Source organism: Dreissena polymorpha, chromosome 1 (genome assembly GCF_020536995.1).
Source record: "Dreissena polymorpha isolate Duluth1 chromosome 1, UMN_Dpol_1.0, whole genome shotgun sequence".
Taxonomy (NCBI): Eukaryota; Metazoa; Mollusca; class Bivalvia; order Myida; family Dreissenidae; genus Dreissena; species Dreissena polymorpha.
Genome location: NC_068355.1, coordinates 164571499 through 164643587, shown reverse-complemented (window position 1 = coordinate 164643587; position 72089 = coordinate 164571499). Strand labels below are relative to the sequence as shown.

General features: G+C 34.2%; 1 protein-coding gene across 7 annotated transcripts; it reads left to right on the top strand.

Moving 5' to 3' along the window:
• Positions 1-29630: 29630 nt before the first annotated feature.
• LOC127859276 (antileukoproteinase-like) lies at positions 29631-54814 on the top strand. 7 transcript variants are annotated; one of them, XR_008039288.1, is made up of 7 exons: positions 29631-29789; positions 48925-48974; positions 50052-50192; positions 50605-50743; positions 51250-51303; positions 51918-52162; positions 53478-54813. XR_008039288.1 is itself a non-coding variant. In XM_052396529.1 (6 exons), the coding sequence occupies exons 1-6, from the start codon at positions 29767-29769 to the stop codon at positions 51928-51930; spliced, it is 420 nt and encodes a 139-aa protein (XP_052252489.1). In that variant the 5' UTR covers positions 29631-29766; the 3' UTR covers positions 51931-52692. The 7 variants fall into 7 exon arrangements, 1 of the variants encoding a protein (XP_052252489.1); XR_008039293.1 differs by having other exon boundaries at positions 51918-52119; positions 53478-53526; XR_008039294.1 differs by lacking the exon at positions 51250-51303 and having other exon boundaries at positions 53478-54814.
• The last annotated feature ends 17275 nt before the right edge of the window (positions 54815-72089 follow it).

Sequence of the window (72089 nt, the reverse complement as noted above, 5' to 3'; positions counted from 1 at the left end):
TGCATTCCAGTCAGTCAAGGCTTTCATTTCAAACCACTTGATATGCAACAATTGAACACAATGAGAGCAAGGTTTCATGATTTGCAAGTGTTAATCATAGATGAGATATCAATGGTAGGACGTAATCTGTTTAATTTCATCAATCTTCGTCTCCAATAAATCATAGGTTGTGTTAAACCGTTTGGCGGTATAAGTATTTTAGCTGTTGGTGACCTTTTCCAGTTAAAGCCTGTCATGGATAGTTGGATTTTTTCGTGTTCAGTTCATACTGATAGAATCAGTAGTTTGGCAGGAAATGTTTGGGTTGATATGTTCCAGTTCTTTGAATTGGGCATCATAATGAGGCAAAAAGATGATCAGGATTTTGCTCTTCTTCAGATTGCGTGAAGGAAAACATACAGATGAAGATCTCAGTATTTTGAAGACACATTGTTATGAAGATTCTCAAATTGATGTGACCAGGTCTCCACACATTTTTTATAAAAAACTTGATGCCAGCAATCATAATGTCATGCTTCTCTCTAAGTTGTCAGAAAATCAACTGGTCAAAATTGATGCTATTGATTGCATGTCGGGGGACTTAAGTGTTGCATTGCAGGAGAAGTTGTTGTCAAAGTTGCCCTCAGATCCAAGTCAAACTATGGGTTAAAATAAACAACTTGTTCTTGGATTAGGTATTACATGTGATGTTTGCCTTAATATTGATGTCCATGATGGACTTACTAACGGTGCCTCATGTGTGGTGAAAAAATATGATTTTCGAGTTCCTCACTCACAAAGATGTAGCATTGTGTGGGTGCTGTTTGATGACCCTGCAGTGGGTGTCAGTTGGCGTACAAAGTACAAGCACCTTTTAACCAGTGAAATTGATTTGTTGTGGACTCCAATATTTGAATCAACAAGAAAGTTCCCATTCAGACATTATAGAACTTACCTTGTCGTAAGACGACAATTTCCATTGGTAGTGTCTGCTGGAAAAACCATACACAAGGCTCAAGGTTCTACAATGAAATCCGCTGTAATGCACTTTGGCAACAGACATGTGCCTCATTTACATTATGTTCGATTAGGTAGGGTTTCCTCACTTTCAGGTGTTAATATCCTCTGTTTCAATGAAAAGAAAATAACCACTTCATCTGAAGTAAAAGAAGAAATGCGACGCCTGCGCCAAGAAAGATGTCTTATCCCGCTGTTTCCCATGCTAGATACCTTTGGTGACCATATGGTTCTTTGCTTTCAAAATTGTCGTTCTTTACATCAACATATTGATGACATTAGGCATGAAAACAATATGTTGAATGCGGATCTTCTTGCCTTTGTGGAGACAAGAGTACATGATTCTGATCTTTGTTCTCAAAATTATTCTTTGAATGGTTTCACTGCTCATAGCTCATCACCTGCTTCATCTGTTCATGGTATAGCTTTATATTCAAAGCTGAATTTGGAGCACTTTTCAGTACATACATTTTCAGCAATTGAATGTGCAGTGGTGAAAACAAAAAATGAACATACCATCTGTATCTTCTATTGCCCTTCAACCAAAGCAAATATTGAAAATTACAAGTCTTTCATGAAACATTTTAAACAGATTATTTCTGATTTCGGGAAATTAATTTTGATAGGGGATTTCAATGTGGATTTTACTGCCACTGTTTTTACTGCAAAGTTTTTAAAAGATGAATACAATCTTGAACAGTGTATAAAAGTTGTCACAACTGATTATGGCACTTGTTTGGATCACGTGTACACACATTCTTCTAATGGTTTTATTCTAAGCAGTGGTACGTTAGAATTCTACTACTCTGAACATAAACCACTTTACATTGTGATTACGCAAAGTTAATGAATAAAAAAACAAAAATATACAATAATTAAAAGTGGGATTACTGCCTTGAAGAGATCCATGCAATTCATTGGGAGTTTAAACCAGTTTGAGGGCAAGCTATACCTCATAGTTAGTTAGCCCAGGAATAGAGTCAGTGTTTGATTCTCTGTGGGGGCTTCAGAAAATGATGCATTTTGAGACAAATGCTAGTATTTGCTTTACTTCATCCCAGACTTTACCAATTATCTGTGAAAATTCCTATAAAATAATGTCTGTGTCTACATACTTTATGTTACATGTACATTCAAATGCAATTATGCAAAAACATGTATAATTTAAGGTAAGAATGAGACAACAAACTAATAAACAACCTCCATTTTATTCATTTTTAGACACTGTTACTATAAATGTATAAAATAACACATATTTAAATGCATCAGAATAACAAAGTATTGTCAATACAATACAAGCACGGTATTCAATATGCAACAAAAAGCAGATACAAAATATATGAAACTGTTTATAATAAATTTTAAGCATAACAAATACGTTTCCCTTTTAGTTTCGAAACACTGGTTACTATTCCTTCTTTGTGAAATTGTTAAAATTAACTCTTTTTTTTTATTAACTATGGAAGTATCGCATAACACATTTTTGATAAACATATGCTCATCCTTGTAAACTGTCAGGCTGTGCTGTTGGGAATTTAGGTAACATATTTTAAAAGTTACACAGACAATATTTTTATTTCAATTTATTTTGATTAATAAAAACATTGCATTGATTGCAATTAATTACTTTCATTTATTTCTTTCAAAACAAATACCTGTATCTTTTAAAGAGGTCAATTTAGAAATTAACACCTGTTTTGGAGCAGAGTAAAAATAAGACATCAGCAATTAACTGGCTTCTGAAAGAGGTTTAAGATTGTCCAAAAACAATTGGTCGAAGTTCTTCTGACATCTTAATTAATTAAGCCTTTGATTTGTTTGAACTCCATGTGTGTATTTGGAGTGTATCAGTTTGTTCTTGACATGCAGATGGTAAATTCTTCATGCATGTGTGATTATGTGGTGTTAAGTAATTATTTATTACCATTGCTGGTGAGCATGGCCAATTGTTGATAATATCATTAACCCCATTCAACAGCACTGTTGTAAACCACTAGTTATGTAGTGTATTGAAGAGATGCTTCTCTCATGTTTAACTGTTTCGCTGGCGCATACAGAGTATAGAGAGATGGGGGCCATTTTACAGAAGTGTGTACATGTATGCTGTAACATAGTATCACATGATCATCGGACATTTAAAACTATGTCAAGTAATGTGGATAGAGCATTCATTAATAACCATTTTGGGGTATGTAAAAATAAAATGGTTGGTCTTACATGCAGATGGCAACCGGATGCAACCCTAGTGGAAATTGTGCATTTAATGTATAGCATTATCAAAAAAAAATTCCACACGTAACGCGTTTTTTTTCCGCATTATCATAAAATTCATGAAACACAACCGTTCATGTATGGTTACATTATTAAAAGAGCATACTTATTTCTTTTTTATTCGAAACGCAGAAACGCATTTGCAAATTGTACTGTTTACGTGGCTGACGTTAACAAACTTTTCCTTCAAATAAATGGAGCTAATTCACTAAGTGTTGATTCTTTGTCCGATTAAAAACCGCGAAAGTTACGTCATTCGCATGGAATGCGGTGTGTATTGATTATTTTGTATACAATTTGAATCGCAGAAAACATTGACGTACTTATTTTTTTGCTGAATGTAGCGTTGTTCATTTCAACAAAATTTTACCGCGAATGATTTGGAATTGACATCTTTTCTAAATTAATTTTAAATCAAACAGGCGGAATCTTCATCGTTACTGTCTTTTTATTGCGCTGAAAATACGGAAAACCTTGATTACCGCCCTATTATGTAGACTGCGGTGTATTGACAATTGGATTAACACGTGCGCAGTTCTGTGATGAGGCAATGCTTATGTAATGGACGAACGCGAATGGCGGCTTTTTCCTTTGAAAAGCACAAATTGTCTCGCCACACTAAAACGGCCTGGATAATAAAAGCTATTACGGCTTTTGCCTTTGAAAAGCACAAATTGTCTCGCCACGCTACAACGGCCTGAAAAGAACAATAGATGATAGACGCTATATAAGAACATACGTCTTTTACAAGAGTTACTATTGAGGAGAACCTTTATACGAACATACCTGTTTTACAAGAGTTTAAATTGAGGAGTTGTTGTTGCTGTTTGGATTTTCATTTGGATTAGTTTGCATAACGCAAAGGTATTGTTTTATTTCAATATTCATTCATTGTTTTACCGCTTTATGGTAATGACGAAGTTATGAAAAAAATTCATTACGACTTGTATCTGAAGGGAGATGGTTTAATTGCTAACAAAATTTACAAATACTCTTGTTATTTGCAATTAACGTGCTTTAAATTGACTATTTAATAAAGTTCGACTTTGACAATTAAATAGGAGAATGATCTCAAAGTTGCAATTTATTAACAAAGTTTTATTTTTCAAATTGGCATTTTAGGCAGTCATTTGGGATAGAGACTATTACTGTACATGTGAGTTTTGGATAAAGATCAATTTCATCATGCAAAGCTATGAACCATGGTTCGTGCCGAACATAAAACTTTATCTTTATCCAAAACTCACATAATATTCCATTATCCTATTATTCCCTCTCCCTTTCCATGATTATTTATGAAATATCGCATTTTGTGACGATTTTTTTCTCGTGTAGTTGACAAAAACAGATCCTACATTTTTTGGAAAAACCCAAACATTTTCTAAAAATAGTGATATTTCATAGTTCAATTTTATACGATGGTTGTTATACTATCCATTTTCATCTGCTTATTGAAAAAAGGTAAATAGGTGTCCCAGATAAAAAGTAAAAATAAAACTCAACATATCATTCATCTCCCATCCACCTCTATAGGAGGCGGAAAATACCTAATGAAAAACAATTGCATAGGTCGGAAACATCATCAATGATACTTTACTTTGGCTCAAAATGCAAGAATCTGCGTTCATTCAATGCCTGTCATAACGTGTTTGTTTGCAGATGGCCGCCACTGACATAGCCCACATGAGGCAGAGAAACCCTGGCCCCCACGCAGGCACACTCAAGGCCAGGGTAATTACCACAAAGGGGCCATCCACCTACACTAGCGGGGGAGACCAGCGCCAATCCTTGATTGTAGGACTGGCTGACATGACTGGGGCAGCAAAGGCTGTCATTTATGACAGTTCCCAGTTCCAGCGGTATCCAGCGGGGCAGTCAGTAGTGATCCGAAATTTCATCTTGAGAGCAGATGGGTCAGTAATTGTCACCCGGAATTCGAGAACATTTTCCACCTCCTCCATCGTTGCATCGGATGGATTCGCTCATCTAGTGGTCTCGTTCACCCCCCGGAAGCCCCGTTCATGAGCCTGGAACAGGCAGCTGCCTCCCCTGGCATTGAGACTTGTGTCTGTTAGGGGGCACATTGTGCAGGTTAGTGGATACTCTTTTGTCTTTGTGTACAAATTAATTTTTAACTGTAAAAGCATCATTTAATATAGTCAAGGAATACTCTCACTCATTGGGAAAGTGAAGTCAAGACCCTTACAGGCAGTATAATTTACTTAAAACTAACTTACAAGGGGTAGTTATAGAATTTTTTTTTCCATATATATAACTACAATGCCCGCTCGTTCATGAGTTTTCTATAGGTATCATGTTTTTTTTAAACAAATAAGTATTTTTTTTCAGTAAAATGCAACCGTACGTTTGTAATATGAATTCCCCACACTGATCCGACATTTTTCTAACACTTCAAACGTGCAATTGCTCTTTACTGAAAAAATACTTATTTGTTTAAAAACAAAGCATGATACCAACAGAAAACTGTGACGAATGAGCAAGCTCTCCACTTTATCCCATAAAAAAATAGTGAAGTTTTTAAAAACACATCTTTAACAATGGTGCCTGGGTCGCGCTTTTATTGATCGTATTCTCCAAACACAGATCTTAAAAAGTCACGGTATAGGCACTGTGTTAAAAGAAAAAAGAATGTTTCAAAGATTTTTTTTTTCTATTGATATATATACTCATTGCTTGGGGGCACGAGGCAGTATATTTGCCTCAAACATGGATTGAAATATGCCCACCACATTAAGCAGAAATTTTCAAATGACATTATTAGTTGTGTGGTCTCAATTTCTGCACACACGTTTCCAGAAAATGTCTATTTGTATATTGCTTCATTATTACTTATGAGCGCAACATGTGTCTGGTGCAACTCTTTCAATCATGAATAAGATCACAAACGGGAAATGCTAAGCAATTTAAAAACATATATGACAAGATAAAGACTTAAGTTTTTGTATACCATTTGTTCACTTGTATAATTATTCATGTTGTGTGCTATCTTTGTTTTCTTTCAGTTATTGTTACAAAATCTCTTTTCTTCCAAAATTGAGACCTTTTGCTTAAAAAGATTATCAGGTTGTGTCAAACACAGAGAGGTGCATTTACATGCTATAAACTTAGGAACCACATGCTAAGGCTCCCAACGGCCTTTAGTCTGTCTTTTTGAAGAGGCCTTAGGCCCCTCCATTTGCGTAAAAATGATTCGCAAACTCTTTTATATTGTGACAACATTCGTCGCAACTTTATAACAATTGGTAAATTCGTCTCTTTTAAAATTTGTATACTTCAGGGCAATGCAAATCACCACATTCGTCGGAGAGTGAAACTGACCCTCTGGCGAGAGGCTTGTGACATGCCCCACGGTCTGGGAACATACATCCAGGTCACAAATGCTGTGACCAACGTTCACAGAGGGGAGACTTCCCTGTCACTGACCTCAAGAAGCATTATCCAGGTATGTAAGATTGCTATTATAAACTCTAACAAAAAATATACATTATTATTTTCCTTTTACATAGTGTTCAACCGGTTTTTTATTCAACACTGAATGCGCTAATCTGTTGCTAGTTGTGGAACTGACATGAACCTTTAATGCTTAAAAATCTTGAGTCAGTTTCAATTTACAATTGATAATTGTAACAGTATTGTCTGTCCTTAATACTATAATAAATGAAAAAAAGATGACTTTACAGTTCGTTAATTAAATTATCAAACTTACTCACAGAATAATTTCTTCTTTACTTACTTTACGTCATTCTTCTTGTCAGTAATACTTTCTTGTGCTAGATTTAGACATAAATGCTTTTCACATAATGCTGCTTAATGCATCTGGTTATCAGTAGTGAGTTATTTTCCATATCGAACTTTTATGTTAACACTTTACTACATTTATATATTGTCTTCAAAAATGCAAAAACATTTAACATAAATTAATTACATATAGCCGTGGCAAAACATAACATTTCAGTTGCCTGTGTGTTACTGCACACCGTCTTTTGTATTCATGAACTTACGCCCTGTCATATTCTTAATTATCTTTCAGTAAGGCACATTATAACATCGAGGGATTTGCATTAAAATGATTATTCCCTCCATACATTGTAGTAATAAATTAATTATTCACCTATTTTGATGTACTTTCAGACTGCTGAGGCTCCTTTAGATGAAAGAGTAGTAACCATTGAAGGCGTTGGGGGAGACCAGGAAACAAAAGAGCTCCTGGCCGATGATGGAGAATGCTACTTGGTAGCAACCGAGGTGTTAAGTGAGGCTCTTCCTGGCGAGGACATAGACACATTCATCGCCCAGAATGCTCCTGTCACCCTTCGTCTTTTCATGCGAGGGGCCACAGTTGAGCGAGTTCATGCAATGTGACTTGACATGTGTATTTTAGCTCACCTGAGCACAATGTGCTCATGGTGAGCTTTTGTATTCACCTTTTGGCCGTTGTCAACATTTGCCTTGATAACACTCTACAGGCCACATTTATTGTCTAATCATCATAAAACGTGGTCAGAAAATTTGTCTCAATGCTATCTTGAACATGTAAGAAAATGGTTGTGGTCTGTTGAAAAACATGGCCACCACGAAGCTTGGCATTCTACCATATATGGCTATAGTAAAACGTCTTTAACAATCTAGAAGTTACACTTTCAGTCCAATCTTCATGAAACTTGGTCAGAACATGTGTTTGTATGATACCTGGAGTTGATTTCAAGTATTGTTCCTGTCTGTTGAAAAACATGGCTTCTAGGGGGCTGGATTTGTTTCCTTATATGGCTATAGAAAGGCCTTGTAAACTATTTCGTTCATATTTTGGCCAAATTTGTAAATGGTTTCAGAAACATCATACAAGTTGCTGAGAGCAGTACCATTAAGTCTCAGGCCTCTGACCCTCTTGTTTTTACTTGCATTTCCATCATGTAAAAAACCATTTTCATGCTTTGAAAAAAAATATATCTAGTCATGTTCATTTCATTTTGGGTATATATAAGTTAATAAGTGTTTTTATTACTCATTTCATTTTTTAAAGATATGTAAATAATGTTCTTTAATGTCTGCTTTAACCTCTATCACTTATGAACACTTATATTGTTCTAGTGTAGTGTTGATTGTTTTCATTACTTATGTTCATATTTACAGATATGCAAAAAAAAATTGTTTATGTCTTCCCTACCTTTTTGTTACTTGTACATATTTACTTCACAAACAGAATGTCATACGCTTTGCTTGTTTTCATGTGTTAAAGTGCTCTCATTTTTTTGCTTGTTGTCATCTATAGCATTATGTAATTGGGTATGATTGTTTTTACATTTTACATTAACTTCCTTATCAAAATCAGCTTGTCAGTATCTTTGTGTGCCCTCCATATGTGTTTACCCATTTCAGTCATTTTCCTGCAACACTACTCTATGGTTAAGACCTTGCAAGGTCAAATATTTTAGCATCTACTTTTCCATCCTGTTGTGTCTCTTATATTCGTTGCATCATTTCCATACATTTGGCTTACTTACATTAAAGAAATCTAGTTAATGTTCAAAGTGCATAAGTCAGTCAAGGCAGATAAAAATCAGCTCACATTTAAAGGTGAACAGTTAAACCTTTAATGTTTTCGTATCCGCTTCATATTCCTTATTCCAATCAATCTGTTTAAAAAAAGGCATATTAATGTTCGCAGTATACTGTTGAAGAGAAATATTAAGATAATATTAATGCATACAACTTAACAATTATATATTCAGTAGTTCATACAGTACTACAATTGTTCAAATATATTTTATTGGATTGTTATGGTGCTATGTATGTGTATGTTCCTTGCAAAATATTGATGCATTGTTCAATTTTTGTTCTTCTATTATATTATAATACATCATTTTTGTCTACATCGTACGATAGTCAATTTCTTGCAAGCGAATATACACCCATTGATGCTTTATCTATTATAAAGCATTTGTTCTCTAAATCGTACGATATCAATTAATTTCTAACAAGCAAATATACCCTTGTAAATCATCTATAATTTCTTTTCGCATAGTTGCTCGACTTATGGGTATGATTAATACTAATAAATATAAACAGAATATCACATTAATACCTTATACACTGCTTTCATGTCACAATATTTAATATTCATTAAGGACACAGATCCCTACTGTTCTATTATGACCGATATATATATATATTATGAACATAAACAACTGCTTTCCTTTCATGTTCAGCTATTTAATTTTCCACAAATTTTAACTTCTTTACCATTATTTAACAATTATTAAAGAACTATTATCTTCATTCAAACTACAATAATAAATCTCACTACAACAAATGTAATTAACTGCATGTTCTTTTAAACAGTAAACACTCTCAATGATGGAACCTTGATCAATCGTATATATATATATATATATATATATATATATATATATATATATATATATATATATATATATATATATATATATATATATATATATATATATATATTACACTATTCACAGTAAAAATGTGTACCTGTTTACATCCAACATAAATTAGAACGTGTATCTTTTCATTGTTGTTTTGCTATGTATGCTTACAATTTCATGTACATTAATTTCAAACAAAGAAGGCTGTAATATGTTACACATTGCCAAATGCTTCCATTTAGCATAATCTTACCTAAGTATGATCTCCTCATTGTTTGCTCCTCATTTCATGTTTCAATGTTTAACATTGTGTTTGTAAATGCATGTATATATATTTGCCTACCTTTCTTCATCTTAACGTTCTTCTTTCACTTACTAGGATTTCTTTTGAAAACGTAAAAATATACAAACTGCTTCATTCTATTGAGGGTGTGATTTCTTATCCTTTAAGTACATTTTATCATTTTCGTTACATAAGAAGTTTCACTTTTTACCTTATCATAATGATTATTTAGTACTTACATTATGATTCTTCTTATACATCAGTAACAAAAACTTAGCACTGTGTTTATACAATCGAATTCCAAATATGCTCATTCTGTGGTATTTTCCCAACACCATATATATCAATAGTTGCATTACATCTGTTCTGCTACATATTTCGTTAATGACATGCTTGTAATACATCTCGTTTTAAATGCATTTCTTTTTTACTGCTGGTTTCAAAATAAAAATTTTACAACTTCATTTCTTGTTTCTGTTATTTTCACATATACATATATCGTATAATTATTATTTTTTTTTGGATAAAAAAATGTTGTTTTATAACATATTGATAATGTTAAAGTGACTAAGCCACACGCCCAGCACCTGTGGTTTCGTTTATGCAATCTTGCACAGCTTTATTGAAGCAACAACAAACGATGTACCAACCCATGCGATACACGAAAAAATCTTGTCGAACACAAGGTCCCATAACTTAAAAAATTTGTCGAACCTATCCAGATCATATCGCACCTCATTCTTCTTTAACCATTGAATACAAAATACCGTACAGTTTATTATCCCCCGCGAAAGGCGGAGGGATATTGTTTTGGCGTTGTCCGTCCGTCCGGCACGTTTATGTCCGGAGCCATATCTTGCAAGTGCTTTGGCGGATTTCATTGAAACTTGGTATGAGTATATATATGGATAAGAGGATGATGCACGCAAAATGGCATTGTACACCATCTATTAATAACAGAGTTATGGCCCTTTGTATCTTGAAAAAAATGCTTTTTCCGGTGACAAAGCCCTAAATTGGCTGGGGATATCATTTCAACGAATTCGCAGGTTTTTATTATTATGACGTTTAATAATGACGTTCACAATGTTCATAAAATCTAACACAGGACAGACAAGGGTAGTGTAGTTCCCCGCTTTAAATTTGCGATCATCACAACGCTCGAAACCAGTTACATTCAATTCAACTACCTAATGTGTCGCATACGTCACGAAACAATGTGCAATCTTTAATTGGTTCTAAGAATCGCGCTTGGAGCTTGTTACGTCACCAGCAAAGACAACCAGTTGACTGGTTGGTAAAATTGGTGTATGTTCCTTTCTGCTTGAATGAAAATCACAGTAACATAACAGTACAGTATAATTTAAAGTAACAAACAAAACAATAAAAACAAACATGTTTTTTGGCATTTTTTCCGAATGAAAAAGTCTTTATGTCTCGCACATATTAATAATAACGTGCATTACCACATTGTACAAATATCTCTCAGGAGCATGTAATTGTTATGAGTTACTTCATCTTTTCATTAAACAAACAACGGACACATCTGTAGGAAACTATTCTTGTCTAAATTAAAACAACAACAGAAATAAACGTCCAGCCAAAAATAACATTTGCATCCGGGCATTTACTTTTCGAAAAATACCAAGCTCACTTTATACGTGTTCCTGATGTTCCGATTGTTATAGGAAGATTTGCAATATGTCCTCACTTCCTGTTTCATTATTTGTACTTAATCTTAAAAATAACTTTTCTTCTTGATAGCCTTCTAGTTTTTCATCAGTCAACTGTTCCCTTAACATTTACTTAAGCAGCAACTTCCATGTATCTTGCACCTATGCTTTTAACGCCATCGGCGCTCTCGTTATTTTTTGTGAGACAATATATTCCATGGTAATTTCCCGCAACGATATCCGAACATTTGAGAGCGAACGCGAGACTACTTCGACGGCGAAACTACGTCATGCTACCGAAGCTGCCCGATGCCAATCTCGCGTTCGCTCGTAAATATTCGCATATCGTAGCCGAAAATTCACATGGAATTTATTGTGACATATTTTTTTAAAAGAGCATTTTGTTTCGCGGTTAATCTATGTTACCAGACCACATCTAGCATTTAAATGTTGGTTATTGCTATAGCAATATTGATTTTTTATGTGTTAACTTTATGGTTCGAAATATTGTACAAAATATTCGTTGATTTTTAGTGTTTATGGGCTTTTAAATGATCACAATATCTCCATACAAGAATGTTATTACTCTTTGCCTTTTCATATGAATTAAAGCAGCAAATCAGGTGGGCATCTCGATGGAATTTCCACTAAAAGTGGACATTTATTGAAAAAAAAATCGCTTTTTTTAGGAAGATATTTATGAAGTTACATTTTTTTTATTGATGAAATACGGAATACCGTTAGTGCCATCATGGTTTCACATTAAAATCCAGAGGGCGACACTGCGATAGTGCGATAGTACGATGGCGAAAATGCGATATTACGATGATGGCAGTGCGATAGTACGATGGCGAACAGGTTCATAAAACGATGACGACAGTACGATAACGCGATAGTACGATGGCGACAATGCGATAATACGATGACGACAGTGCGACAATACGATGGAGACAGTGCGATAGTACAATGGCGACAATGCGAAACTGCGCTAGTGCGATAATACGATGACGACAGTGCGACAATACGATGGCGACAGGGCGATAGTACGATGGCAACGATGCTATAGTGCGATAGTACGATGGCGACAATGCGATAATACGATGACGACAGTGCGACAATACGATGGCGACAGTGAGATAGTACGATGGCGACAATGCGATAATACGATGACGACAGTACGATAACGCGATAGTACGATGACGACAATGCCATGATACGATGGCGACAGTACGATATGACTTTCGCATTGTCGCCATCGTACTATCGCACTGTCGCCATCGTATTGTCGCCATCATACTATCGCACTATCGCATTGTCGCCCTCTGGATTTTAATGTGTAGCCACGATGGCCCTTACGGTATTCCGTAATGAAATCATGACAAAACATAATGTTTGTTTTACCAAAAACATTTTGTTTCCATTACGTTTCTAATTGGCTTCGAACTCAAGCCATCAAAAAGAGCCTTTCTACATGTTTAACAAACTATTATTCGATATTACAATCTCAAAGAATATTTTACTCATTAGAAAAGCCATGAATTATCGCATTATCAACAACAATATCGCGATTCAGTCGAAATACAAAAACAGGAAAACAATGTCGCCATGAAAATTACAAAACTATTAAAGCGCGTGCCAATATTTAACATACGAATTTGAAACTAATAATAATGTGTTAAATATAGAACGTTCCGTGCAGTCGTCGTTAAGAGTTACTAATGGAAATTACATAATGGTAAATCAGTTTCAATGAAATGCAAAAAAAAACACATAAGCTATTTACCCAGAAGAAATTGGCGATGAATTATCTCACACGAATCACTCTTTTTTTCAGAAAAGATTATATGTAGTCAAATTTCTAACGATCAAGTAATATTTTATATATCTTTCGACCCGAGATTTGCATTGCGAATGCTCTGGTGTCGCGCCAAACAACTGAAATAATGAAGCACAGTAGGCAAAAAACTTTAAGTCATGCTTTTTCATATGTAGAAGAACTTCAACCGATATGCGTCTGAATGGCTAATGTACCGGTTACACGTATACTTAATTTTAATATCGTTATAATGTAATCGACAGGGAATTAAAGTAGCAGATGAAGTAGTTTCTGAAAAATAATTGTTGAACATTGCACCCGCCTTAGATCATCCGATTGGTTTATCGGGAGAATTATCTCAAAGTGTGATACATTGCGAAGTGCGTATAATTTGATAACAATTAAGACCAGGGTGGGTTTGATATTGTGTCCGCCTTCAGAAAGAGATCAAGTTTTTAAAATTCGAATTTAAGTTCAAATATGATGCAATTTTGAAAACATATTTAAATAAAATAGTTGAAATCAGTTGGGTATACAGCAATAGTGAACTATAAGCCACAATCTGGGTAAACTGGACTTAATGCATGTGAGTCAAAAGTTGTCCGAGATTAGCGTTTGCGATTCGCACAGGCTAACAAGTGCAACACTTCACGCCTGAATTGGATTTTTCTTTTAGACGAGACTGCCTTAAAACGAAAAATAGCAAAAGTGCTGTAAGTATCGTCATTTATTATCTCGAGGAAAATGCACAGTCTATTATATCGGTATTCAATAGATTTTAATACATTATTCGTGTGTCTAACAGGATTTTTGTTGGCTTATTAAGCCACAAAAAGCACATTCAGCGTTGTTAAACTACCCAAAAAGCAGTCCAAACTTGAGCACTTAACATGGTTTTTATTTGCTTATCACCCTAAAGCCACAAAGAACAAACTCAGCGTTGTAAAACTACTCAAAAAGAAGTCCACAACTTGAGCACTTAATGGTTTAATAAAGCTCTTGTTTAAATAAAACGAACATTTACTGTGGGAAAGTAGCGTAACTATGCGCTCTGGTTACCCCTGACATAGTCTTCTTTTAGTTTTCTTATATCAGCATAGATACACTTCCAGTTTATTCCTATATGCTAACATGAAAATTAACATCAACAATTTCTGACAATTTAAAATGCTCGCACGTGCAACATGAAAATAGTTTACATATAAATATAAGTGTGTTTAATGTATGGACACAATTGGTCAAATGTATTAACGATTGTTTGCACTGTTACTCATAAGTTTCTGTACGATTGAATTGTTAAGTATGCTACCATTGTTCACTATTATAAGTAGAGCAATACCTTTATTGCTACAAAATCTACCTATAAGCGGCGCTCGGGGATAACAGTTCTCAATGCATGCCTGTAAAGTGTCGTTTCAGATTAGCATGTGCAGTTTGCAGACGCTAATCAGGGACGACACTTTTCGCCTGGACTTGATTTTTTCATTTTGAAGAGAACGAAACATTCCATCAAGGCGGAGATAGTCGTTCCTGATTAGCCTTTGCAGACTGCACAGGCTTATCTAATACGACAATTTACGCGCATGCATCGAGTCCCATTTTTCAGAGCGCGGCTCATTTGTAGATCAGGTTCAGTAGTCATTCACTAAAAAAAGCACAATCTGCATAATGTTTATAGCTTTTTCAGCAAACTTTTGGAATAGTGTTCAAGGGATTAAATTGACATTTCAAATATCACTATAAAGTTATATGTGCACGGTACTTAATCCTCTGTGATCATAACATCCTCAAGTTATTTCCCTTCATCCTCAGTGATAAATTCATCAACGAGTTATTACCCTTCATCCTAGGTGATTAATACATCTAGGAACTATTTCCTTCCAACCTCAATGATCAATACATCCCTGAGTTATCTCCGTTTATCCTTAGTGATCAGTAAATTGCAGATTCACTTCCCTTCATCATCAATGATCAATACATTCCTTAGTAATCATCCTGTATCCTTAGTGAATAATTAATCTCCGAGTTATTACCATTCATCCCAAATGACCAATTTATCCTTAGTAATCAATACATTACCGAGTTATTTCCTGTCATCCTCGGTGATCAATACATCTTCGAGATATTTCCTTTTATTCTAAGTAACACATCAACACATCACCGCATTATTTCCCTTCATTCTCATTGATCAATACATAATGAGTTATTTCCTTTATCCTTCGTGATCAATACATCCACGAGTAAACTCCTTCATGCTCAGTGATCAATACATTCCCGAATTATTTACGTTCATCATCAGCGATCAATAAATCCCCGAGTGTTTTCCCTTCATCCTCAGTTATCAGTACATCCCAGAGTTGTTTATTTTTTTCCTTAGTTATCAATTAATCTACATACTAAAAACGACTAACATCAAGGCTAAGTGCATTAATATTTTAAATGTTAAAATACTTGTAGGAGGCGAAGTTCAGGAGGGGCTGCTCGAATCAACATACATTACGTCTGTGCAACTGGTTATATCGCAAATGTGTCCGCAGATAACAATAACGCACCACCAATACCAGTCTAACCAATCCGACGTTAGCATCACAACAGCTCCCATCAACATCATCACAACTGACAAGAGCACCACTGGGCCCAGTTTTTACATCAGCACCACAACCGCTCAACTCAGCATCACTGCCACCGACTTCAGCAGCATAACCAGAAATTCAGAAGCACCTCCAACAACCACTTCCAATACAATCTTGCCATCAGCGTCATCATCGCACTACATGTACAAGCAGCTGTTATTTAACGAATAACAAATGTATGCGCTAAGAATCATGTCATGTTTGATTAATTACCATCGTTTTTCGCTCACTTGAGCACAACGTGCTCATGGTTAGCTTTTGTGATCGCCTTATGTCCGTCGTTCATCATGCGTGGTCAACATTTCCCTGGTTAACACTGTAGATGCCACATTTACTGACTGATTTTAATGAAACTTGATTAGAAGATTTGGCCCAATCATATCTTGGCCAAGAAAAAAATTGGGTCACGTGAGGTCAAAAGCTGGGTCACTTTGCCAAATGTAAGGTAAAAGCTTGTTAACACTCCAGTAGTCACATTTAAAGTTTTAGCTTCGTGAAACTTGGTCAGAACATTTGTTTACAAGATATCTCGAAAATGGTTACGATTCGAAGTCAGAAAAACATGTCCCCAAGGGGCGGGGACGTTTTCCCTTTATGGATACACTTAAATATTCTTAACACTCTAAAAGTCGCATTCATAGTCGAATTTTTATGACGCTTGGTTTAGAATAATGGTTCCATTAATATCTCAGCTGAGTTCGAAAATTGTAACGGTTTGTTGAAAACATGGCCTCAAGGGGACGGGGGAGTTTTCCATACATAGCTATTATAAAGCCTTGTTAACACTTAAGAAGTAAAATTTATAGTCGATTCTTGATGAAAGCTGGTCAAAACATTGGTTCTTATGATATCTCAGATTGAGTTAGAAAATGGTTCCGGATCATGGAAAAACATAGCCGCCAAGGGGTGTGGCAGATTTCTTCACATTGCTATTAAAGTAAAACCTTGTTAACACTCTAGAAGTCACCTTTTTGTCCAATATCGACGAACTTTGTTCAAAAGATAATATCTGAGCTGAGCTCGGAAATGGTTAAGGTCTATTGAAAAAGATAGTCGCAAGGGGGGCGGGTAGTTTTTCCTTATATTGCTATAGTAAAGATATATAAGTCTCATTTTATTGTACAATCGTCAAGAAACTTGGTCAGAACATGTGTTCTATTGATATCTGATGATATTTGTGTTGGAAATTGGTTCTGGTTTGTTTACAAACACGGTCACCCGGAAGGGTGTGTGTGTATTTTTTCCATAAGGCTAAAGAAAAACACTGTTAACACTCTAGAATCCACATTTATTGTCCAATATTCATACAACGTAATCAGAACAATTTTATATAGGTATCTTCGTTTAGTCCAAAATTCATCCAATCTGGAACAAAATGTGTTCATATAATCTCGGGCCGACTTCGAAAATGGTTCCTGTCTGTTTAAAAACATGGTCGCCACTATACAGGGCGGTTTAAATAAATACACTTAGGACCTCTATAAGTCACATTTCAAGTCAGAATAGTTTAATTCCTTTGTTTCTTGTGTGAGCGCCTTAGAGCCCATGGCCCTCTTGGTTATAACAATTGGTTTCAAAAACGAATATAACTATAGTCAATAGCAAACCACCGTAGACGACTTTCGATAACCGGTTAGTGTCCATTTACACTCAATTTGAGCACATCGCGTTCAGGTGAGTAAAAAACATGTGGTGAGGTAGTGTTAAATACGATTGTAACCATCTCACGCAAGTATGAATATATGAATACAATTTTAATTAAAGACATGCACCCACAATAATCTTGGAAGATAAATTCTATAAAAAAAATGTTTGTTTACAGATCACAACATTGTATTACATGAACATTTACTGAAAATCTGTTAAGGGAATCTATTAGTCAGAAATATGATATAGTAAGATATTAATCTCTAAACAGTCGATGTTTCATACAATACATCCGGATTTCCCTTTTTATTATGTAGTTAGTGCAGCCGCTAAGTCTAAAGATATTCACTCGGAAAATAATGTTCAGGTAAAAAATTAGACCGCCTCAAGAGAAATGACTCGTGATTAGAAGTAGCTTGCGATAGTTTTGGCAGTTTACATTATGCAGAACTAGGATGTAATTAAAAGGGCGTTGATACCAAATATAAGGAAAGTATTAACAGTTTCCATTATGCAGAACTAGGATGTAATTGACAGGGCGTTGATACCAAATATAAGGAAAATCATATGTCACATGATTCAGTGTCGATTGAGAATGATGGAAATAAATCATGAATATTAGTCACTTGTTTCATTAATTCATTTTGCAAGTAAATAAACATAACGGTATAAGCGGAAACAGTATTTAGTGCATTCACTTTTGCAAAACTAAATGGCAAACGCCCTACCTGGGTCAAGGGACGAAGGCGGCAAATCACATCCTTTTTAATTTAATGACCGATCATCTCACATGTAATAGGACCGAGAATCGAACCCAGGATCCACGGTAGTTCATTGCTCTACCAACTGACCTAGCCAACAGTAATAGGGCCGGGAATCGAACCCGGGATCCTCGGTACTTCATTGCTCTACCAACTGAGCTGGCCACACAAGTAATAGGACCGGGAATCGAACCCGGGATCTTCGATAGTTAATTGCTCTACCAACTGAGCTAGCCACAAGTAATATGGCCGGGAATCGAACCCGCGATCCTCGGAAGTTAATTGCTGTAATTATTACAAAAAACAAATATCTCGGATAACCGAAAACAAATGAAAATGTCGGAAATGACATTTGGAAATGACCGATTTCGGCTAAAAGAATGTATAAATAATCGTTGGTACTTGAATTCATGGCTCAGTGGACCAACGAAATCCACGAAAATTCGTACCACACGAAATTTAAGGGTTTTACAGTTATAGCGCCGGGAATCTAACACAGGATTATCGGTAGTTCATGTGAATTCAGAGAATCGAACCCGAGATCCTCGATAGTATATTGCTCTACCAATATAGCAAGCCAAAAGTAATAGGGCCGGGAATCGAACCCGCGACCCTCGGTAGTTCATTGCTCTACCAACTGAGATAGCCAAAAGTAATAGGGCCGGGAATCGAACCCGGCGATCCTCGGTACTTCATTGCTGTACCAATTGAGCCAGCCACAAGTAATAGGGCCGGGAATCGAACAAGCGATCCTCGGTAATTCATTTCTCTACCAACTGAGCTAGCTACAAATAATAGGACCGGGAATCGAACCCTCGATCCTCGGTAGTTCATTGCCGTACCAACTGAGCTAGCAACAATTAATAGGGCCGGGAATCGAACCCGGGATTCTCGGAAATTTATTGCTCTACCAACTGAGCTTGCCACAAGTAATAGGACCGGGAATCGAACTCGGGATCATCGGTAGTTCATTGCTCTACCAACTGAGCCAGCCACAAATAATAGGACCGGGAATCGAACCTGCGATCCTCGGTAGTTAATTGCTGTGCCAACTGAGCCAACCACAAGTAATAGGGCCGGGAATCGAACCCGCGATCCTCGGTAGTGCATTTCTGAGGCAACTGCGCAATCCAAAAGTAATAGGGCCGGGAATCGAACCCGGGATCCTCGGTAGTTCATTGCTGGGCCAACTGAGCCAACCACAAGTAATAGGGCCGGTAATCGAACCCGCGAACCTCGGTAGTTCATTGCTGTGCCAACTGAGCCAGCCACACGTAATAGGGCCGGGAATCGAACCCGCGATCCTCGGTAGTTCATTGCTCTACCAACTGAGCTAGCCAAAAGTAATAGGGCCGGGAATCGAACCGGCGATCCTCGGTATTTTATTGCTGTGCCAACTGAGCTAGCCACAAGTAATAGGGCCGGGAATCGAACCGGCGATCCTCGGTAGTTAATTGCCCTACCAACTGAGCTAGCCTCAAGTAAAAGGGTCGGGAATCGAACCCGGGATCCTCGGTAGTTGATTGATTTGCCAATTGAACTAGCCACACGTTTTATTTTATTTATTTTATTCAATATAATACATACAATGTATACATGTATATGATCATACAACATAGTGATTGTTCAAAGCAATAAAGTTCAGACATGTTATACAAGATAGGCTAATATATATTTTTTTGTAAAGAGAAAAAAAAGAACAACAGAAAAATAGTTATGAAAAATGATGAGTTGTATAAAGTCGGAAGAAAGAATACTGGATTTGTGTGTTTGTTGTATATTCACAATGATCTTATAAGATTGAAAAAATAATATACAAAAATATTTTAGAAATATAAACTAACATTAGAGTGAAATGTATTTAAGTGGACAAACATTATGAGAATTTAATCCGATTCCATTTTTGTTCAAAGATTTGTAATGTGTCATTACTGAGGGCTATTTCTTTCTCAATCTGGATTTTTAGTTTAAGATTATGGATAAAACAATTACAATTTGGTACTTGTTTTTTGTACTTCATGTTATAGATAAAATATTTCATCATTATAAGAATAAAATTCACAATATTATTACAGTCTATTGATTTCAATGAGTAAATTCCGAAGCTTACATTTAAGAAAGATAGTTTAACATTTAGTTGCTGTTGTTCAAGAAAAGATACTAATTGATTCCAAATAGGCTGGAAAAGATGTTCTATAGTTTCGATGTTTTCACTGCAGAAGTCACACAGATTTGAGTTAGATAATTTGCATTTAAAGAGATATTTATTTGTAGCTATAATTCTATGTATGTATTTATATTGAAAATTTCTCAGTGTGCTTTCAATAGTTGCTTTATATGGCATGGTAAATATGTGTTTCCAATTAAGTTCATGTTCTCCGGAAAGAACATGCCATTTATTTTGGGTTTTAGAGTTTTCTGTAGGATTTCTAGTTTGTAATGTGTAAAATGTTGTATTCGTTTTGTTTTTTCTTCCAAGTATGTTTTCTACGAATGTTATTTGAGTACATGGTGTATTATTTGTATTGATTTCAGATTTAATATGTATGGGTATGCTTTTGATTAGTGAGTAGTACTTCAGAAAATTATTTGAAGGTTTTTCGTATATGTAGCATATATCATCAAAAGAATAGAAATCCTTAATTCTGTAGTCATATAATTGGTCGACATATTTAATGCTTCGTTCAAACCAATCTTTATAGAACAACGTCTTATTGTTTGAAGTTATGTCTTTATTGTTCCATAAAATAGTTTTACTGCTGGTTTGGGTTTCTAGGTTATGAGTGACATCACTCCATGCTGATAGAACATCAAACAGAAATATGTTTTCGTTTGCAATTTCATGTAGGATAGTATTGTTGATGTTACATTCAAAGAGTAAAGAGTCACCATAATTTTTTAGGATTTTCTGGTAGAATAATTTCCATTTACTCGTATTGGTATTATCTAGGTATCTTTTAACCCAGCTGCATTTGATTGCATTCAAGAATGAGTCAATGTTCGTTAATTGGATACCTCTTTTTTCTACAGATTGAATTAACTGAGTTCGTTTTATTTTATCAGGTTTACCGTCCCATATGAAATTAAATATTGCTGATTTTATATCGTTAATAACATCATTTGGTGGATTTGGGAGGACTGTTAATACATAAATTAATTTAGGAAGTGCAAACGTTTTCAATACTGTGTTTTTTCCGATTAGTGTAAGTTTACGGTGATGCCATGATTTTAAGCAGTTTTTAAAATTCCGTAATTTAGGTAGTATGTTTTTAAGAACTGTATACTTTTCATTATTTGTGAAAGTAATTCCTAACGTTGTGGCCTAATTGGATGTCCAATGAAATTTAATTTCTTTTTTATATTGGACATTACTTTGTTTTAATTTACCAACTCGTAGCACAGTACATTTACTTTTGTTTAGTTTAAGACCAGATGTCATTCCGTAAAGGGTTAGCGATTCTATTAGGTTATGGAAAGAATCGTAATTGTCGTTTAAAAAATAAGTTGCATCGCCAGCAAATAGGGACTGTTTGATTTCTTCGTCAGGTTCTAGTGATATGCCTTTTATGTGTTTATTTGATTAGATGTGATGTGATAGATACTCGATGCAAATAATAAATAGCGATGATTAGAGTGGACATCCTTGTCGAACCCCTCTTTCGATGTTAAAACTGTTTGAAAAGAAGCCATTGTTAATGATTAAACTGTTGATACCGATATAGAATAGTTTGACCCATTGAATGAGACTTTCACCAAAGGTCATATTTTCTAAGCAAAAGAACATAAATGAATGATCAAGCGAATCAAATGCCTTGTCGAAGTCTGTAAAGAATATAAGACCAGGATTATTTGAATTGTTGAAATAATTTATGCATTCTTGGATAAGACGAATGTTTTTACCAATGTAACGTCCTTTTATGAAACCAGATTGAGATTTTGAAATGATTGATGGTAATATTTTTTTTATTTTGTTTGCAATTTTATAATCATTGTTTACTAAACTAATTGGGCGCCAGTTCGATAAGGATTCTAAGTTTTTCCCAGGTTTTGCAATGATTGATATTATACCTTGTTTTTGAAGCGTAGTTTGGTTTTCATTATTATATGAATAGTTTAGTGATTTAATTAAATGTGTTTTGATATCATTCCAAAATATTTTATAAAACTCAATGGTGATGCCATCAGATCCTGGAATTTAGTTATTTTGCATTTCTTTTAGTGCTAATCCACATTCATATTCATTTAGTAATCCGTCACACAATAGTTTTTCTTCTTGATTTAAAGCGTGATGTGTATTTTTAAAAAGGGTGTTATTTTCAACATTTTTTCGTTTATAGAGGGTTTCGAAAAATAAACGTTGTTCCTCTAGTATTTGAGTTCTGTTTGTTATATCTTTGCCATTGACTACTAATTTGTGTACAGTTTTTTGTTCACTTCTACGTTTTTCAATGTTTGCGAAGTATTTTGTATTTTTAACATTGTGTTCAACATGCTGTGCACGCGCTCTTAGTATTATTCTATTAAGATGTGTATGATAAATTCCATCTAATATTTGTTTCTTTTTAATGTTATTTCATTTTCAATGTCGGTGGTATCATTTTTGTTTGTTTGATGCAATTGTTTTTTCAAGGGTTTCAATGGTTTTGATGGTTTCAGTTTCAAGTTTGTGTGTTTCTTTTTGTTTAAATGATGTGTATCTAATTGTTGTGTTACGTGTATTTCCTTTTATTACTTCCCATAAGGTGTTTGGGTTTGCATCTTTATTATCTTGAACTGTATTTAATATTTCCTGTTTGATTTGTGTTTGATATTGTGTATCTAATAGGATGCTGTTGTTAATTTTAAAGTATCCTGGGCCTCTTTCAGGTTGTATATTGTGCAGTTTAAGTTCAACTTGAGAGTGGTCAGTCATAAATCCTGGTTTTATGTTACATGTGTCAATAAGGTTGCAAAGAGACTCAGATATTAAAAAAAAGTCTTATCTACAAAATATTGTTGGTTTTGTGTTTGAATGCCAGGTGAATTTGCTTTCGTTTGGATATATTTTACGCCATATGTCTATCATATTGTAGTTTTCAATTATGCTATTTAAAATGTTTCTATTTTTAGGATGAGTATAAAGGTTTCCCTTATTTTTATCAAATAATGGGTTAAGAACAGTATTGAAATCACCACCGACTATAATGTTTTTATCTTGGTTATTATTTATAAAGGATTGTAATGTTTCGTAACAAGTGGAATCATCTATGTTAGGACCGTAAACGTTGATTAATGTTAATTGTGTTTCGTGTATTTTGATATCTATACTCGCTTGTCCGCCAATTATTGTTTCGTTAAAATTATCGACTGTGATCCCAATATTTTTTTTATCAGAAAGGCAACACCTTGTTTATTACGTTTTACGCCACACTTGTTAGGGCTGGGAATCGAATCCGCGATTCTCGGTAGTTCGTTGCTCTACCAACATAGCTAGCAATAAGTAATAGGGCCAACTGAGCCAGCCACACATAATAGGACCTGGAATCAAACCCGGGATCCGCGGTAGATCATTGCTCTAACAACTGAGCTGGCCACAAGTAATAGGGCCGGGAATGAACCCGGGGTCCTCGTTAGTTCATTGCTCTTACAACTGAGCTTGTCACAAAATGAACACCAATAAAAATAAGCATGAACAAAAAACTACAATTAAATTAAAATTAATAGATACATTCAGACTGAGCTGAAACACGAATTATTAATGAAATAAACGACACAGCAATTGCACAAAAACATACAATAACACCAATAAAATGGCTTAGCTCGAACCAATGAAATTTCTTGCTAGAGCATCAAATTGATCCACTGCACTATACTTATGTAAATTATATTGTGCCGTTGTTTCTTATCATCGCGAGCGAATGAGTGCATTTATGAGCTCGCGCTTGCGCTGTTTCATTAAATACATCGTCATAGTGACAGTTAACTAGTAAACACATGGTTCCTACAACACTATTGCAATAACGTTGAAACTATAACCAATGCTGTAACTCATGGTTTGCATTGAACAAGCAAGCAAAGTGTACGAAGCTCTTACATTAAGATGATTTAAACATTGTGTTCCACCGGTATTGTAGTAAGGCTTGATGAAATCGAGACAGTTTAGTCTCTTTAAGGCAACACAATAGGTGTACTACGTTCTTCTAATTGGATTCTTTAAGTCATAAAATACGTTAAATCTGATATGATATTTATTTTAACGAATAAAAAACAATCATGTTAAATTAATAAAAGAGTTCTAAAAAAAATCAAAAAGCAGAAGGCATTAACACACTTGGGGTAAGAGAAGCGGTAGTTGATGAGCGGTGTTTATTATTAGTACTTATTAGTCTTAATTGCACATTAAATCAACATTTATCTATCTTTGATGGAAAAGAGGTAGGTAAGAGCATGGAAATGATTTTTTCCTTGTCAGCTGATTAACCGTAAACTTAGCAGCCTCAACATTTCATAGCATAGGCTCTTTTCTAATGCCAGAGCAATATGCTCTAGCCAATGTCTAAAAACCCATAACAATTAGCGATTAACAACGATTTACCCCAAATTTACATGCTGTACCCAAGTTTTTACCCCGTAGCAACATGCTTTAAACAAGGTTTTACCCTATAGCACCATGCGTTAAACAAGATGTTTAACCCAAAAGCAAGGTGCTGTAAACAAGGCTTTTTAATATATAGAAACATGCTATTTACAAGTTTTTATAACCTTTTCGAGCGTCTGTGTGATGTGAAATCGCGTTATAATTCCCTATACAATATTGGCGTAGGTATCGGATTAAATTACGGTAAACTCTTTAATTGATTTAGATGAATCATTCTTCAATATAAAAAATACACGAAGAGATCCACGGGTATTGCTTAGCAATTGTACAGTTTATTTCTTTCAGATATTAAATATCATATATTAACACAATTACATTAGCTCATCGTAAGCGAAATAAAATACCAAAACCTGATAAATATTTAATTACTTGAATAGATACGTTTATGCGTTCATTGATATTCTTAACATATAATAACATTATGTCCCTACTTTTAACATCTGATGATGTTTTAAATGATCTTGTACTTTTGTGATTTGGTGGATACATATTTACATTCATGCAGACCTCTTTTGCTCTAATATCTGGAAAATATAACCATGCCAATACAAATACAAAGAAGGGTATTGAATCCTCATATTTACCTTCAATGAAATATCAAGTACTGTACATTATTTGTGAATACAATACGGTGCATATATATTATAATGTAACATAACAACACATTTGCAATGTCAATGAAAGTGTGACTACTTATACACGCATATCTTTGGTGGACGCATGAAAAATGAACAGAACCTATGAATAACGAAGCTTCAGTGACATCACCGGAAGAGGAACACTCTTAGCTGTTTTATATGAGACACGTGACCAAATTTCTCTACAATCCAAGACCACATCAAACGAAAATTTTAAATAGAACCCACGCATTATAGCATACAACATTCAGCTAGAAAATAGCAACATTTTAATAACTATAAATTGTATACAAAGATATATATTATCTTCTTATCTGCTTAACAATATTTTCGTTGAAAGTTAAAGCATACATTCTTTCTGAAATTGAAAAAAGATTTGCTTATCCGGACTTCACATCAAATTCACAAAATAAAATGTTGTTGGTACACAAAAGAACGTTTTCAATTAAATGAATTGAATAAAAAAATAGTTATTATGTTCCATATTGAGCAATGTAATCATTTAACAACTTTAAGTTACTTTCAAATCAAAATATACGTACAAGAATAAATAGTTCGCATAACAAAAAGATTCGACAGAGACCGATTGAAATAAAATTGGATATTTCAAACCATATTCATGTAAGTAAGTGTTTCACAATATAAAGACAACAAAACTGTCGAATAATATCAAAATATGATTAAATACAAATACAAATTTAATATTAATTTCAACTTATCAACATAGATCGTTTAACGACAAACACATGATCATCGAAACTCATAAACTTAACATGTGTCACAAACAAAATGACATATTGTATTTAAACTGCTGAAAACGTCATATTCACGTGACAGTAAACAATTGCAGATAATTAACATGTAAGGAAGGGTGTTTAGCGCAGCCTTCAGAGGAGGCCTTGAAGAGCTGCTTACCAAGATTGCAACTACTATGGCCGAATTTGAAGTGGCATATGTCTTATTAGAGCTCATATAAAACATACAAGAAACATCATACCTAAGATAAGGCTTAAATACAAACAGTTTAAGAGAAATACTTGGATATTCATTTAAATTGCTGAGGAGAAAGTCAACAAAAGACATACTAAGGTAAACATAATGCATGCTCGAATTTACGATGTTATTACACGTCTAAGTTTGTTCCAGAAAAAAAGCGTTCCCCTCGTGATCAGTTGTGTATTCAATGCAATTATTGTCTTGAAACCACCGTACCATTTCCAACGGCATAGCGCTATTGGGAACAGTTTCCAGAATCACAATGACAAGCGAAATGTCCTCCCCTCTAGAATATATGCTTTCCATTTGCGCGATGTTGAATTCGTACATGCACCACTTGCTCTTCAGAAAGGAATTTGACAATATGACAATCGTCTTTCTGCTGCTCTGGATGGCGTGAATGATGTTGTCTGAGATTGCGTTTCCAGGAAGAAAGTCCCTTTGGTGAATACACAATGAAATAATATAAGTCTCTAGTCGAGGAATGACGTCATCAAGTATGAAACGTATATTGTCTTCTGCATACGATATTAATGCATCGTATTTGTAGTGTTGTATGGCTGTGTAATCAGGAAGCATCTGATGTCCAAAAAATCTCTCCTTTGACATGTACATGTGGTATCGTATTCTCCACCGATACTTGTATATCACTCCACCGATTATCACTGACAAGAATGTTGCCAACGCCAACAGACCGACTATAATGACCGCAACATATGACCTACACCTCGATGCAAGGTGGTCCAGATCAGTCATCATTTTGTCGCAAGTTATTGACTTGTCGTTAGATGTAGTAAAGTTATCCCATGAATCTTACCATGTTTGCCTTATGTTGAATCAACCAGTGAAGAAATTCTTGATTGTTGAAATCATATGGCATCGAGTTGTTTTGTAAGTTTATTAAAAACATAGAACGAGTGTTTTCGTTGGCTTCAAGTTTGCGTCGACCTCCTATATTTAATGTATGAATGGAGTTAATTTAAAGATTTATTTGCACTAAATGTGACAATGTGTTTAAATTTACGTCAAAGTGTTCTATATTGTTGTTGCTTAAATCTAAGAGATTCAAATTGACAAGTTCTACAAAAATCGAAGTAAACACTTCTGTTATTTCATTTGAAGATAGATCCAAATATTGAAGGGATTGTAGCATATCAAATACGTTGGATCGTTTTGAATTTGCCAGTTGTGCGCCTAGATCATTGTGAGCCAGTCGTAACGTTTTCAGTGATGTTTAGTTTAAACTGGTCAGACCAATAGTTGAGATGTAGCAGCGAGACATATTTAAGGTTTCTAGCATAGGTACATCTCCAAGGTATCCGGTGACCGAAACAAACATATTTCCCGATATATCGATATAACGAATTGAATTATTTTGCGGATTCAAATATAATTTAGTACTTAGGTCATATCTGCAATCACAATCATAAAAAAAATCATACGTTCAATTTTTACAGAAATGTTCGGATTTAGTAAATCTAGGTCAACATTCTTAATATAGGAGCACTCTCTAGTCCGCTTTGCGTACTCTTTCAGAAATTCTACATTACCGAAAGGACATGCCATTTGATACAGTTCCAGTGTTGGAGCCCTGTTTTCTGCAATATAAATGAGTGGATTATAGACGTAATTAAGGCGACTGGAAAATATCGTTAAAACATTGCCTAAACACCCTAACTGAAGCACACATGGACCAAACCAAAGTGTATTTTGATTTACGCGAATTATTTTAAACGACGGAGGAGTCAAAATTAGTGCGTTAGTTTCAATACCGTCTATTTTGTTTCCCGATATATCTTAATCTTCAACAGTAATGTTCCAGAGGTAACAAAAATTCGGCATTGTTAGTTGTACTCCGCCGCCAAACCTACTGAATAGGTTTGATATGTTCAAAAAACGAATCCGTGTAAACTGCAAGCCATAGGTGACATTGGCCAATTTCTTGAATTCCAGCTGACGGTTATAAGATAGATCCAGTACCTCTAGACTGTGAAGATGATCGAAAGCTCCTGCAGTGATGCTGCTAATTCCACACGCAGAAATGTTCAGAACTCTTAGTGAATTTGACAGCGAGAACGTATTGTTGTTTATCTGGATGAGGTTATATTGTGTTTCTAAATTTAATCCGGATAGAGACAAAGCTGTTATTCTTGACAAGTTGAAAGCCGTATTCGAAACTCCATCCGATGTGAGTTTATTGAGATAATCGTGACTGTCCAGATTCGGAAAGATGGCATTATCTTGTATTGGGTTGCAGTTTATTTTTAATGTATGCAGGTTCTTTGGAAGAAAAGATGCGTCCCAGCCTTTTAAATAGACCTGAAGCAAATTTCTTGAAAGATGTAATAGATGTAGGTGTCGGACGTCATGAAATGTCCTTTGCTTTATGTGACTAATCTGATTGAAATTAAAATATAGTTCTGTTAAATTCTCACATCCGTTGAGATCTAATGCTGTTAAGTTGCCGAAGTTATTTCTTCCAGCTTTAAGTGATGTGACATGTTGCAGGGTTCGGTATAAGGGGAACTTATACTGCCTTGCTATATGAGCTAGCTTTTATAGCGACGCGGTAGAGTGTCTGCCTGATTTGGAACCGGGAGGTCCCGGGTTCGATCCCCATAGCGGTCGGGGAATTTTCTGGCTGGGTTACATTGGCGCCCCACGTTGGGCGCCAATGTAACCCAGCCAGAAAATTCCCCGACCGCTATGGGGATCGAACCCGGGACCTCCCGGTTCCAAATCAGGCAGACACTCTACCGCGTCGCTATAAAAGCTAGCTCATATAGCAAGGCAGTATAAGTTCCCCTTATACCGAACCCTGCTACATAACGACAATTACATTATTTTTTTTATTGTTTTTTGCAGCAAAGTCATATCAAGTCAAATGTCTTCATTTGAGAAAAACAAAAAGGTACTGGATCGAGGCTGCATGAGAAATAATTCAACAATGGGAAAATGAGTGCAGTTACTTCAAAAGGCAAAAGACCCCACCCTCAACTCAGATTATGGCATCACTACCAGATATCAGGTTGAAAATGCCATTGAGAGCGTTTGTGCACTGTGCTGTTGATAATGCGGTTCTTTTTCTAACAATTCTTTTTTTTCAAAATTGTCATTTTCAAGATTAGGCATTATATGTAGTGTTAAAGGGCATAATAATTCCCTATATTATGCCATCACAATTTTTAGTAATTTCATTAATGAAGCCAGTATAGAATTCATGAGAACATCTCAGGAACATTCTGAAGATCAGTGTGTAACAAGAAACAAGAAAACTGTAAAATTAAATTTTGTATGTTAATAATTGCTGAACTTTGTTGCTAATGTCATTTTATTCTAATGTGTATGAACATATATTTATCTTTTCATTATTCATTATCGCTGCACATGTGTTGTGTTCAAATTGGTTGTGTATTTAAGTAAAACAAATAGCATAAGACAACTCTATTTTAACTAGATCTTTAGTTCCTTCCATATTGCATGAAGCTAGATATGCAATCTTCTTCTTGTATAGTTCAAATACAAAATTGACTTCACAATAATGTACCTATAACTTGACTTTATTTTAAAATAAGCACTTGTTTTTTTTAACCATTTATAAAAAAGATGTAGTTGTGAAAATTCAGAAAAAAAGGGATTATAATCATCGGCGTCCGCATGAATTTTCCAAGGGGGGGTCAAGGAGGGATCAGCCCCATTTGCCGCCAGAGGCGTAGAAAATTCTGAGAATAAGGCCAGATATTGGTGAATCATGAAGTATATATGGAAGATTACAAATCAGGATTAACCCTTTCAGTGCTGGAACCGGATTTTGAAGGCTTTTGCAAACAGTTTGGATCCAGATGAGACGCTACAGAATGTGTCTTCTCATCAGGATCCAAACTGTTTGCTATTGTGATAGTGGCCTTTGAAAAAAAGTGAAGAAAATGATGATTTAAAAAATTCAGCAGACAACATTTTAGCAGACTACAAATTTCCCAGCATGCAAAGGGTTAAGAATCAACTGTATTGGAATGGATTATACATGTACCTATTTTCTCTCAACTTTGATTTCAGTGACTTTTCATATAGAATTCACTTAAAAAGATATCTCAGGAACGGAGCAACCGTCTATTGGACTGAGATTTTTCGATTAAGAGAAACACATCATAAGAGAAGAGTGCCTGGATTAACAGCACTTGATGTAGTGGACACAGAAACTATTGCAGGCACAATCGTATCACAGTGCAAAAAGTACGTTCTTAACGTAAACAAGCTACTCGGCCAAGGATACGATGCTTGACTATTGCTGGAAAAGGAACATGTTGTACAAGTCGGTATTAAATCCCATTATCCTCTGGCCATTTTTGTACATTGTTCGGCTCACCGTATAAATCTTGGTGTTAATGATCTAAGATAATATGGCTAGTTCGGAACACACCATTGTTAAGCGAAACAAGGTAGACTGCAAAGTATAAACGCATACAAATCTAGGCTTCGAAATACGCCGTCAGTAAGAATATTTCGCACAAAACAAACAGAATTTGAAAGGACGACAGGCTGCACATCAGCTATGGACGGCAACTAGAACGGCGACATTTGTCATTTTGTGATACTTAATAGCCAAATATTCGTCCATTTTAGAGCCCATTACGCAAGCACGTCAGACAGCTCAATAAGAGAAAATTATGGACACAATTTATATTCAGTACATGGACTCACTGATCCAGTCTTTAGGAAACTGATTTTCAGAATGTTATATGCCTGCGTTCATGTTATTTCAACTGCATCGGAACCACATTAAAAATTTTGATCGATCAGACATTACAGATACAGTCCGAACCATCCAACGAATTTTATCGAATCGAGAATTTTGAACAAGACACAATGTCATCGTACGTCATGAGCAAGAAGAAATCACTTGAACAGAATAAGTCAGCTTGTGTTGACTTGGTAATAAAAATGGTTATGTTTCCAGCCGTGCGTGAGGCGATGAACATATTACTAGCGCTGAGTCAAGAGTCAAGAGTCAAGACATGGCTAAGATACACCATGTCCGATCAGACAGGCTCTCATGATTATTCATGATGAGCGTTCAAAGGGAACGCATGAACACAGACAAGAATATGTTCATACAAAAAACCATCATGATGTTCAGCAGAGACAACTTCGCCTTCACTTCCTATTCAGGAACTGAATAAATGTTAATTGTTTAAATTTTCACCTCGACCTCGCACAAATTAATCATGTTTATTACAATCTATTGAGAGTAAGTAAATTTTGCAATAACCATATCCATGATTGGTTTGAATGTAAATGGGAGTTGTTGTTCGTGTGAAACTAACAAGGGGTCATTCTGATCAAAATTGTTCAATTCAGGAATCATAATTTACAGTTTAGATTTTTCCAGGGGGGGGGGGTTAGCTGACCCCATGTGCCCATATGTGCGGACGCCCATGATTATAATGCAAAGTAAATAAATATAATTAAGTTAGTTTAAACATTTTTATGAAGGAAGGTAAATAGGATGTCAACTTCAATGTTGTATAGTTGAGTTATCTTTCTTGAATAATTACTTATTGAGTAATTGATATGCATTTTTAAGTTGTCTGTGTTGCAAAACAATATTCAAAATTGTACACAGTTGAATGATTATAGAATGATTAATAGAGAAGGTAGTCTGCAATTAAAAGTAAATTGATATCTTTGCAATTCAAGTAACTTGACCTCTTTTCTTGTTATTTATATTATAAATCATTGATGATAAAATTGATTTGTATTCAGTTGTCAAAGTGAAAATGGTCATATACAATAATAGTTGAAATTAGATTCTTGATTATACAAAATATCCATGTACTTACAGGGACGTAAAGTTTGTGTATATATCTATGTATTGATTTAATAAATCGAGTACTCTTATCTAGTAAATTTGAGAAGGTATGTATAGTAAAAGGTAAATGTATGCAAGTCAGAAGTATGACTATCAGTTTCATATGTATAGTAACAGGTATATGTATGCAAGTCATAAGTATGACTATCAGTTTCATATGTATGGTAACAGGTATATGTATGCAAGTCATTAGTATGACTATCAGTTTCATATGTATAGTAACAGGTATATGTATGCAAGTCATTAGTATGACTATCAGTTTCATATGTATGGTAACAGGTATATGTATGCAAGTCATTAGTATGACTATCAGTTTCATATGTATAGTAACAGGTATATGTATGCAAGTCATTAGTATGACTATCAGTTTCATATGTATGGTAACAGGTATATTTAGCAAGTCATAAGTATGACTTATCAGTTTCATATGTATAGTAACAGGTATATGTATGCAAGTCATTAGTATGATTATCAGTTTCATATGTATAGTAACAGGTATATGTATGCAAGTCATTAGTATGACTATCAGTTTCATATGTATAGTAACAGGTATATGTATGCAAGTCATTAGTATGATTATCAGTTTCATATGTATGGTAACAGGTATATGTATGCAAGTCATTAGTATGATTATCAGTTTCATGATAAAAACCATGGATGAGATAAGTTATTAAAAGAATTGTTATTATGCATCCATTTATATTTCCTTTGTAATTGATATTTTTACATTTTAAATTTAATTCTATAAACAATAATGTTGTGGTTATTTGGAATTGAAGTATAAATTTGTTGAATTGTTGTTGGCAATAATTAAACATGTATCACAAATCAGTAACAATTTGCATTGTTATTGACATATTTTAGACTAAATGGTATTGAGAATTCAAAATGTAATAGTCTTTAATATTTAAGTATACTTCTCGAAGTGTACATTATTAATTGATACTATTTAGAACTGTCTATTTAGTCAGTTGATGGAAATAGGCTATACCCATCAAAGGTGGGGAGAATGTTCAGTCGAGAACTAGAATTTATGTGTTTAAATGTTACCTTAATCTATTGAAAAAGGTGCAGTAAAAATCGAGCATGATAGCATTAGTGAAATCGAAAACGTGTTTTGTAATCCAAAAATTACAAAGAAAGTAAATTATATATTTGTTTTTAGGACAATTAAAAGTTTAAATCGATCACCCATGTCATCTTTAGACAGTGGCAAACAGAGATTCTCGTCAGCATTCAAATGAAGAGCGTCATAAACTTGTTTAACTCTTTCAGTGCTGGAACCACATTTTGAAGGCCTTGCAAACAGTTTGGATCCAGATAAGACACAACAGAATGTGGCGTCTCATCAGGATCCAAACTGTTTGCTATTCTGATAGTATTCTTTGAAAAAATCTAAAAAAATGCTAATTTAAGAAATTCAGCAGACGACATTTTAGCAGACAACAAATTATCCAGCATGCAAAGGGTTAACTTATTACTATTGTTAAATCCTGAACAAACAGTAAATCACTGTTATAATTGTTATATCGCTGTTATAACTGTATGCATTTAAGAAAATATTTTCCAAAAGCTTATGTGTCCAAAAATTCTTGTTCAAGTTATTCCAGAAATTTTAAATTAACAAATTGTGTCATTTTATTTAGTTTCTTCTGTTTTCTGGTACTTGCGCTGGTTATTACAATCCTATTGTGTCTAGTCATAACAATGAACACATATTTTTTTATTTCTTTATTATTTTATTGCTGTTTCCTATACATTTAGTCATAATATTACAATTGTATACATGTATCATGTATATAACAGTGCATGAAGAAAAATATATTAACACACAATCTTTATTTGTCTTATCTATGAACATTAAGTAGCATTTTCAAGTTCATCACCATAACTACACATTTCTAACTTGACATGTAATGTCTTGACATTTTACAACAAAATCGTGTAATCTTCAATATAGAAACAATTGTTGTCAGCACACATCTGAGCTGAACAACACCAGCTGCAGGAATTCACGTGTTTGTTCATTTTGTTTGTGACAGACGGACAACGCCTATTATATATCACTCTGCCTTTGCCGGGGGATAACAATAATGGGTAATATTCATGTCAATAATTCATGGCATAAAAGCTGCAATTCTGCAAAACTGTGCAGTTTGGATTGATTCTAAAAGTATATACATAATATAACACATAAGTCAGGCTTCTCTCCAGGCAGATTAAGCACGGAAGTCCCGTGGTGCCTAATCTTCAAAACCAATTTTGCCGCATCGCTTGTGTTTAATTTTTTTTCAGTCTAAACTGCTTAGATTCCAAAAGTCTGTTCTTCCAAGTCAGTCAATGTAGAGGTTTTACAAGGTGTAAGCTCACCATCCTGAGAACTGTTTGTCTTGATATAGTCCTGATCAGTAGTCGGCCATACTGAATCAGCATACGAAAGGGTCCGCGATTCTTTAGACCAGCCTACGGTTTCTCGATAATTAGAAGTTATCTGTTGAATTCGTATTTTTATTTTATTTGTATCCGTTATAACGGGTGAAATAAAATACGATGCGTAATTCACAAAAATATGATTTATAAAATAACAAATAAAACTAATAAATTAAGTTGTTTAGAGTGTGTTATATTGTATTGTAGTCTCTGACATTTGAAAGCAAAGCAGGTCTGATGACGTTGCAGCGTTTTAGCTGCCCGTGTCCGCGAAAATCGAGACGAACGAATGTTTTTATGTGAATCGATAAATGTGTTTTTAATCGTCTCTTTGTTGAATCTTTGTCTTTAAAACTCAAAACAAGATGAGCATATTGTGGTTTTAGCGTTTATCTAACAGTCTAGTTTTATGTAAAGATATTTTAAAATAATTAGATTAGATATTAAAGATCCGCACCCACACTGCAAAGTATTTATGTTAAGCAGAGTGCTCGGACAATGGTCAATAAACCAATTAGCTAGTGGCATACCGTGGTTCTTGTCTGCCAGTGCCTGAGCAAGAAACCAAACAAAGTAAATGCAATTGGTAAGCAATTAAACTAAAACCAGTGGATTTTCAACGAAATAACTCAATTTGTTTCTATTAAAAAATCTGCAAGTACATGTGTTAACATCATGCAGGTCAATATATATTTATATCGAACTAATAATTCCACAACATGCAGATCGGCGGCTGCTAAACGGCGTCAGTATGCTGTTCGTATCCGCATAAAATCGCGCAGCGAGCGATGCTATGGAAAAGCCACATACACATAGGGACGCGTACATGCGCTATGCAGCATGACATCCGTAAATCGTGTAAATGTTCATCAAATCAAAATATGTTGAGGAACGATTTGCAAGTTGGTTGTTGTTGTTTGTTTATAATGACATTTATACAAAACATTGAATCTTAATACTTTGCTTTAAATTCATGATTTTCATATTAAACATTTTAATACAAACATTGAAATTGAACCCTAAGCACAACATAGTTGCAATATAGCACAAAATTGATGTTGCAAATAGTAAATATTACCTTCTCAAGAAGAAACAGTAGAACGAACGAAGAACAAAAGAAACGAAAAGAACGAAGAAACTCGGCAATGCAGTAATGAACAGTATAAATAGTGAAACGCAGCAAAATTGAACAGTGAACGTGAATTTTAAGCTTCCTTATATAGTAAGCCAGATACCCATGGGCTGTTAATGCACTGGAGCATTTCAAATTACCGACCAAACGCTTTATCCGTCTTGTCATTTGAGTGGATTTTCCCGTTATAATCTACCATGTCCATTTCGAACTATTAAAATTATCACATGTATTGATAACTGATCAGCATTTCCACCTGCAAAACTACTATGTCGACATTTGCGAAACGAATTATTTACTGTGTTGCGATGTAATCCTATTAACGAGTTTTGTGTAATCCGAAATAAACGCGATTCTATTCTCAATTATCCACATCAAAACGAGTTTTCTTACTTAGAGGTTCGTTTTCTGCATTACTCTAAATGATGTCTGAACAAGACATTTCATTTATGGAATGTACAAATCCATTTTGAAACGTTTATGTTGTTTTTTTTTTGTGTTTTTATTTTGCCCTGTCTGTCTGTTGGTCTGTTGGTCTGTTTGGGCCAACTTTAACATTTTGCAATAACTTTTGCTATATTGAAGATAGCAACTTCATATTTGGCATGCATGTGTATCTCATGAAGCTGCACATTTTGAGTGGTGAAAGGTCAAGGTCAAGGTCATCCTTCAAGGTCAGAGGTCAAATATATGTGGCCAAAATCGCTCATTTTATGAATACTTTTGCAATATTGAAGATAGCAACTTCATATTTGGCATGCATGTGTATCTCATGGAGCTGCACATTTTGAGTGGTGAAAGGTCAAGGTCATCCTTCAAGGTCAGAGGTCAAATATATGTGGCCCAAATCACTTATTTTATAAATACTTTTGCAATATTGAAGATAGCAACTTGATATTTGGCATGCATGTGTATCTCATGGAGCTGCACATTTTGAGTGGTGAAAGGTCAAGGTCAAGGTCATCCTTCAAGGTCATAGGTCAAATATATGTGGCCCAAATCGCTTATTTTATGAATACTTTTGCAATATTGAAGATAGCAACTTGATATGTGGCATGCATGTGTATCTCGTGGAGCTGCACAATTTGAGTGGTGAAAGGTCAAGGTCAAGGTCATCCTTCACAAGGTCAAGGTCATTCTCTAAGGTAAAACGTCATATAGGGGGACATTGTGTTTCACAAACGCATCTTGTTTTTAAAACCGAAATTACTCTTATGTTTTCGGACACTCAAATTATATTTGGTCGTTCCATATAAATTTAGATACTCATAAACATTCCCAAAATACAGAGTCCGACAATCTGGAGATGCACTGGAATTATACAAAATGCACTTGCATGTTCCTATATTCATTTGCATAACATCATGTATGAATTATAGCGTGTGCATGTATAAACCTCATCGTTTTGTAATATTTACTAAGGATATTTTGCAATTGATTAAAACTAGTTTCATTGGGTTTGACTTACCGGTAGTTTTCCTGAGATATTCCAAATTTGTACTTTGACCATAGGGATTGATTTGATTTGTACTTTGACTAGCATTTGATAGACTTTAGTTCGCAATTTTAATTTACACCGAAATAAAATCTGGATACTAAGATTATATGGTCTTTAAAAAAATAACATTTGGCAAAGAAAAATATGTGCCAATGTGTCACACTTAAGCAGGAACGCATGCACGCATTCACACACGCACGCACGCGCGCCGCCGCGCACACACACATACACACACAAGTAAACAAAACATCCATTTACGTTCATGATCAAAACTTTTAAAAGATGACAAAAGCCGAGAGGCTCATTATGCATGAGAAATAATAATATTATAAAATAAATAATCAAAAACTCCCTTAAATAGCAATACTAATCGTATAATTCCTTACACGAAACATAATAAGAAGAAGAGATTAACATATAGTTACCGATCAGTAAGCCCATATCGAAACAAAATACAGAACTTATTCGGTAATTTGAATAAAGATGATTTCATCCAAGTACATATCAACAGAGATATAAACCGTAACGACACGCATACTATAAATATATAAACAATTATTATTTTTTCTGTACGATGAAGACAGTGATATTTAGGAATCCAAATTATTACAAACATTTGCAAAACATACTTTATTTTTTATATATGATAAATTATCTTCTGTAATGTAAGCTCCACGATTTTAGTGATTTTCAAGGCTTAAACAACCACAACTCGAGCATGTCACGCCTCATGTTTGAATCAATGAACAAAAAGATGGATACATCAGAATCGCAAAGTTCGACTTGAAAAACCCGGCGACAGAGAGTCTAAAGTTTAAACATATACATGTAGCAACTGTCTGTGATTATTGGGAAATGTTGCGTACGAAAAAGAGGAAAATGAGTTAAAATAGGTTAATACAGATCTAGTTAAGTGTGAAACATGAAATGTACTGACTTTACTTTGGCGATTTAGGGGGGGGGGGAGCGTTCGTTACCTTTTTTTTTACACTTTTATTTACAAGGTTTACAATAAACAAGAACATATTCATACACATTACATACACAAACATAACTTTCTTTGCAAGACCAATTTCAGTTGGTTTACATTATGCTTATTAAAATAAGTACATTAACAGAGAAGAGTGATTATGTATTTAAGGTTAAAGATCACGTTGACATAGCAAAGCAATATAAATAATCGTATTAAAGTGGCTTCACATTATAACGCATATTGTCTTGGAATAATGCAACAAAAAACACAAACAAGCAACAGAAAGTATGTGAAAATGACAAGGAAAAAAAAAACTATGGTAAAGCAATAATGATGCATATAGAAGTAAGAAATATGTCAAAATGTAAAGTTACATCAAACCATTACATCATTGCGTAAGCCCTATGTGGTAGCATAGGGAACAGCGATGTATACAATGTTACAATTTAAAAGATTTGGACAAAACATCTTATAACCGAAATACGGCAGCATTCAAAGCAAAAGCGAAAAAGAATAGTGTCTTTCGGTTAGGGCGGAGTTCCTGTTTTGGGATTTAAAAATATATATATATATATATAAATAAGCACTATAGGTTAATGAGGCATTATGCGTTAATTATTCATCAGTTCTTTTAGAAGGGCTATGAACTTAGATAATAACTGGTGCTTAGTATCACTTTTTTATGTAATGTATTTCCAATATTAGTAGACCGTCCAGGATAATGCTGGACATATAAACTTTTTTTTATTCAATATAATACATACAACGTAAACATGTATATGATCATACAACATAGTGATTGTACAAAGCAATAAAGTTCAGACATATTATACAAGATATGTTAATATATATATTTTTTTAGAGAGAAAAGAAAAGAACAACAGAAGAATAGTTATGAAAAATGATGAGTTGTATAAAGTCGGAAGAAAGCATACTGGACTTGTGTGTTTTGTTGTATATTCAAAATGATCTTGTAAGATTGAAAAAATAAAATAAAAAAATAAACAAACATATTTTAGAAAGATAAACTAACGTTAGAGTGAAATGTATATAAGTGGACAAAACATTATGAGAATTTAATCAGATTCCATTTTTGTTCAAAGATTTGTAATGTGTAATTACTGAGGGCTATTTCTTTCTCAATCTGGATTTTTAGTTTAAGACTATGGACAAAACAATTAAAATTTGGTACTTGTTTTTTGTAATTCATGTTAAAGATAAAATATTTCATCAATATTAGAATAAAATTCACAAGATTATTACAGTCTATTGATTTCAATGAGTTAATTCCGAAACTTATTTTAAGAAAGATAGCTTTACGTTTAGTTGCTGTTGTTCAAGAAAAGATACTAATTGATTCCAAATAGGCTGAACGTGTTTGCACTCCCAAAAAAGATGTTCTATAGTTAGTTTTCACCGCTGAAGTCACACAGATTTGAGTTAGATAATTTGCATTTAAAGAGATATTTATTTGTAGCTATAATTCTATGGATGTATTTATATTGAAAATTTCTCAGTGTGCTTTCAATAGTTGCTTTATATGGCATGGTAAATATGTGTTTCCAATTAAGCTCATGTTCTCCGAAAAGGACTTGCCATTTATTTTGGATTTTGGAGTTTTCTGTAGGGTTTTTAATTTGTAGTGTGTAAAATATTTTATTTGTTTTGTTTTTTCATCCAAGTATTTTTTCTACAAATGTTGTTTGAGTACATGGTGTATTATTTGTATTGATATCAGATTTAATATGTATGGGTATGCTTTTGATTAGTGTGTAGTACTTCAGAACATTATTTAAAGGTATTCCGTATATGTAGCATATAGCATCAAAAGAGTAGAAATCCTTAATTCTGTAGTCATATAATTGGTCGACATATTTAATGCTTCGTTCAAACCAATCTTTATAGAAAAACGTCTGTTTTACTGTTGGTTTTGGTTTCTAGGTTATGAGTGACATCACTCCATGCTGATAGAACATCAGACAGAAATATGTTTTCGTTTGCAATTGCATATAAGATAGTATTGCTGATGTTACATTCAAAGAGTAAGGAGTCACCCTATTTTTTTAGAATTTTCTGGTAGAATAATTTCCATTTACTCGTATTGGTATTATCTAGGTATCTTTTTACCCTGCTGCATTTGATTGCATTCAAGAATGAGTCAATGTTCGTTAATTGGATACCTCCATTTTCTACAGATTGAATTAACTGAGTTCGTTTTATTTTATCAGGCTTACCGTCCCATATAAGATTACATATTGCTGATTTTATATCGTTAATAATATCATTTGGTGGATTTGGGAGAACTGTTAATACATAAATTAATTTAGGAAGTGCAAACGTTTTCAATACTGTGTGTTTTCCGATCAGTGTAAGTTTATGATGATGCCATTTAAGCAGTTTTTAAAATTCTGTAATTTAGGTAGTATTTTAAGAACTGTATCCTTTTCATTATTTGTGAAAGTAATTCCTAACGTTGTGCACGGAGTGTATATTGACAGGAGATGAATCGAGTATTTGACCCTTACTGTAGTAAGTTCAATCTTATGCAAAAACTATTCATCCGATTTTATTGGTTTATACGTTATCTTGTTGCTTATTAATTCCTCTTTCAAAAAAATATTACTTTTAGTATATTCCCGTTGTTATTAATGGATTTATAGCGAGTTAAACACAAGAAAAACACATTTTATGTTTTACCACCGCGCGTTTTAACGTGTTGTGGCTATCGATCTTTTACGATTAGCGTACAGCGAAGCGCCGAGGTTATACATTTTGATGTACCCACTCACGTCTTTTGTTAAATTATAGTTTCATTTCTCGGCCGATTTTGACAAATTATATATCATTAGAAAGCTAACGTTACGTAGTAAACAGATATATCAATATATATTAAGTTTTTCTTCTTATTTCGACAGCCCGGCGAGTTATAACTTTAACTTTTGCAAATATTATACCGTTTTGGAGTTTTAGAATCTAGATTTACGGTTGACATGTTCGTACTTAATACCAATTTGTAGCGTTTATATTTGGAGTTCAGTTTTAAAAATTACATCTTGCTTAGGAGAATAGAATTCTGTATACGATAGAAAAAAAATTGTTTAAAAACGAAAGTAATTAAGGAATGAAGGCGGGAAAATGTAGCGCGCGTTCCTAACGCACTGAACTGATGCTACGGTCTTGGCGATTATGCTTTTGTTTAGAAACCGGCCATTGAATTTCTTTTGCCATCTTATTATTTTTTTTATGGAATATATTGAAGTATTTTGTTCACGAAACATATCAATAAAGCTTATTATAAATGAATCTTAATAAATTAACGATTTCAGCTCTTGTTTATAACACAGAAAGGGTGTAAAATTTATGATGAAACAGCGCATATAGCGGACCCTCTCGATATTATTCGGCTTTGCATGCATACTTGAAATAAAATGGGTGTCAAAAACATTCATCGTTTGCTGTTTATTATCAACAAGGTAATTATGTATAATTATTTGAAATGTTATTTACCTTAAATTATCAATTTATTAAAGATTCTTGAAAATCACGGTCCGTGTTACGCGGGTCATTTCGTATTTTGACATCAGGGCATCATGTCCAACTATTGAAAATCAGATTTTTTTTCACCGGGACGATGACGGCTTGGATTTAGACAGGCAGACAGATAGTTTATTCAGACTTAAACAACAGTACATCGTCTTCAACTTAAATATATAAATTATTTTTAGACGAATTGTTAGGTGATTACACATGTAGCAGTGATGATTCTGAGAATGTTGCCATGTTTATTATCCGTGTAATCTAGAGTCCATGGTTTGAGCATTTTTATCGCGGTGTTCAAAAAAAGATATCTCAATAATCTTGTTTATTGATAGATCTGTGGTTTTATTGCCCCTGTGTTCAGCACAAACCAATTATCTCGTTATGATCAGATACTGTGCCGACCAATACTAAATAACACTATGGTGTCATACGCCACAGCAGGGACCTATACTTGTATATTGGTCCCTAACCACAGGTGGCAATGTCTGGTCAGATTACACTTTTTATGATACCTCCATGTCTTCTCGTGGTATTAGTGGTCATTTCTTGGAGTAATGTAACGCCAAATACTCAATTTTGCGTTTATAAGATATGTAGCGTATTGAAAACATTTATAGTCATCTGCCCATACAGATTGCCATAAACTAAATACTGTATAGATGTCAGCCAGCTAAATCACAATAATTATAAGTGCTTAATACCTATACATGTACATTTTAAACATTTAAAAAATCTAATACTTAACATTTAACGTATTTAGCGGGTACCGGTAAAAATACTCCGTCATTTCGTAGTCCTATAAAGATTGTATGGTAGTAGTACGGAACAACATAATTAAAAACAGCATTTTCATTTGACCACAACGGGGTTAAATAATTTTTCCGAAAAATACAAATAATACAGAGTTTTAATTTAGAATTCTATATATTTATAACTCTGTTAACTTATAAAGATATTTCAATATACATGCATAGACAGTTGACCGTGATTTTCAAGAATCTTTAAATAATTTTAATTAATTGATAATTTATGGTTAATAACCTTTCATATAATTTTACATAATTACCTTTTTGATAATAAACAACAAACGATGAATGTTTTGACACCCATAATATTTTAAGTATGCAAAGCCGAAAAATATCAAGACGGTCCGCTATACATTTGTATACGCTGTTTCATCATAAAATTAACACCCTTTCTGTGTTATAATCAAGAGCTGAAATCGTAAATTTATTAAGCTTCGTTAATACAACTTGCAAAAGTTAAAGTTATAACTCGCCGGGCTGCCGAAATCAGAAGAAAAACTTAATATATATTGATACATCTGAAAACTACGTTACGTAAGCTTTCTAATGATATATAATTTGTCAAAATCTGCCTAGAAATGAAACTATAATTTAACAAATTACATCAAATTTATAACCTCGGCGCTTCGATAAAAGATCGATAGTTACGACACGGTCACGTGACTTAGACACAACAAGATATTTGGCGTAACGGTCCCGTTTCTTATCCGTGTAATCTAGAATCCGTGCGTTGTGGCTTCATCGGATGTCCAATTAAATTTCATTTCTTTTTTATATAGGACATACTTTGTTTTAATTTACCTACTCGTAGCAGAGTAAATTTACTTTTGTTTAGTTTAAGACCCGATGTCATTCCGTAAAGGGTTAGTGACTCTATTAGGTTATGGAAAGAATCGTAATTGTCGTTTAAGAAATAAGTTGCATCGTCAGCAAATAGGGACTGTTTGGTATCTTCATCAGGTTCTAGTGATATGCCTTTCATGTGTTTATTTGATTGGATGTGATGTGATAGATACTCGATGCAAATAATAAATAGCGATGATGAGAGTGGACATCCTTGTCAAACCCCTCGTTCGATGTTAAAACTGTTTGAAAAGAAGCCATTGTTAATGATTATACTGTTAATATCGGTATAGAATAGTTTGACCCATTGAATGAGACTTTCACCAAAGTTAATATTTTCTAAACAAGAGAACATAAATTAATGATCAATCGAATCGAATGCCTTTTCAAAGTCTGCAAAGAATATAAGACCAGGATTGTTTGAATTGTTGAAATAGTTTATGCATTCTTGGATAAGACGAACGTTTTCACCAATGTTACGTCCTTTTATGAAACCAGATTGAGATTTTGAAATGATTGATGGTAATATTTTTTTATTCTGTTTGATATACTTTTAGTTGCAATTTTATAATCATTGTTTAGTAAACTAATCGGGCGCCAGTTTGATAAGGATTCTAAGTTTTTTTCCAGGTTTTGGAATAAGTGATATTATACCTTGTTTTTGAAGCGTAGTTAAGTTTTTGTTGTTAAATGAATAGTAAAGTGAATTAATTAAATGTGTTTTAATATCATCCCAGAATATTTTATAAAATTCAATTGTGATGCCATCAGATCCTGGACTTTTATTATTTTGTATTTCTTTTAGTGCTAGTCCACATTCATATTTATTAAGTAATCCGTCACATAATAATTTTTATCTAGATTTAAAGCATGATGTGTATTTTTAAAAGGATTGTTATTTTCAACATGTTTTCGTTAATAGAGGGTTTGGAAAAATAAACGTTGTTCTTCTAGTATTTGAGTCCTGTTTGTTATATCTTTGCCATTAACTACTAATTAGTGTATAGTTTTTTGTTCACTTCTACGTTTTTCAATGTTTGCGAAGTATTTTGTATTTTTTTCATTGTGTTCAACATGTTGTGCACGTGCTCGTAGTATTATTCCATTGAGTTGTGTATGATAGATTCCTTCTAATACTTGTTTGTTTGATGTGATTTCATTTTCAATGGCGGTGGTATCATTTGTGTTTGTTTCATTTAATTGTTTTTCAAGTGTTTCAATTGTTTTGATGGGTTCAGTTTCAAGTTTGTGTGTTTCTTTTTGTTTACATGATGTGTATCTAATTGTTGTGTTACGTATATTTCCTTTAATTACTTCCCATAAGGTGTTTGGGTTTGCATCTTTATTATTTTGAACTGTGTTTAATATTTCCTGTTTTATTTGTGTTTGATATTGTGTGTCTAACAAGATGCTGTTATTAATTTTAAAGTATCCTGGGCCTCTTTCAGGTTGTATTTTGTGCAGTTTAAGTTCAACTAGAGAGTGGTCTGTCATAAATCCTGGTTTAATGCTACATGTGTCAATAATGTTGCAAAGTGACTTGGATATTAAAAAATAGTCTAATATACAAAATATTGTTGGTTTTGTGTTTGAGTGCCAGGTGAATTTGCTTTCGTTTGGATTTACTGTACGCTAGATGTCTATCATATTGTAGTTTTCAATTATGTTATTCAAAATGTTTCTATTTTTAGGATGAGTATAAAGGTTTCCATTCTTTTTATCTACTGATGGGTTCAGGACAGTATTGAAATAACCACCGATTATAAAACTTTTATCTCGGTTATTAATTATGAAGGATTGCAATGTTTCGTAAAATGTGGAATCATCTATGTTAGGACCGTAGACGTTGATTAATGTTTATTGTGTTTCGTGTATTTTGATATCTATACTTGCTAGTCTGCCAATTATTATTTCGTTTAAGTTATCGACTGTGATCCCTGTATTGTTTTTAATCAAAAAGCAATGCCTTGTTTATTTGTATGTTGTCCACTAAGATAGATGTCTCCGTCCCACTCATTCTTTAAGGTTTGTGCTAAAGAATGTGTCGAGTGACTTTCTTGTAGTAGGCATAAAGTATATTTTTTCGTCTAACCATTTGAAGATTTTTATTCGGTTGTCTTTATTGTTTAGCCCTTTTACATTCAAAGTACATAGTTTAATCATTTAAAAAAGTTGGAGGGTGATGCGAGTAATAATTTGTGTGTGCTTGTCTAGTTGGTTTCGTTTTAAAAAAATAGAGAAGAGCTATTTATCCTAAACAATATGTTAAGTGTAATTGAGATATGGGTCGTATGAGTACACTGTATGCGAAAATTCATGATCCAAGTTCCAGTGATGAATGTTTCATAAACTATGCATTGTATTTTGCTTGACAATATCATTTGTGAGAACGTATTTTTCTCTCTATGCAACCATATAAAGATTAAAAAGAAAAAACAACAAAAATTATGTGTACAAAAAGGATTAATAGTAACATATAAATTATGAGAGATAGATTGGAACAAAGACCCATTCGGGTCAAACTATAAATTCCATGGAGCAATATAACAACAGTTGATATGTACTGTAAGGTATATAAACAGTGATACATAAAGAGTTGCCAAAACAATTATACATGCACATGCATGTTGAATAATTATTCTAAATATAAAAACAAAAACATAGCTGAAAAAGGAATGAATATTGAAATCAAGACGAACAAAACACAAAAAGACCTGTTTTGTATAGCTCAATAACATTGACCCAGTACTCGTGAACTAGATTAGTATTTAATATTTTACACACAATTACTCCCTTAATTCACAGTATGTTTATTTGTGCATGTTTTGCACGCGTTTTTGTGTGTGGCAATAACAGTATACTAAGTGAGGATAGCCACACATGATTTAAAATTGTTTCTAGTTCACTTCGTAAATAAATTTGAATCTTCGTAACGGCATTTTATATATTAATATAATAGGTCAGTGGCAGATTTATCTTTAATGCAACAATAAAATAACATAATACATGTACTTTTAACTATTTGTAAAGTGCGACAGAAAAACTCACCAAAAACATTTCAAAATGCATGCACATCTTTAATGCAACAATAAAATAACATTATACATGTACTATAAACTATTTGTAAAGTGCGACAGAATATCTCACCAAAAACGTTTAAAATACCTGCACATGCCCATTGAATGATATTTATCAGTAAACAAATAGACACCGTTGTAATATATTTGACAATATGATATTTCGAACGATATAGCATACGAACACACTGTAGATAAAAAAACCACTGAAAACTAACAGTGCATAATGACAATCGTTTGTATAGCTCGTAAAACTTAATCTGGCATTCGTGAACTCCATTTGCATTTTGCTTTTCACGCAATAACTGATCCCTATATTTAAAAATCTGTTTATTCTTGCACGTTTTGCACGAGTTTCACGTTACAATAACAGTACGCTTAGCGAGAAAACGCATCAATTGATAACAATTGCTTCTAGTTCGCAAATTTATTTGATCTACTTAACGGTAATATATTTATACAATTAGATCAGTACCAGATTTATATTAGCGAGCAATAGGCCACAGTATTAGTTTTAGTTTGCAGGTAGAATGGATGTACACATGATTGGGGGGTTAAATATCCTGCCAGGTCGATGATTACATAAGTGCGTATGAAATAATGAATTAAAGATATGTTGGCAGGTAGGTATGGATGTACTCCGGGGGGTGGGGGTGGGGAGCCGGAAGGTGGGTGCGTAAGTACATTGACAGATAGGAACATAAAATTACACAGTAATTTAGGTGCTTGCGCAAATAACATAGGCACATCCGGAGACGTACAAGAAAGTTAGCATTCTACACTAAATGATAATGATCGTTAAAATAAAAAGTTGAGCCAAATAACTCCGATTTGCGTATTTTAAATTTAGTTATGAATACATGTAGTGGGAAATATTTCATATATGTCTCCGTTAACACAACAACATGAAAGATTAAAATGTAGTTAATAATTAACAGATATGTATTTTTATCTATGAGTTCATGCAAACCTGGTATGACTTGAAACCACATACAAAGTTGTCACACGTTACACATCGGTATTATGAATTCTTGACTGGCGATCGGAGGTTTGCACCAGAGAAGGCTTTCTTTGCATATGTGGTGGATTCTTTCTTTGGCCATGGTTTGCTCAGCCAGTTTTGATATTGGGCAAAAAGCACTTTTTCACTGCGTTCACTGCCCCTTTATTTCACAAATAGTTTGCCTTCATGCGACCAAGCCCTTTCAACACGGCCCGGGTCTTTGAGACGTAGGGACGCAAGCATCTCTGCGTTTGCTTTTGTTAGGTCGTCATTGACGTAAATGTTTGTGCCCTTCAATCGATTTGCTCGTTGCATGACATCAATTTTGGTTTGGACATATTAACTTGACGTGTTCGTCTTTCACTTTTCATATGCGCTTTGTAGATTGTGAAGTCTTCAAGTCAAGGTTTTTGCCGTAAGGGTATGTAGTTTTAATGTTTACGTGTGAGTTAATCGATTCATCTGATTTGAGTATTTCTTCCATGGTGTAGGTATAGCTAATTTAATGATGTTCGTTTCTGCTAACCAGTTTCGTTTTGATTTTAGTTTTTGTAATATAACAGTTTCTGAGATATTTCCATTGTTTGTTATAATGTCGTTTATGTATAATATCCCGGATTCGATCCAGTTAACGAATAGTAACGTTCGTCACATTACAATATTGATATATTAAAAAATATTAAGGAGATTCGAAAATAATATTGTTAGGTGAATAATGGTCACTGTATACATGTAGATACATGTTGTAATTGTATTTCATTTTAAGAGCATAAAGCCTGGCGCTTCCTTTATTTAGGTTAAGAATGTCAAGGGATAAATTGTTTCATATCCCGTATTTCTATAGGAAAGGTTCTGGACCGTAAAACGAGTTTTTACTTGATTGAGCATCTCACAATAAGTTATTTCTAAAGCGTTTCAAATATGTGAACTCCCACCGTGTTTATAACTGTAACAATTGACGTCTGTTATTAGCAAATATCATAATGTTTCAGGGGCGTACCTCTGAAGCACAAGGGCGAATGCAGACCATATAGAAGCTACAGTAAAAAGCTTCTACTCCACATTATAATACCAAAACCACTTTGCAGTAACCTATTTTATTATTTCTGAATTGACCATTCCAAGGCGGTGATCACAGTTTTAATATTTATATGTTTTAGTTACTTTTCTGATATAAAGGAGTAGATAGGGACAGATATGTCTCTCCTGAAAAAAGTTCTAGAATGTGTCCGTTTGCTATATTGAATTGCGTTGACGTTTTTTTGCTTCATTAATGGTGATTATGGGGTTGAGTGAAACATTCTACACGATATTTCAATTGAAATTATTTTGATTTTTTTTACATTTCCCCATCATCAATAATGAATCAAACTGGTGTATGAAGACTAATTTTAAGAAAAACACACACACTCTTACTGCGTAGTTTATATCAGGTGTGCATACTGTGTCTAGTAGCTATGCCCTACCGTTTGGGTCCACATGAACCTTAACCCATGCAACTCGACATAGATGCGACCAACCTTATAAATTTGTTACCACGGCACATATTTGTAATCAGTGATCGCAATACAAAACTTGTTTTGATGGCAAATTGTTAATAACAAATAATACAATGCATTTCATAGACCTATTTATGTTCCTAATCATTTTCAAGTTACTTATCATTTTCAAGTTACATTTGCCGAAACAGCGTTTTGCAATCCTTTTTTTATAAGTCAAATGTTTTGTACGCTCATGTGTAACATTGAATAGGACAAAATTTAAAAGCATTTACAAATATATAACTTTGATACACTCATAGCCGGGGGTATAAAATAGTAACATATAATTTTATAACAGTGATTTAATCTATTTTCATTTGTAATGGGTGACATGTTCTTTCGACTCAAACGGTCATTCGAAGTGAAGCCGCTCTTTTGCATAAGTGTGTGAACCGTGCACGTGCGCAAATGTTTTTAACCGTGTGAGATTAAAAATCGAACATACACATATACACATTTTAAACGATCCCAAGAAAACTTTTGTATTGGTTTGGGGTCCTCAAAAAATACTTCTGATCCTTTATACCTCGCGCTTCTTTACGAATGTTTTACTTAAAATTGAAGCAATATGTTCACAGGAGGGAAACGTCAATGTACTGCCGACGATGACGTTACCATGATCTGTCCAGTGCAATGTCAAGGTGACGATACTTGCCCCGGCAGCCAGAAGTGCTGTCAATACGGATGTATGATTACGTGCCTCGATCCAGTTTCCTACGGTATGTGTTATTTTTGAACAAGCTGGGCTATTTTGCGCGAGCCATTACGATTTCGTAGGTGTATTTAGAAATTTTGACTTGAAGGACCCGTCCCCCCTCTATACTCGGGCTGTACTCGGCTTGTTACGCAAATGTTAATACGGATCAAGAACAGTTTTTAAATTTTTAAAAATAATACTTCGTACATTGAGTAATAACCACCAAAGATCTATCAATCGACAAAGACTGTACACATCAACAGATATTTGGGGGAGATCCGTGTTATCTCAGAAAACCTGCTAATATTGATCGTCATTATTGATGCCAAAGACATAGTTTATCACGTGACTGAAATCTCTGGGGTCTCGAAACGACGGGAACTCGCGATAACACCAATATTTGTCTTTTATTAAATCTTTGATTATCCCCACAGACGGACCCACGACGCGTTTGCCAGGTCCCTGCATCGTCAGGCTTGCCGAATGGGAAGCCGCAAACAGGTGTCTGGGATTTGAGCGACCTCTTTATGCCGCGAATGGTGATTCCATGGGGACGCAGTACCAAGGCTCCCAGTAAGATCTTCTGTTACTTTATCCGTTCTTGCGCACGACACCATTTTCCAAATTGTCATCAAAACATATCGGCAATTACCTTTTTATTATTCGCAATGGGATTGTATCAATACAGAAACGTAAGAGGCTTAAAGTATTTATTTATAGAACAAAAAAATCTGAAACAAAAATAACTCTTAGTAATGATGTTGCCTTTTCCCAGATTAAAACAATATTTAACTCATCCGGTGTGAAGACACGCAGATACTCGCCGCAGATTTCAGGGCTTTCTGCGTCGCTGCCGACGTCACAGAGATTTTGTAGAATAAGTCGGCCGACATAAAGCCAGTTAAAAGTGCCTTGTTAAAGGTATTTTATTTAAGTTAAAAGCAATATTAATATTAGACGGTATGATTTAACGCTGATACTCGCCGTTTATCTTTCAGAGCTATTAGGGGGTTAATGTCGAAATCGGCTGAAGATGTATATCGAAGCAGACTATAAACCGCAACTTTTACTTTTAACAGAGCTATCTGTGTTACTCCTGACGGCACTGAGATTTCTTGTTTCGCGGTCAACAGGTAGGAGGCCGTCGACATGGACTACCGTAAGAACACGTGAACTTAAAATATATATGCTGCAACGGCGTTTAAAAACAATCAATATGCCCAAGAAAAAAATGATAAACTCAGAAAACATACAACGATATGTCTATATAGTGTGAAAATCAGTATTCCAATATTAGTTGTGGCATCAACAAATCATTAAAATAATATTGATACCTTTGCATATGCGAATATTAATACAAAGGCTTATATACAAGTGGGTATATGCCATCTACCAAGTAGACAAGCCACCATGGACATTCATGCATGTCCGTGGACACCAACGTTTTGGATCATGTTTTACCTTTTTTAACGTGCACCATCCAAACTTGCATGCATTGATCCTCTTCACATGAAGTTTTGCATGTGCAATTTTTATTATATTACGTTAAAAATTGCTGAATATATGCCAACTCATGATAAATTTTTACCTGATGTGCGTTTGAAAATACTTATATGTAATACAATATTGCAACAATTTCGTCATAAGTTGTATTTAACTAATAGCTTCATTCGCGCTCAATAGCTCATACGTTGAACAAACGAAAACATTAAAATAAAATAAATAACGTGTTGTGTAACCTCCACAGAGTGCGCAGGTGACCAGTATGCCTTCAAGCAAACGATAAACGTTGATCAGCGATTCTATTGTGACCGCTTCGGAAACTACAAGCCCATCGGATGCAGGGGTGCGATGTGCTATTGTCATGATCGCAGAGGAAACCAGATTGGAGACAGCGTCAATATCGTAGATGCGGACAGTCTTTACTGCTAGAGAGTCCGGAGTTCTCGGTATGTTGTGGTGGAATCTCCTGTCGATTGGATTTTAGTTCGTGTAAGCTGAAGCATATATATTTTGTTATATATTGATGTAAAAAATCGAAAGGCACGATGTGATTTCTCCTTTTTTTCCGATCATTTCCTCTCTTACAATGCCAGAATCCTTTTTTATCACATGCCACACCCTGTTTCCCATGTAATACAACCATAACATATATTTTTATATTACACATGTGTTCTATACTTTTTTAGAGTTTTCTTTGGCTTAGTTTTTGTTTATTGACCAATCGCATTTTGTTATTTTGCTTAAATGACTTTGCAACGTCAAATGACGTCACGAAAGGTACACACCATTTGGGATTTATCATTATGTTTGCGTAAATAGTTCAAAAGTGTATTAGATAGTTCAATAGTTCATAAGATAGTTCAAAACTTATGTGTTGTTTTTCTCTAAAGACAGATTAACGTACATCATGCAAGATTTGTATAAAAATTATGCCCGCATATTCATGTGGAGTAAAACGCATGAACGGTAGAAAAGTTGTGCTGTGCATCTGTCGCATCTAATTTACACGGACTCGTCCACAACCCATTGCGCAACCTCTGCGCAGAGATTTGACTGGAACCAGCATAGCTGGATCAAATCCCTTCCGCCATACAGAACCACGTGATGATAGCCGTGCCACGTGATACAATAATAGAGTATTAAAGTATAAACGGCATAGATAACAATGTGTAAACGCCGAAAAAGCATTTGCAGTAAAGTTGTTACTTTTGTGGAAACAAAAGACTTTAAAGTTTTACCGATTAAAAAAATCATATATTTATATATATAATGATCTAAAATACCTGCCGTACTTATAAGCAACTACGTCATAATATCCGTGGAACGTGGTACAATAATGGCGTCTTACAGTATCAACAGTAATTTTTAAATTTGTAAAAAAGCAATTTTTACTTTTTTGAATTTAAGTTATTTTTTTTTAATTATGAACCTTAATTTAAACAGTATTTTCAAAATATAAAAGAAAATGAAACTCCTTTTCATACTATTATACTTAAACAAAACAAAAATAGCATCCTACCGAACCTGGTAGGATTTTCTTGTGATGGCAGGGGTTGTATGTGAGAGCGTGGAACGGCAACCCTGCGTGGAGATTGCCCATTTCGATGAAGTTCTTTCCTTAAACTTGTTAAATACAGATAATAACTGTTGATAAATATGCGTATTAAAGAAACTTAAATAATGCCTTTATGTTGTATTTAAAAACTGTTAAATAGTTAAATTTTATTTTTTTATTATTTGTATTTGTGTTTTCTGACAATCTTCTCTACGACTGATTTAAACAGATGTTGCTTTCTTATTTCAGGAACGCGGTTAGCTGCGATTTCGACAGTAAAACGAGTGCATGAATAAATAAAACACACAATTAAAAACAATGTTGTTTTGGGTTTTTGTCACAAACACCATTAATGACCGACATAAGGGTTTAATATGTGTTGTGAATGTGTTACTATATATAAAACATGAAATCAAGTTTGCATTATTTTGAGGAGCAAAATGTTCTGAAAATAGTTCTGAACAATTTCGGGAAATTGAATGATAAAATGCACGTGTTTAAACGCGCTCTATCTACTCGTTACAAAATTCTCGTTTCAGTACAACGCCATTCAAAAAGAACAAAATATATTGTGATAATATCTACAATTATATTAAAGGGACTTGTTCACAGATTTTCAAAACGATACTTTTCCAACTTTTTCTCACAGGTTAAAAAAAGTATAATTATGAACAATATACATACTACTAAAGACGGAATCTCTTTAACACAACGCATATAAATCCGCACCGGATAATTTAAAGATTAACGGGCTGCATAATTCTGTTTTGCTTTGTTGTAAGCCGACGGATGAGCGGGAAACTATTGTATCTTATATAGAAATGTTAACCGGTAAATCACGATCGAGGGTAAAAATCAATAAAATGTGCGCATGTCCCTCGATATGTGTACATTATTTACAGGTTAAACCCTTAGATACTGTGTTCTCGTATTTAACTTATATTCGCGCTGTTCATTCTTACCACATATTTATTGAATTTCATTTTTGAAGCTCGCTGTTTTACACTTTTCTTAAATACAAAGAAAATGTCTGTACAAATTTCGTAAAGTATGCGTACATTCAAATAAGGTATTTATTTAACAACGTCAACGGCTCTGACATGATATTCGCACTTCTCTTAAACGCAATACAGTCCTTATAGTGGGGTCATATGGTGAAATGATTGTTCATTTTTTGATAAAAGCAACAAACTTGGCACATTTGTAGATTTAAGTATTTTATTCAATTTTAGCTATGGACCCATCTCCAATTTTCAAGATGGCCGCCATTTTCAAGATGGCCGCCGAGATGGCCGCCAAACTTTAGGAAATTACATGTTACTGCCATATTTGATTAAAATATTCTGTTTTTGGCATTAAAATTAGCTGTTTTATGTTATTAATTAATGAAAATATGTTTTTACATGAAAAAAAATGAATTAAATATTGCATATAAGTCAAAATGGCTACCAAAATGGCCGCTTAAAGTACAAAAAAATAGGATTTTCCACCTCAAATCTATAATTGCATAACTCATTGAATGAATGTTATGTAAGGAAGTGTTTTTCTTTTTTTTTGTATTTACAGATACCTTAATTTGTATAATATGCTCAACATATTGTGTCAGGCCTTAAATAAAGAAATAACTGCATTCAACGAGTTCACACTTCCAGACCTTAAAACTGCCTTAAAATCTAACCGCGGTCATATCCTCCACCACATATGGTGCTTGTATTCAGTGGAATTGTTCACTTTTTGATAAAAGCAACACACTTTGCTCATTGGTTGTTTAAAGTATTTAAGACAAAATAGGCTATGGACCCAATTCATAGTTTTCAAAATGGCCACCATTTTCAAAATGGCCGCCAACCTATCAAAAAAGGAGAAAATATCGAGGTGCTGATTTTGTGTTGCGAGCTTTTACAAATCAAATGAATTATTACAATACTTTATTACTAATTATGCTGATAATCAAAAATCTTTGCAAGAAACACATTTATTATAAGTATTTTATTCGCATATATAGTTCCTCGAATTTTGACTCAACTGAAATAATTTTCAAAATAGTAGTCTAACTATTGTATTAAAAACACACAAAAGGGTCTCCTGATTTAATTGAAACATGAACATTTTTGAATGACGACTTTTAGTGAGATTTCAGGAACAATATACGAAATCAAACACAAAACTGCTGATTTCTGGAATAATTTGATATAGTTAGATTTATAACACATGTGATCACGATAATGATAAAAACTGTTTGTCTTTGTACATATGCGTATAACATAGCTCAAAACAAAACATTCCAATGAGTACAGTGTACTTGTAGGTTTAAAAGTCGTCATTCAAAAATGTTCATGTTTCAATTAAATCAGGAGACCCTTTTGTGTGTTTTTAATACAATAGTTAGACTACTATTTTGAAAATTATTTCAGTTGAGTAAAAATTCGAGGAACTAAAACCTGAAAAATGGACTAAAACAGTTAAAATTTAGTGTTTTTTAACCAACATAAACTGTAACAAATAGTGGTTTTGATCTATAATAACACTGCGGTCATTTCATTGTTTGTTAAGAGTGATCTTATTTGCATTGTTTGTTTAGAGTGATCTTATATGCAATTGTATATATGCGAACAATATATGATTATTATAATGATCACATGTTTTATAAATCTAATTTAATCAAATTATTCCAGAAATCAGCAGTTTTGTGTGTGATTTTATTCATTTCCACCCAAAATCACTAGTAGATGCTGATAAAAAAAGTCGTTGTTGGAATGAAACAAGGAGGCCATATGTGTGTTTTTAAAACACTGATAAGACAAAAATTTTGGAAATGGTTAACTTTGTAAAAGATTTCGCAGAATTAAAATTTGAAAAATGATCAAATTTGCAAAAATAAAATGCGAAATTTGGTGGTTTTTCCCTTAAAAAATTACATTGATTTTTTTTTCTGAATTATCAGAAAGGTTTCTGATACCTATTTAATACAAAACTTTAGATTTTTAATGATTTTACCCAAAAAATCATTGATATGCACGGCTGTGACACTTAAGAAATGGGTTTTCTGGAAGGATATAAAATTCTCTTTTCAAATATACACAAAAATGGCCTCAACACTTACAATAAACACCTGCGCTCTCGGACCATGATAATCTACTTTATGGATTTATTTATTATGAAAGTAAATGAATATTTGCCAAAAAAGCATAATTCCCCCCCCCCCCAAAAAAAAAAAAAATTGACCTTTTGACCTTACAAAAAGTACAAAATTAACAAAATACTTATAATAAATGTTTTTCTTGCAAAGATTTTTGATTATTAGCATAATTAGTAATAAAGTATTGTAATATTTCATTTGATTTGTAAAAGATCGCAACAAAAAATCAGCACCTCGATATTTTCTCCTTTTTTTAATAGGTTGGCGGCCATTTTGAAAAATATGAATTGGGTCCATAGCCTATTTTGTCTTAAATACTTTAAACTACCAATGAGCAAAGTGTGTTGCTTTTATCAAAAAGTGAACAATTCCACTGAATACAAGCACCATATGTGGTGGAGGATGTGACCGCGGTTAGATTTTAAGGCAGCTTTAAGGTCTGGAAGAGTGAACCCGTTGAATGCAGTTATTTCTTTATTTTAGGACTGAAACAATATGTTGAGAATATTATACAAATGAAGATATCTGTAAAAACAAAAAAGGAAAACACTTGCTTGTATAACATACGTTCGTTGAATATTGAAATTATAGATTGGAGTAGGGAAATCCTATTTTTGTTCTTTAGGCGGCCATTTTGGAAGCCATTTTGACTTATATGCAATATTTAATTCATTTTTTTTCATGTAGAAACATATTGTAATTAATTAATAACATAAAACAGCTAATTTAAATGCAAAAAAAACAGAACATTTTAATCAAATATGGCAGTCACATGTAATTTCCTAAATTTTGGCGGCCATCTTGAAAATGGCGGCCATCTTGAAAATTGGAGATGGGTCCATAGCTAAAAATGAATAAAATACTTTAATCTACAAATGTGCCAAGTTTGTTGCTTTTATTAAAAAGTGAACAATTCCACTGAATTCAAGCACCATATGATCCCGCTATTACCTCTACCTTATTTTATCAGGGTCAATATTCTATCAGTATGTCTTTGTAATAAGTCTTCGCTTGGAAGACAGAATGTGCTTTTAACAAATGCGAATGTGCTGATATTACATTCTATCTTTAAAAGAGTATATTCAATAATTTGACATAAATATCCTTGTAAGAATACTGTTCACGAGAACAATGCTATAAGATTGTATTAAATATATGGAGAGAAATAATATAATACATATTAATAAATGTAAAATATTTGCTCCATAAATAACAACACACATTTAAAAGAAAACTAGTTTTAGGTAAAATAGAATAATTATCTTAACACATACGTTTGTCGTTCATATATATTTTTTCTACGTGTATGTGAGTGATATTCCTTAATTCAATTTCTGTGTTCTGTTCTATCAATAATTGGACGGCTGCATACACGCAGATATAAACTTGCCACGTAGTATATGTATAAGTAACTTAAAAAACAATAAAGTTAATCATATATGTGCATATATGTTATAGTAAACAACGTGGTGGCCCCAATATCTCTGACACTATGCAAAAACTATATTGTCGAAGTACAAGAGTGGTTCTGTGACTTTGAGAAGGATTTCTGTGAGTGGAGACAGGAAATTGGTAGTCAGTTTGACTGGATCCGTCGCAACAGCATCGCTGATTCTTCCAGAGAAACAGGTCCTTTGGTGATAGACAACTCCCAATCGGAGGCTAACATTTCTTATAATAACTAGTTTAATTTCATATAAATATTTAATTATTTTTGCAATTTAATCATTTAGCAAGTAACATAATTATGATACAAGGTATTACACGCGTACCAGTATTGTTTATGGTCGGCAAAAATTCATAAAGCAAGGCCTGTCGATCGAGGTTAAGCAGCCGAGTGACCGGAAATTCTATACAACTGTACACTTGTAAGCGTAATCAGACCGAACTTCTTATTAAGCTCCAGTATTCTTTTATTTAATTCAAGTGGCCATATATATGCTGACTTGAGTAATGGGTTAGTTAAACTATGAAATACAAGCTACAAATGAGACATTTCGTATTTCATAAAAGTTAATCCGCAACCGTATTCAACGGCTGGGAACACGTAATAATTGTTGGTCCATTTAGTGGATTTTCGTAACTTTGTGCGTGACATAAATTACATTAAATTGAACACGTGCTTTATTTAAACACGTTTTGATTGTCGTTTGCTTAAAATGCAACGATTTAAAAACTATGTGGAAGTAGCCAAAATAGTATTGGATGTTTTTATCGTATATAATAATTGAAATATTACATGCTTGCATCACACACGTCGATTGTGACAGCGGGTTGATGGACAACAATGTAACATAACACAACAGGAAAAAAAACAATAAACTGAAGTATTGTGTAGCCAACGTAGCATACCGTTTACATTTAGTCAAACTTATACATCGCAAAATAATAACGAAAATCTTAAGGTCAGTGGAGCTTCTACAACACCGTCATATTTATGTAATGATGTTTGTGAGGCTAACAGAGTCGATTTTTTATAGAAAACTAAACCATTATAGAAAAAACCATAGCGATGTTAATAAAATTGAAATGGTCAGAGCTAGAAGTGTATACAAAAATAGTGTTAGATCATTTAACTATGAACAAGATAACATTAAAACACACAAGTTATTGTCTGCACGCTTCAGTAATGCCATAGAATATTGGAGAATGTTAAAAGAATGTAATGTACCTAAGGGTCCGAAAAGTATATCTTTATACACTTTTTCTGAATATTTTAGAGCTATAAACAACCCTGATAGTTTATTTTTCAAGCAGACGAAGATGTAATTGATTTCACAAATAGAATTGCCGAAGATGAATTAAAACTTATGTTTAATTAGTTGGATGTGCCATTTACAAAGGCAGACGTATTGAAAGGTATTTCAGAACTAAAAGTGGGGCGAAGTGCAGGGCCCGATTGTATTTTAAATGAATTTTTACTGTATGGAAAAAATGTACTAGTTGATAGCATTGTGAAACTGTTCAATAAGATTTTAGAATGTAATTATTTCCCTTCGTGTTGGAGTGAAGGCTACATTGTACCTATCCATAAGAAAGGTTGTGTGTCAAATGTTACGAATTTTAGAGGAATAACATTACTAAGTGTTGTTGGAAAATTATTTTACAAGACTTATAAACACTAGACTTACACATTGGGCAGAGGAAAACCATATTTATGTAGAAGCACAAGCTGGTTTTAGGGCTGATATGGAAACTAGGGACAATATCTTTGTATTACATGGTTTAATTACCCATATAATTAATCATAACAAACAGTTATTTTGTGTTTTTATTGATTTTTCTAAAGCGTTCGATTATCTGGTTAGACCAAAAATTTGGTAAAAAAAAATGCAAATTAGGCATTAGAGGCAAGCTTTTTAATGTTATCAAATCTATGTATAAGCAAGTACGCTCATGTGTTAAACTAAATTGTGAAACTGGAGAGATGTTTGAAAGCTTTTTAGGAGTACGTCAAGGCGAGTGTTTAAGTCCTTTTATCTTTGCTATGTATTTAAATGATCTAGAAGATGAACTTTTCTTAAAAGGCGCTGAAGGTGTTGATATTGGTACTCTTAAGATTTTTCTGTTAATGTATACAGATGACATTGTGAATTTTCGCAAATTCAGCAGAAGAACTGCAAAAAAAATAGATTGTTTATCGACATATTGTAACAAATGGAAATTAACTGTTAATAGAGATAAAACCAAAGTACTTATATTTAGAAAAGGTGTTAGACTTCCAAATAATCTAAACTTTTATTATAATGGAAACCACATAGAAATTGTGAATAAGTATTCGTATCTCGGTATTATATTTACATCAGGAGGTTCATTCACGGAAGCACATGGGACATTGTCTGGTCAGGCTCTTAAAGCGATATTTAAACTCAGAAAATATTTGTACAGTTACGTTAATATCACTGTCGAACATATGTTAGATCTCTTTGATAAGATAGTTAAACCAATACTGTTTTATAGTGCTGAGGTTTGGGGATTTGCTCGAGCAACGCCGATTGAAAGAGTGCATACAAAGTTTTGCAAGTCTGTATTAGGTGTTAAATGTAACACTCAATACGATTTTATTTACGGTGATCTTGGCCGAATGGATTTACATTCACAGAGGCTTGTTTGTATTATTAAATATTGGTTGAAGATCACTGGCTGTAGTGATAGAAAATATGCGTCATGTATTTACAATACTATGTTAAATAATATTGATTATAATCCACGTAAGAAAAACTGGGCTTCACTTGTTAAAGATACATTGTGTAGCTTAGGTTTCTATCATATATGGCTGCAACAGAGTGTTGGAAATAATAACCAGATTATTAGTGCTTTTAAACCACGTGTTAAGGACATATTTGTACAGAATTGGCATAGTAGATTGGAAAATTCATGTCGAGCGATATTCTATAACACTTTCTGTAATTTCCAATTTCAACCATATCTTAAACATGTAAATGTTACATGCTATAGAAATGCTCTTACAAAGCTACGAATGTCATCACATAGATTAAAAATTGAAACAGGTAGATGGAATAGAACGCCAAGGGAACAAAGGCTATGTAACAAATGTAATGAATTAGAGGACGAATTTCATTTTCTTTTTGAGTGTAAGTTATATGATAGTGTACGAGGAAAACATCAGTGTCATGATTCAATTGCCCGTATATCAAAATTGCAATCGTTGTGGGTGTAACTGGAGTCTCTGCATTGCAAATATATGCAGAAATAATTATCAGACATCATAAAGCCAAAGTATTAAGCGTCATACGTGTATTACATGACTACATATAAATTTTTAAAGTCACAGGTGGTTAGCGTGTGGCTATGATATAAATTAGTGAAAACATCATTTTGAATGATAAATAATCATATTATAACGAAAAATTAACTTTTTCTGAAAAAAAATATTTCACTATCAAATATATATATATAACAAGGTATGCAACTCAAAATCAGCCCAAAACGGGGTGCATCGCTTTGAACAGCCATATCTTCATCAATTGTGCAGCGATTTTCACGATCTCGGTCTTATTCAACGCAGACATGAATTTCCTTTCTGGAAATGTATATGTCTTGCAATATTTTTACTAATGCTGGTTCAACTTTTAAGAAATAACACGATACACAACTCGCATGACCCAGTTGACAGTGATCATGCAGTCTTTAAGACTGAAATCTTCACGGAGTAAAGGGCAACTTCCCTACAAAGTTCATGTAGTTCGATACCATATTTCAATAAAACGTATGAAAAAAACATTATTACCGTTCTTGTCGTTACATTATGCATCAAGACTAACTGTCCAGCGCCGTGTGAAACCTTTGTTTACATACATTTCAACTAACTGACATTTTAAACATACGAGTGATTTCATTGGTCTTATGCGGAGCTGTGTCTTTACAACGGGAGATTTCATTCATAAAGATTGCATGATCACTGTCAACTGGGTCATGAGTGTTGTTAATCGTGTTATTTCTTAAAAGTTGACCCAGCATTTGTAAAAATATTGCAAGACATATACATTTCTAGATAGAAAATTCATTTCACCTGTGATATTAGTGGGGTAGGATCATATGCATGTAAAAGACAGATCCATTATTGGATGAAACAAGATCAATTATTTCAGTAAAGTATATTGTATATTGCAACAAAAGGATACAATCGGTGATTAAGATTTTCAATATTTTATTTTGAATCTTGAATCTTAAACCATATCAAATAAGACTAGCAGTTTTAGGTATATTGAAGAGAACATTTGGTAAAGGGAGAAAACTCTTCTGTTCCTTGTGAGAATGATTGGAAGAGTTAGCTTTCCTTTATGCACTCGTATTAACTCAACTGAGCGATAGCTCGGGGTGAGCTATTGTGATCACACACCGTCCGGCGTCCGTCCGTCCGTCCGTCCGTCCGTCCGTCCGTCCGTCCGTCCGTCTGTCTGTCTGTCTGTCTGTCTGTCTGTCTGTCTGTCTGTCTGTCTGTCTGTCTGTCTGTCTGTCTGTCTGGCTGGCTGTCTGTATGTCTGGCTGTCTGGCTGTCTGGCTGTCTGTCTGTCTGTCTGTAAACAATTTGTAAACATCTTCTTCTACTAAACCATTGAGCCAATTTCAACTAAATTTCATGTGGAGCATCCCTAGGTCATGGAACAAAAGAATTGTTAAAAAAAATTGATCACATAACCAAGATGGCCGCTATATATGGTAAAAAACTTAAAAAATCTTCTCGTCAGAAACCGCTCATCAGATTTTCAAAAAATTTCAAAGGGACGACCTTTGAAGGCTCCCCTGAAAAAGTTGTTCAAAGAAATATGATTCGTAAAAAAAAATAGGGCCTCAGGAGCTAGTTGAACTTTGCATGTTTATTCGTTTTTGCCTATTTTGTGAAAACTTTCAAAAATCGTCCACATTTTTCATGCAATCTGTATGAAATTTGGTCAGAATGTTTATCTTGAAGAAATCTGGGTTGGAATTGTATTTGGGTCATCTGGGGTCAAAAACTAGATCACTAGGTCAAATAATAGAAAAACCTTGTGAAGACAATAGAGGTTACATTTTACATCCAATCTTTATGAAATTTGGTCAGAATGTTTGTCTTTATGAAATCTGGGTTGGAATTGTATATGGGTCATCTGGGGTCAAAAACTAGGTCACAAGGTCAAATAATAGAAAAACCTTTAACATCATAATTAATTGTTTTTCACTAAGTGTATTATAATAATTTAAAAATCAGATTAAAGAGAATAAAATTTTCTTTATTATGGTTTTTATTTCATGAAAATCCATAAAGGATAAGTGTTATTAATCGTTGCTTAATTATTGAACAATGCGAAATATCGGTATTGATTTTTTTCCTGACATGCAGTCCCAGATATTAACCGCTTTCAGCTGTAGACTGTGCTTCAATACATCGCCGTGTTATTGAGCTGAAAAATTGATACGCAGTCGGCATACACACCGGTCATCGAGACAAATTACTGATGTGAAAACAAATTGTACATCGTAGCGGCTTAAAGGGGCCTTTTCACAGATTTTGGCATTTTTTTTAACTTATTCATTAAATGCTTATATTGATAAATGTAAACATTGGATCATAAAAGCTCCAGTAAAAAATCAAGAAAAAAATTAAAAAAAGGAAAAGAACATTGCCCGGAGCAGGTTTCGAACCAGTGACCCCTGGAGTCCTGCCAGAGTCCTTAAGTAAAAACGCTTTAGCCTACTGAGCTATTCCGCCGTATACACATTCTTTACGTATTTGCAATCTTCGTAGTTTCACAAAATTTAACGACAAAAACAGAACTCTCCAAATTATTCAATCGTTTCGCGTTGCAACGCTTTATAATTTTTAGGTTTTAAAATCGTCAAAAGATGCATATAATGGCTATATTAGAGCATGGTTAATGTTCAGTTTTACTGTTTCCTCACAAATATCATAACTAAAACGAAAACTTACGAATCTGAAACAACTTTTTTAAATTTTGTCAATTTACCAAAGCGTGAAAAGATCCCTTTAAATAAACAATTACATCTGATTAAAGATTAAAGATTGCTGCCGATTTAAATCAATTTGAGTACTTTTTGCATATATTTAATGCCGAATGGGAAGCTGTGTTTAGACTCAAGTTGACAAAAATGGCAACGAGATACTTGCCTGTTGGATATAAGGTGAACGATCTGGAAGGTGCATAAAATAAGTGGCGCTGGGAATGGTTACACGAGAAAGACTACGCTGTAGTCTACGGGCGGGGAGTGAACTGGTTGAGAAAAGTGGAAGCTTGTGGAAAAGCGATTTGAGAAGTTTGTAAGAAAACCCTAAACTATCAGTCTTGTGGAAAGAAGGCATTTCGTCTCCACGCAGAGGACCCTAATCACATAAAGAATATAAGAACCATCAAGACCAACCAGGTAGTTTTTTTTGTTTTTTTTAACTAACACCCCGAATTTGGTCGTTTTTTCTGTTGCTAAAGTTTATTGTTTAGTTTTTTTTGCATCAAAAATCGGCAAGATAGTTCTAGCAAATTTGCCAATTTTTTTTATTAATAACGTTTGATTCATTGATTGTGAGCTTTTAAAATATTTTGACCTTTGAATAAAGCATAAAACAGGAAAAGAATTTTAACAGTAATTGAAAATACGATCAAATACGCCATTTTTGCTGACTGGGACAGGTCTTTTTTAGTTATTTTTAGTTAAATAAAATGTTTTATTGTCCCCATCATATGAGCCCAGCAGCAAGAAATGTTTTTTTTTTACTTTTTGTAAAACAAATATGGGCAACCTACCGTAACCCAAATTCGACGATGTTCTATTTTTATCGATTAAATGGATGATTATTGTCTTGGAATCATTTCAAAGTAATACAGCCGAGTTTAAAATTATTATTTTGTGCTATTTAACATTTCATTATTTCTTTAATTATTTTCTAAATATTGCTTCATGTAACCATTACATCGTCGAATTTGGGTCACACCGGGATACAATTATTTAGCATTCAAACAAAACGATTGGGATAAAAACTAGGGTAACCCATGCTGAAATTTTCAATTTTAACTGTTGAGCAGAAGCCACCATACCCAATTTTCTTAGGTGAATGTGGAGGCTTCTGGAAGCATGATTCTGTGAATATGAATGGTGACAAACATTTGATTCTGCATTTATTAAACATGTATTATTGACTTTTTAAAGTATGTGTGAAAAATATAATAATTTGTAACGACTGTTACAGGTTTGACCGGGTTCTTCAAAAGCAACACCTGCAGTCGAGTCCATGCCAGACAGTGGGTGCATGTGAATGAATTGCCTTTTGACTAACTTTTGTGTGTTCCTTATCAAATACATGAAGATTTTCAAATATATGTGTATGTTGTTTTTTTTTAAGAAAATAGAATCACCAGAACAGGTACAGGCACCCTTTTAATGCGTCGAATCCAGGAGCTTCCGGGGGCCTCCGGCCCCCTTGTCCCCTGAACCCACTGAGGGCCCTGCGGCCCCCTGGCCCGCAGCTTTAAGTTCAGGATTTTCAAAATATCCAACTTTGACCCCTGCAAATGCTTTGCTAAAACTTTGGCTACAGTTTCTAAAATTTGGCTACACAAAATTCCATTTGGCTAAAAAGTTGGCTTCAGAAATTTTTGGGCCAGGGGAGCCCTGTTTGGATTGTATTTGGGTCATCTGGGGTCAGCAACTAGGCACTAGGTCAAATAATATAAAAACCTTGTGTAGACTATAGAGGTCACAGTTTTCATCAGATCTTAATGAAATAGAGTCAGAATGTTTGTCTTGTTAAAATCTGGGTTGGGATTGAATTTGGGTCATCTAGGGTCAAAAACTAGGTCAGATTTAAAAAAAACTTGCAGACAGTAGAGGTCACAGTCATTAAATCTTTATGAAATTTGACCAGAATATTAATCTTGATGAAATCTGGGTTGGGATTGTATTCGGGTCATCTGGGGTCAAAAACTAGGTCACCAGGTCAAATCATAGAAAAACTTTGTGAAGACAACAGAGGTCATAGTTTTCATATGATCTTAATGAAATATGGTCAGAATGTTTATCTTGATAATATCTGATTTTGGATCGTATATGGGTCATCTGGGGTCGAAATTAAGTCACCGGGCCAATTCTAGTAAAACCTTGTGTAGATGAAAGAGGTCACAGTTTTCATCACGTCTTAATGAAATTTTGTCAGAATGTATTAATTAATGAAATTTGGCTTGGGATTGTATATGGGTCTAATAAAATTTAAGTTTATGAAGCAAGGTTAGTCAGGTGAGCGATTCAGGGCCATCATGGCCCTCTTGTTCTAATAATCACCATATTTAGATGATAACGGGGTCATTGATGAAATAGTTTATTCAAGTCTCATCACCTTAGAATTACTGTACATATGTTTTCGTAATATAATATGAATATTACATCATGTTATGTAAATATTACATTAATATATGTCTATTCAAGCCTCGTGACATTAGAATTATTGTACTTATGTTTTCGTAATATGATATGAATATTCAAGTCTCGTCACATTAGAATTATTGTACTTATGGTTTCGAAATATGATATGAATATTACATCATGTTATGTGAATATTACATTATTATATGTGAAGAACATACAGTTTGAAGAAAAAAAATATAATTAATAAATTATTGATTTTGAAACTGTTATTTTTATTAACACTTTTTATAGACCATGTTTTTCAAATAGAAATATTGAAATATCAAATCAATAAATGCTGTGTAAATACTGTATGTCTCCTAAGAAAATTGATTTTGAATCTCGAGTGGATGCGATATTTGGTATCTGTATCAGAACATTATCGTTATTCAACCATATCGTTTTTTTAAGCAACACCATGTATTATGAATATATGAATGATATAATATATGTTGATCAAGGACCATAACGGGGTTATTTCAACTGTGTAAATATGTATATGTATTTGTCGAAATAAAAGTTCTTCTTCTTCATAACAATAAGTAAAAAATAGTAAGTAAAAGCTACATCAGTATAACACACAAAAACAGTCCAACAGCACGAGTGTGTGTTGTTATTGCTGGAATAGCTAGGTATTGTTCATACTGGACCTTAGTAGACTATTGGAACAATTAGCTCAATGACTGCAACTTTTTTTATTTGTAGGGTTCTATATCCTTGCAGACGCGTTAAATAAAGAAGGCAAACAGACGAAGCTTCGTTCTTCCAATATATCAGTTCATTTTTTTAAACGCGCACTTTGCTTTACTTTTTACTACATGATGTTTGGCAAAGACACGGGCACACTTCGATTGCGTATGTTCTATACTGGACTTGATATCACCTATACACCTTTTATCACCTGGAAGATCATCTGGGAAAGAAATGGACCCCATATAGATGAGTGGATTAAGCAGGAACTACAACTTAAACAACCGGAGGACATGTTTCTTGGCATAAAAATTCATGTGTGTATTAATGTTATTATATACAAACATTGTTGTTCATTAAAATGTTATGAGTAAAACATTATTCAGAACGATATTTCTGAATGCTGATGCAACAAATATATTTTGTGTTCGAACTTCCTGTGGTATATGTTTATATATCAGTTTGAGTTCACTGCGGAGATAGGCTTAAACTACCTGAGTGACATCGCTCTCGATGATATCAGAATCAAACAAGGCAAATGCTGAACTGTATTTTCAACAGAAGAAAGGGACTTTTTCACGGATTTTCGTGTGTTTGAAAAATGTCATAAAATACATTTACTAAATAAATAACAACAGGTAAAATGAACAAATTTGCTTGTCGTGGGGTTCAAACCCCTAAAACCAAAAACTAGCTCGTGACCACAAGGCCGTGAGGGCCTTTGAATTCGAATGAGAATTTTAACGCTATGTAGATAATACACATTTTTTTATTTCTCGATTTAAAGCGTTACAAATGCATTATTATTTTTCATATTTGAATGGATAATTATCAATAAATGAACACTTGTTTGAATAAGATGCATACACCCTTTATGAATCTGTTAATTTTTATGGAACATTGTCATTTTGCCAGACTGTGAAATAGTCCCTTTAAGACCTGTTTTATATCATGACTTGACGTGTCTGTACCTTGATTACGAGTATGTACCTGTTTTATTTATATTGATGTTGTAATATGAAAACATTTTGTTTGGTCTTTGCAATTGTTTTACTCTTGGTTTGAAAATGTTTGAATAGGAAACGATACAAGCACATGGTCTTTTGTACGTATGAAAGGTATAACTGTAGTTTGATTTGCATGAATAAATTAACCAGATAGCTTTTTATTTTGTTTTCTGTACAATGGAAGACTGATGAACAGTTCGGGATACAGGGGCTTTGATCACCAGGGGCGATTACAACCCAATGACAACATAAAAGAAGCATGACATCACCAAACAACCTGTAGACACTGATATATATCAGTTATAAACGCGCATACAATTTAATATTAGTGTCCACTTATCAATAACTATTCGACGTATAAGCCGTTGAATCTCTTTAGCTGGTACTGTATGGTATTAGTAGCGACTCGGACAGAACTCCAGTCATTTGCGCAGTTTACCCAGAACAAAGTCGATCTAACGAGCAATTTACATTTGCAAAACAAAAACGTAATATCTACCTTTTACGGATACAACACAGTGCATATAATTTAGAATACACGAATTGAATATATTTTCTATAACGATAAATAACACGTTCTAAGTTTTGAATAAGAATGATTGAATTGAAAAAAACACAATAGATATGCCACGAAATAAAAAATGGGTTTCTTTGAATATACACAACTGAATTTAGTATTTATTTAATATTAAGTCGTATTCATTATGTGTGTGACTATTAAAAGATAGTATGACTGTTTTTGCAAAACAGGTTGATATGAATGTTGTTAACAACCCTTTGTCGAGATAAAAAATGATTTTTTGTTAACAACCCTTTGTCAATATATCAATGCCTTTTACGAAACAGGCAGGTATCGAGGTGATAACGTAAAGTTATCTTCAAGCTAACATTCCTATTTCTTTTTGGTTATTTTTAAAAACATTTTATTTCCAGCGCAGAATTTTACAGCAACCACAGTACACGTAAACAAATACAGCTTACACTGGATAAAGCGAATACTAGAAATTATATCATCATAAGTCGCGGTTCGCCCCTGAAAGTCAAAATAGAGATAGAGATGGGGAGATACGCAAGTATATATACGTATGTTTGATTGAATATCAAAACAATATTTTAAAGACAAATATAGGAATAATTAATGTTAAATATAATAAATACAATATCAGCAAGTAAATTAATCGCAAATAAATTGTTAATTGCAAACAAAGAACAAACTTTAAATTTAAAACACATCAAAACATAAAAAAACATACATATATGGTGTATTGTCTTGTCCGTGACACTGGTAACCCGGATTTGTTAAACTACTTTAAGAGAACGAATCAATCAGTTGGTCGAGTTAACGTTCGTGTGTTTGAAACGTTGTGTGGCCTCAATGTGTTTATAGACTGCAGTAAAAAGAAATGTGTTGTGTTACGTGTTTGTTATTTACCACGACGCTTTCAAGTTCACATATTATTCTAGGCAGACTATTATCTTACGATAACGTTCAGGTCCACACATGTTTTAGTCAAATTATGAAACATACGGGAACCAACGAGTCTCTTGATTGTTAAAACATCAATCCGAACAAGAAGCTTTTTTCTTGATTTTAGACGGCATATATACAATATATGAACAATATAAGATCTCACCTGTCAACATTAATTGAGGCCAATCCTTTGTTTAATTACAGCAGATAGGCATTAACATTGAGCTACGGTGCCGTCCCGGTTGTTCCCGGTGCAGTCCCGGTTGTTCCCGGTGCCGCGCCGGTCCTTGCCGGTCCTTCCCGGTGACTCCCGGACGTATTAAACATTTGAATACTTTCCCGGTGGAGCCCCGGTTTTGACCGGTTCATTCCGGTCGTCCCCGATGGAGCTCCGGTTCATCCCGGTAGAGCCCCGATTCATCCCGGTAGATCCCGGATCACGCACCTGGGGCTCCGCCGGCTTCATAGTGAGACTGGGCCTTAACCCTGATAAAGAACGGTGTACAGATTGTGTACGTTGTGTCACGTAGAACTTTTCGCGCTCGATTTACAGCTCCAACGGGGCCCATACAGACCCCGTCAGAGCTACGGCAACGCCCCGGTGAATGCCGGTAGAGCCCCGATATAGCTACGGTATATTAATAAACCGGCGCTCTGCCGGGACGCCTTCGGCATTCACCGGGGCTCCGCCGGGGCATTACCGGCGACGACCGGGGTGAAACCGGGGCGTTGCCGTAGCTCTGCCGGGGTCTGATGCCGGTATAGTCCCGGTGAGTGCCGGCGGTATTACGGTATACCGGGGCTCTGACGGGACGCTGCCGGCTTTCACCGGGACATAACCGGCGACAACCGGGGCTATGCCGGGACGCTTCCGTCTTTCACCGGGGCACTACCGGCGACAACCGGGGCTCTGCCGGGGCTTCACCGGTATAAACCGTAGCCAGTCCGGGTTGACCGGGACTCTGCCGGGCTGTTGACCGGCTTCAACCGGGGCGGCATCGGGAAATAGTGTGACTGCGTTAAAAAAAATCTACGAATCATCCCGGTCCTCGCCGGTCGACCGCCGTTAGCAAACCGGGATGGACAGGGGCTCTACCGGCGATAGTGAGACTTGGGCTTCAGTGGATTTTCTTTTGTATACACATTACACAGGAAGTATGAGTGTTTTTCTTTTCTGTTAATTATGTAATAGAAAGCTATTTTATGCTATTGAAAGTGATTTATTTGACGCCAACAATAACAGTTTTTTGCGGCCATGTTTTTGTTGTTGTATATCTTCACAGCCTATGTAGACGAACCTCTACCAGATCTGTAGAGTTAAACAAAAGGTTATCGTTCCCACAACCAGTATCGTGTCGTCCTTCATCGTCTATGAACACTGTAGTATATACACAAATATTGTCTTTTCTTACAGTCACTGTGCTTCTGCACTCAACGGCTAGGGTCAATCCGTATAAATTCGGACAACGGGAGAAATTCGGACAAAACATTCTTAATGAAATTTACGTCATACTAAATCTAGCCCCAGGCTTTCAGCGCCTAAAGCGCTTTGATTACAAAGAAGTAACAGTACCTAGTTCTGTCCGTCATGCAGCAAGAAAGGGAAAGGGAGGGGTAAAAGTACAAAGAATATACGGAAATATGTATGACGTAAACATTAGTTCTTTGACAAGAACCGAGTGTTCCGAATGAAAATAAAGCCAACTTACATCATAGCGAATGAAAAGGACATCATGTTAAATATAACCCACAGGATAGTACAACAAACACACAACATACCATGATAAGCACACAGCATACCATGACAAACACACAGCATACCATGACAATAACACAGCATACCATGACGAAAACACAGCATACCATGACAAACACACATCATACCATGACACAAACCTAGCATAACATGACAAAAGACAGCATAACATGACAAACACACAACATACAATCACAAACACACAGCGTACCATCACAAACACAAACCATACTATGACAAGCACGCAGCATACTATTATAAGCACATATCATTTGATTAAAACCCAGATCTTGTCAATGCAACTCGCAGAATACCATAATAAGCACAAAACCTACCATCACAAACACATACCATGCCATGACAAACACACAACATACCATGACAGACACACAGCAGACTATGACAAACACACAGCAAAATCACAAACACACAGCATATCATCGCAAAAAAACAGCATACCATCACAAACCTGCATCAAACACACAGCATACTATGGCAAGCACACTGCATACTAGTATAAACACATATCATATTATTTAAACCCACATCATTTCAATGAAACCTCCGATATATCAATAGACAACAGGAGACAGACGATGCGTTCCATAGGTTTTAGGTTTTTAGTCATATTAACTTCCTTCATTACATTTGTGTAAATGTTATATCTAAACCAGTACACTTGATTTTGGAAAATAAAATAATCGTAATTTGTATGGGAGTTTAATAGCATGGCATCAGAATTTAATATTCGTTTTATGTTGTAATATGTATATATATGTGTTCAGTATATTTCAACATAATATTTTACCATGTTAGGCTCCAAACAAGCAACCTTTAATTAAACATCCGAAAAGCTTACCGAAAGTGCCACTGAGACGCTAAT

Coding starts and splice junctions, on each gene's coding strand:
- LOC127859276 (XM_052396529.1), top strand. CDS start 29,767: ATGGCATCACTACCAGATATCAG. Junction 50,193..50,604: donor CCTCGATCCAGTTTCCTACG/GTATGTGTTATT, acceptor TTATCCCCACAG/ACGGACCCACGACGCGTTTG. Junction 50,744..51,249: donor ACGCAGTACCAAGGCTCCCA/GTAAGATCTTCT, acceptor TACTTTTAACAG/AGCTATCTGTGTTACTCCTG.